A 60,948-nucleotide genomic window follows, 5' to 3' on the forward strand; every position below is an offset into this window, starting at 1 on the left:
TGATGGCTCTGCCCATCCATGAGGACTGGAAGAAAGCCAACATCACTCCAGCCTTCAAAATGGGCAAGAAGGACAACCCAGGAAACTACAGGCTGGTCAGCCTCGCCTCCATCCCTAGAAAGGTGAATGAAGAGCAAGGATCCAAGATGAGCTCCTGGACGGACCGCATGTCTGGGGCCAGTTACCGGTGATCCATAGTGTGTGTGTTTGCATGTATGTGCACGTGTGTGTGGGTGGGTGGGGGTTTCTGTACCACAGACATGCCACACCTGGAGTACTGAGTCCAATTCTGGGCTCCCCAGTACAAGAGAGATTTGGAGCAACTGGTCAGAGTCCAGCAAAGGGACACAAAGAGCATTTTGCATATGAAGAGAGGTTGGACACCCAGGGCTGTTCAGCCTGGGGAAGAGAAGGAACTTTGTGGCTGTTTGTACTCCAGTCTGGCTATATCCAGATGCCACAGCCCTTCAGAGTTGTACCTGCTCTGGTGTGGGCAATTCCTCACAGTCCCTACAGGGCTTTGCATGTTCTGATGTGGGTTTCTCCAAAGGCAACTGTCCCCTCAGTTGATGTACGTCCAGTGTGAGATGATGCATCAGTCACTGTGCATATTATTCCAGTCCACACTGGAGTTTTAGCAAGTTCCCTTGCTGCTCCCAAACCTACTCTCTGGTGGGAGCAGAGGGGAAAAAAAAAGAAGAGCCAGTGAGGTAAGGTCCCCTGTGGGACTTCGTACTTATCAACAAGGAAGAGCTGGTCAGAGGTGTAACAGGCAGTGATGAGAAAGTGGAGTGCAGGGTCCTGAGAGAGGGGAACAAAGCCAAGAACAGGACTTAGGAGAACAGGCCTGGTCCTGCTGGGCAACCTGCTGGGAAGAATTCCATAGCATACAGCCCTGCAGAGAGGAGGGGTGCAGCGTGCTGTTTGATGGTCAAGGATCTCCTCTTCAGACTGCACAACGGTTCACCCCCACATGCAGAAAGTCAAGAAAAAGAGGCAGGAGGCTTGCATGTATGAGAAAGGAGCTTTTGACTAACAGTGGGCATGAAGAGGAAGCACAGAGAAAGTGGAAGCTGGCTGCCTTCCAGCCTGAATGGTTCTGTGCTGCTATGCTCGAGACAGACATCTGTGTGTGAGTTTGTCCGTGTGTGGGGAGGCTGGGAGGCTGAGGGGATCCTGGGTCCAGCTCCCACACAGACAAAGGGTCTAAGACCAGCGCCTGGAGGGATTCGCATTTTCTGTGTGTCTATACGTGTATACATTTTTCACTGAGATAGCCTTGCATACAAACAGCCCAGCCTTCATTAGTCCTTTCTCTGCTCACCCTGGTTTTGTTTGCTTTGTACCCTTCTTTGGTGTTTTGGAGACTGTGTTCATGGCAATTCCTGCCTGAGTTTGCAGAGACCTTCAACTCCTCACACTGTTCTCTTGTGAGACCACACCACAGTCAGGGCGAGCCACCTGCACACAGACATTAACAGCTGAGCAAAAGGAGCTTGAATTGAGAGGGGGCTTCAGAAACTCCAGGATTTGGCCAACAGAAACCTCTTAAACTTTACAAGGAGAATGGGCAAGTCAGGCCTCAAGAGGAATAATAAACTTGCACATCAGGGCCAGCTGGGACCTGCCACCGTGTGACTCTGAGTGCTGAGGAGTGACACTGAGAAGAAGCACCTGGGAACTACACGGGAGGCCGTATAAGCCATTGATTTACACTCACCATGAACAAGGCCACATGCATACGGGGCTGCATTAGGTTGAGCATGTTCGCCCAGACAAGGGGAGTTATTATTGACACAGCTCTGGTAGGGACCCACACACACGGATTTGTCACAGTTATCAGCTCCATGTTGTGATGCAGATGAGAGGAGCTGGAGAGGGCCCAGAGGAGATTGGTAGTTTGGGGCTTTCAGCAGATGCCCTGTGTAGAGGGACTGAGAGATCTGGACTTCTTTGGTCCTTTTGCCCAGTGGCACAGAGGCTCAGGTAGCCTGAGAGTGCTTGAAGGGTGGCTTCAGAGAAGGTGGAGCTTTTCTCAAAACTGGGAAACAGCATGGGAAAGGAAAAATGCTACGAAGTGCAGCTGGGGAGGTTGAGACTGGACATGAAGAGAAACAAATGTCACTGCAAGTGCATTTCTGTGGTACAAGAGGCCACCCAGAAAGAGTCTGGATTAGTCAAAGCTTTGCCTTGCAGTGAACAGTCTGTGAGGATGAAGAGATGTCAGTAAGGGTGGGAAGATGCTCAGGTGAGACCGGGCTTGGCAAGATGGGTGGAAGTCAACACTGTAGCAGAACCAGTGGTAGAGAAAGCTGGGGCCACTGGCAAGGCTGAAAGCCCCCCAGACAGCCAAGGCCTTTGCCTCCTGGGCTGTGGTTGATGCCTGTGAGGAGGCATCCTTACAGCCCCAGGACTTCAATATCTCCTCATCACAAACTGTAATCCTAGGAGAGATTGTACTGTAGTCCTGCCCTTGGCCTTGCACAACGCCACATCCCACTGTCCCAGGAAAAGCCCTGAGCAACATGTGAGGGACAGGATCTCCCTTCCCAGGGGCTGGGGATCAGGGCTTGGTCTGTTGTTGGAAGTAACACATCCAGGTCACTCAGCATCAGAGCCACTTTCACATTGCCTGTGCCTACCTGTCCCTACTCTCTTCAGTTTTGTCCCCTAATGAGCACACGAGCTTGGCCAGTAATGTCCTTCAGTGGGGCCTATTAACACTACAAGAAACTTCTGAGTTTGCATCTGACTTTGACTTCTTGAGAGGTTTCATCAGCTTCCTATCACTGCCTGACATTCATGGAGTCAGCACCAAAGCCACCTGAGGGGTCATTAAAGTGCCTTGGACTGCTGCTGTGCTGCTGAGCTGGGCTGGGCTCCTGGGACACAGGGAGCTCATGGCAGCGGCAGCGCTGCAGAGAGACAGCTCTGCCCAGGAGCAGCTCCTCTGCAGCTCCCAGGGCTGAGGGCTCTGCCTGCAGCAGCGAGGGGAGAGGAGCCAGGCAGAGAGAGGTTAAAGGCAACACGGAGGGGGAGAAGAGTTTGCGGATCTGCCCTTTGAAACAGACCTCCCCTGCTCCCATACAAGTCCAGTTGTTTGGGTGTTTCCAGAGATTAATTTCTGTGTGAACTCATCTTCATGGCAGCAGAAGTGAAAGCACAGGGCAGGTGAGTAAAAGCGTGATGGACACTGCTGCTGTCCTGACTCTGCACTAAGCCACAGAGAGCTGAGCCCCTTGGCCTGTCCTGTCTCAAGACTCAGCGAATTTTTAGTCCTAAAAATGAGGATTTTTACATCGAAACTCCCAATCATCAGATGTGGCGGTGGAAAATAAAAAAAACAAAGACAAAATTATTGTAAAGACATGCTAAGCCTGTCCTCAGCAGCCCACGCCGCTCAGAGTCATCAGTGCAAGTGCTCAGCTTTTCCATTAACAGTGGATTATATCTTAGATTCCCTGTGAACACCTGAGTTGTCACAAACCAGCTCCCATGTCCCCACTGCAGCAGAGCAAAGCTGCCTGCTTGGCAGCACACGGGCAGAGGTCCTGCTGCTCACAGCACACTCAGCCGGCACACAGCAGGGAAAGAAAATGCATTCCAATTGGGGGTGAGTTCTGTGGAAAAGAGAGTGGCTTTGGTCAGAGGATTGCATTCCAATTTTACTTCGTTGTTTCCTTTTTTTTTTTTTTTAACAGAGCCCCCATGCCCACAGGCAGCAAATGTCCAACAGCAGCTCCATCACCCTCCTGCCGTTCACAGACACACGGGAGCTGCAGCTCTTGCACTTCTGGCTCTTCCTGGGCATCTACCTGGCTGCCCTCTTGGGTAATGGCCTTGTCATCACCACCATAGCCTGTGACCGGCACCTCCACACACCCATGTACTTCTTCTTCCTCAGCCTCTCCCTCCTCGACTTGGGCTCCATCTCCACCATTGTCCCCAAGTCCATGACAAATTCCCTCTGGGACACCAGGGCCATCTCCTTCACAGGATGTGTGTTGCAGATATTTTTTTTTCCCTTCTTGATCATAGCAGAATATTATTTTCTCACCATCATGTCCTACGACCGCTATGTTGCCATCTGCAAACCCCTGCACTACGGGACCCTCCTGGGCAGCAGAGCTTGTGTGCACATGGCAGCAGCTGCCTGGGCCTGTGGGTTTCTCAATGCTCTGCTGCACAGCCAATATATTTTTACTACCACTCTGCAAGGGCAATGCTGTGGGCCAGTTCTTCTGTGAAATCCCCCAGATCCTCAGGCTCTCCTGCTCACACTCCTACCTCAGGGATGTTGGGCTTACTGCAGTTAGTTTCTTAATAGCATTTTGGTGTTTTGTGTTCATCGTGCTGTCCTATGTGCAGATCTTCAGGGCCGTGCTGAGGATCTCCTCTGAGCAGGGATGGCACAAAGCTTTTTCCATGTGCCTCCCTCACCTGGCCGTGGTCTCCCTGCTCATCAGTACTGGCAAGTTTGCATACCTGAAGTCCCCCTCCATCTCCTCCTCATCCCTGAATCTGCTGGTGTCTGTTGTGTACTCCGTGGTACCTCCAAGATTGAACCCCCTCATCTACAGCATAAGGAACCAGGAGCTCAGGGATGCTCTGAGGAAGCTGATGACTGGATGTTTTTCAGCAGCCACAGACTTCCTGTTTCCCTCTGCAACGGGTCCTAGTATATGTCATGACAGGCCAAGTTTGTCTTTCCTTCTTTACTTTTTTTTTTCTTTTTTCCACTTACACTGTTGATGTCTTACAAGGAATGTCACTTTTCATCCCTTCCCGCTTAATTATCCACGTGTGACACAGAGACTTTGTGTAAATGGGAATATCTCATTGTATTTAAGTGAAATAAATGAACCAACAACACCATATGTTTCCAGGCTCTTCCTGGGGATGTGGGCAGTGTGATGCCACGGAAGGACAATGGTGTGATCTTCTGGTCCCCCAGGGGAATGTATAAAGGCAATGAAGGTCCAGGCCCACGATGATGACACATCTCCTTTCAGGTCTTTGTGGCAGGGACATGAGCTATAGCCTAGGAGACAAAGATCTTGGGGCTTTTAGAGACATCCAGCCGTATCAGCACCCTTGGCCATCTCCACCACAGGCCATCAGGCAAAACAGAGGAACGACAAAAGGCCAAACTAACCTCAAACTCCCAGTGGAACAGAACTTCCAAACAGAACTAACCAAAGTAGTCAAAGAGCCTGAACTAACAGAACTAACTAGCTGAAAAAGCTGGTTCCAGCTTTATACCGAGCATGACACTAATCATGCTCAGAATATTTCACTGATCATCCTGTCTGTGCCCCCTCCTGCCAATTTGCACCTGCAGCTGGATGGCTGAAGAAGTCATTGGTTTTCCTGATAACAAGCAATATATCAGTGAGTTCTTACATTCCTTTCATGCAAAATCACAAACACTGGAAAGCTACTGGAAGAAAATATATGTTCCATCCCAGGGAAGAAGCAGCATTATCTCATGATTCTCAGAGTAAATCTAAAAAAAAAGACCATTCTAGCTGTGAAGAAGAAAACATTCTAACTACATGAAGAAAATTAACTCAGTTTCAGTTAAACCAGCACATTCCCTTGGCCTCCACACCTCAGCAGGCTAGAGAAGCCTGGGTCACTCGGCCTCTCCACACATGACTTCAATCCAATCCTGGCAGACTTCCTCTGGTCACGTGACAGCTCCTCCACGTTCCTCCAGAATGGGGAGCCTTCCACTGGGACACACCGCTCCACATGTGGCCACACCAGTGCTGAGTCAAGATGGACAATAACTGCCCTTGTCTGGGTGACCATGCCTCTCCCAGTGCAGCCCAATGTGCTCATGATCATATTGCTGTTTAACACTGCTGGCTGCTCTGGCATCCCTTGTAATGCCCAAATCCTTCTCCTTGAGGCTGCTCCTCAACCAGTCACATCTGAACCTGCCTTGATGTGTGGGTGTTATTGTTTAACCTTGTAGACAGGTAAGTCCTACACAACCACTCACTCACTCCTGATGTCATGGTATGGAACATCTCTTTGGTCATTTGAGGTCAGCTGCCTCTGCTGTGTCCCTTCCCAGCGTCTCGTGCACCTCCAACCTACTTGCTGGTGGAGAAGCATGGGAAGCAGAAAGTCCTCAATGTTGTACAAGAACAGCTCAGCAATAGCTAGAATGCTGGATTTTATCAGTGCTGCTTTGCACACAAATCCAAATCATGGCACTATATAGGTTACTATGATGAAAATTGATTCCACCCTGGCCAAAACCTTACAACAGGGTGGTGTTGCCCCCTGATGCAGAACATCAGAAGCTCAGAAGGAGAACATCCTTTCTCTTAGGCAAACTTCTTCAGGATTTTTAAGTCTGTTTGGAGTAAAGCTCTGCTGTGTCAGCGGTTAACATGTGCCTGCAAATGGCTCACCTGGTTTGCGATGCCTCTAACAAGATCACATCAATAGGAATTTAAGGACATGACATACAGTAACTAAAAAGAGGAGACACTAGGTCAATGAAATTGCAGTGAGAAAGCTGGAGCTCCACCTTGGAATAGATGATGAACCTATCAAGAGCTTGAGGGTCAGGATTATTTAGGCAGACCAACATGGGTGACCTTTTAGTGCTGAGGGGCAGCTGTCCTGTGGTAGTGGGAGAGGCCAGGAATGATGCTGTCTGATCAGCACACTCAGGGTGCTGCACATCTGAAGGACATTAGGACTTTGGGCTTCTTATTCCAGCTTTATTAAAATCCAGCCCTTCTCCTGAGCAGAGCTGCACCTCCACTGGGCTTAGCGGGGCCAGCAGCACAGGGCTCGCAGGGTCCATTGTGATCTTGGCTGCTCCCTTGGATTGCTCAGGATGAGGATGGTTTGAGTAGCCAGGGAGCATACGGAGGGTCCACTGTCCTTCTCCAAGGGCTGAAGGGCTGCAACAGAAAGAAGCAGAGCCCAGATGACCTCCCACATCTGCAGAGACACTCCAGGCATCCCCTCCCAACCATGCTCCCTACTCACCGCTGCAGATCTCAGATAGCTTCTCCTCCTCCCTTCAGTCCCTCAGGGGCCGTGCAGTAAGCCCTGGGCACAGAGTTCCATCAGACCCCTGTTCCTGCCCCCTCATCAGAGCTGACCCCAGGGGAGACAAGTAGCTGAGATGGTGGAACTGACAAGGTGGCCACCAAGGCCACCTGTGCGGACAGGGCTGGGATGGGAGGCCAAGGCCCTGCACGGGGCAGCCGGGGCTCTGGCAGCCACAGGGCTGCTCCTTGTGCCAGGGCAGTGGTGGGGACTGGGGCCAGGCTGCCAAGAGAGGGACCCCAGGGACTGTGACTCACCAATGAACCTCACAGCCGCTTCTCGCAAGCTGGCCGAGCAATCTTCAGGTACCACAGGCTCTGACTCATGTAGTCTTCAGCCCTGCTCCTGTCCTGCTCCAGCTGGAGAGAGCACAAGGGTGTGAGCACGTCACTATCCACCCCATACCCTGAGCTGGCAGCATCAGTCTCTCCTCCCAGGAACCCATGTTCCCCTTCCCCTCCAGGCAAATCTCGCCTCCCAGCCAGGAGTCCTGTGGGGCTGAGGGTGAGAGAGAGACAGAGTCAGAGGGGCCTAAGGGGTGCTGAGAGCCCTCCCTCCCACTGAGTAGTGCAGGGAGGGGAGAGGGGCAGAGAGAAAAGCCCTTTGGGGCTCTGTTCTTGAGGACAGGTGTTGGAACGATAAAGGACTCAGCATTCCGATTCAATGTGAATCACACAAAGCCATTTATTACAGAAACGAGCCTCCTTATATATGCAACTATATTCTAATCACACGTCCACGCTCCAAGCATGGATTCGCTAAATGAGTATCATGGGCTGTCCATGCACGGGAGTCTCACTGATGATACGTCTGATGATTCACGCCACGCCAGGACCCCGCTGATTGAGGACGCCCCTCTTTCGCACAGCAGATTCTGTTCTCAGCTTCTTGAAACGGCCTTGAGATTCCTTTGAGCCTGACTAATTCAGCAACAAATCTTTATCTATCAAAACCCCTCCACACTTCTCCCTTTCTCTTCTTGAATTAGTCAGGCCCCTTTAACCGCACGGTGAATCATTTTTTAAATATACTGCAACATAGAACACGTGATTAACAATATAATTACAATTACATATAATGCAGTTAAACCTTACTTAATAAGATCAAACAATTACCTGCCTATTCTTATAACCTTAATTCTACTATGACAACCTTATTAACACACTATTTTAATAGATTCAAAATAACCAGACAAGTTAATACAATATATTCTCTTAAATTCCTAATAGATTTATAACTGTGCAGTTTATAGGGTAACATACTTAATACCATCAGCATATACTAATAATTGAATTAATATCTTAAAAGTTATCTTAACCTATTTAAAAGATCAATAGCTTAACCTTAATATCCCTTCTAAAAATTTATCAGTCGCTAAACTTTTATTACTATGGTAGGGATATCTCATAATTTTACCTTATCTATGCATTGACTATCTAATCATAATATCACCCTTTTGGATCTCCTGCTGATTGTTCAAATTGCCATCCTCCACAGAAGGTGCACCACCTGCTTGCTAATAGGCTTCTAGACCACCAGGTCTGCAAGCATCTGTAACACTGAATTAGGATCCATGGTTTACATCTGAAACAATCCTCACAACTTATCTCCCTCCTGTCCATCTGCATCTGTTGAATCTTTGTTGAATCCACTTCAATCCTCAGCCTGTAATGACACAAACATAACCTTTTCCCCAGGTTATCAATTGATGTGGCCTTTTTCATTGACTAGTGATTTGACCATAACTAATGTAGGTTCTTTCTGATTTAGCATGGTTTTGGGTCATACTTGCAAAGTATTTCATCACATACAATGTTTTTGACAATTGGTTTTGTGGTGTTTCCCCTACTTCCCCCTTTTTTAAAAACAAACAAACAAACAAACAAACAAACAAAGTTCAGAATGAGATACGTGCGTTGGATCTTGACTACGTACTCAGAATCACTAATCAAATTTAGAGGTTCCTCCTTAAAAAGCTCTAAGTAATTTAAAGCTGCGTCAAGTTCTGCTAATTGGGTTGAACCTTCAGTAATTTTTACAGAATGATGCCAATTGTTATCTTCACACCAGACCACTACAGTTTTATGAGACTTCCCAGAACCATCAACAAAAACTGTGCGAGCTTGTGGGATCGGACCAAATACAAGTATGGCCTATGACCTGATGTTAAAGACTTGCAGGTTCTGCAGCAATTTACATTTATGCTGCCAAGAGCTGTGCTGTTAAGAAAATCAGCTTAGTGCAATTTACAAGAACATAGATTACAAATAAAAAAAATCAAAATTAGATTTCACAAATGGTACATATCTGACAAAGGATCATGGCCTATTAAGACTTAAATTAATTCCCTGCATTGTTTGATCAGAGTAACAATCGGTATATGAGTCTGTTAGCATTCTCATCATACTGTCCTGCAATAGCCACAGGTTGTTTCTATGTTGTAGCTATAAACAGACAAACCTGCAAGTCCAATCGAATGCAGTCAGCCTGTGAGGTTGTCATAAATTTATTCACCAAAGTTTCTAACTCCGTTTCGGCTGTCATATTTATTGGATATTGTTTTCCCTTACCGGATCAAAGTCCTGTTTCAGTTCTATCCATGTAGTGTTTTCTTTATCAAAACATTGGCTGTTAATACTGGTGGAAATACAGCATTCAAAATTTCCTTGGAGTTTTCTCACTTGCACAAGCAGATCTGCACCATCCAAGCAGCTTCTTGTAGGACGTGCAACTAAACAGAATTCTCAGAAAACATTATTTGAGCTTACAATTTACTTAACAAATCTTGACCCAAGAGAGGTAAAGAGCTTTCTGGCAAATACGAGAATTCATATGGTAAAACTTTGTTCCAAATTTGGCATTGTATTGGTCTCAAAAAGTGGCCTTTCTTTCATTCTCTCCCATGACCTCAAAAACTTTTTTTTTTTGTTTAATTTCCCAGCTTCATTAGAACTATGGATCCACTGGTGATGCCTTTAAATTTCACCCTCAGACTCTTTCATGCAGTATTACAGTTCTCTAGCAGTAACATTGCTTGGGGGTGGGGGGGAAATAAAACCTCCCTCTTGCCCCAATCTGAGATGGCAAGACGTCCAGCCCAGCATGAAAACAAATCAGTTTGAACTCCACATCAAACCAGCCTGGCTGCACTCCACACCCAAATCAGTACCAGTCTGACCCAGAGAAGCACTGAGCACTCTGACCCCCCAAAGCTGACCAGTGTGTGAAAAGACCAACCTCAGCAAGGAGGTAAAATGATGAGCTCTCTCCCCAGATGTGCTAGAACCTAAGAAACAAGACGGAAGTAAAAAGAAACAGCACCAACAACCCCTGATTCAAAGACGAGAAGCAACGCAGTGCCACAACAAGGATGGATGACAAGACTTCAGGAAAAAAAAGACAGAGCGGGGGGAGTAAAGCCCCCCTTTCTCCACTTAGCAGTGGGCAAACAAGTTTTTCCTTTTTTTTTTTTTCTTTCTCTTCTTGCTGCAGTTCAGATGTAGCAAGGCCACGCAGCTGGTGTAATCGCTGGTACGAAGTGGGAGGCTCTGGCAAACTCCTTGGTTACAATGAGCTGAGTTTATCTTGCAGCTTGACACAGGCCTGAAATTTATGTTGAAGCACAGGCCTGGGATATTTTGCTTTTTTGTTTTTCCATTTCATTCCAGCCATAATACACTTCGTATGCAATTCCAAGTAGCTCAGCAATAGTTACATTCCTTAGCTCCATTTAGCTTTTGCAATTTACAGAAGTCAAAAACCAGCATATTAAACATCAATCCATTATTCCATTTTCCTAGATCCAAATCAGTTCATATTCTAGCAACTTCTAAATACAACCTCATACAATACCAAGTTCACAACCATCATAGCATTTAGGGTTTGTTTTGTTTCTGGTTTTGGTTTTTGGTTTTTTTTGGTTGGTTGGTTGTGGTATTTTTGTTTGTTTTGTTTTGTTTTTAAATGCGCATCAGAATTTAACAATTTAAAGTCTTTTCTGGTCTCAAATTAGCAAATTAACTTACAGTACCATACTTCACCCAATTTTTTCCAAAGTTCTGCAGAACAACAGTAATTGCAATACCGCACTGAAATCCAGAATGCCACATTTAAGCCACATTCGAGTAAAGTATCGTTTCAAGTTTTCTTTTATCAGAATATTTCCCCAAAAGTTACTCTAATGTGTAAGGATGCATCCTAAGGGGGAACAAGGTGATATTTTAGCAGCGGAACCGGTTCCCATTTTGTCATTATCTCCCCAAACATAATTCTTTTGGTACCAAATATGCAAACTAAAATACTGAGCTCAGATATGAAAACCAAACACCAAGTTCAAATATGCAGATGGATCACAGTTACACTTATTCAAGACAATATCTCGATTTTGGCATTGCGCCTTTGAACCGCTCACTGCTCAGCAGGTGGAGACACCGCTGGGCGTCCCTGACAAAACAGGTCAGAGTGGCTGGAGCCCCATCGGCACCCGGCCCCGCTGCCCTGGCAAGCTGGACTGGGCACGGCTTTTATTAGTGCCCCATCTGGGGTGCTATGACTGTTATCCCAAAACCAGGATTCTTTACTTGGTGTGCATACAAAAGAGCCAAATCCAGCACATCGAGATGAGACACAGCCTATCACAGAGTTGCGCAAGTCTGGATGCTGGAATAAAACTAGCATGTTAGAAAGAAAAATAACAGCTACTACACACAAAATTTTACCATCACATTCATGAAATAAAGAACTAAATTACTCATGATCTTCTGTATTATCACAAAACGCACATTTTGAGTCCATGGATTCTCATGATTTAACAGTCTGTGAACCTACCGTACCACACAACAAAGACCTACTAAAACTGCAACTTTCTTAAACAGAAACCCACAAAGAAAACAGGTTAATGAGGAAAGCATCTTGCAGACTTCAGCAGGTTTACTGTGACCTGTGTGTTATCAGTTAAATCTCTCTCAGCTTGTTGAAGTTAAAACCTGTAAGACTGTCTGTTATGATCTAATGATCTCTTGCAGAGATTTATTTTGTCCTGCTCTTCTCACCTTAAAAACAACATTAATTGCAACAAAGTGTTATACTTCAAGGTTCTATCCTCCAGCCACTTTTGCCATTCATCTAACTTACACAGCAGCTACCATTGACCATAATATTTCACAAGATCTTCCTTCCTCATATTTCCAAGCACTGTCCTGTGTTTCAAAACACCTCCCAATACCGATTTCTTAGGAACACGACTGAAAACAGTCATTCCTGACCCCATCTCATAAGTAAAAACCATGAGAAGAGGGAGGGAGGGGGGGAAGCACAGGGCTGTTTGCAGCGTGAGTGGGAAAAGTGAGGAGAAGGTTTTACGGCGCACTTATACCACAAAGAAACAATTCTAACAACAACCAGTAAAAAAAATAACTCACATTCCTGACAAGCTGCTTGATTTTCAGAGTGGCAACACAGAGAAACACATAATATGTACTGTAAAACTCGCAGATAACACGTTGATAGCAAACATTAGCATTCTCTACTGCTAATTTCAACACTAGTGCATCCTTAGCTTCTAAGTTTTCAACCTGCTTATTGATGGCCTCTTGAAGATGGTCAATAAATTGCATGTAATTCTCATTGGGACCCTGATTAATAGCTGTAAATGATTTGGCTGCTTTGTCAGTTTCACGCACCTTTATCACAGCTTGATATGCAAGGTCCGTTGACTGCCTCAGGATTTCAGAAACTAATCGTGCCTGTAATTGTGGTGTGCCAATTAGCGTCTCTTCCAAGAGCTGGGGGATACCCGCCCCTTTCAACGAATCCCCATTGTTCCGTCCTAAATTATCTATAACTGTTACATTACATAGTTCTAATTTTGCTTTGAGTCTTTCATGGTTTTTATCTGATCTTGGGGCAACATGTACACATACTCCTTTTCCTTTTAACTTTTCAAGCAAATGCTGCAGACCCTCATCCTCATCCAAGTCATCAGACAATGTGGACTTGAACAGTGCTGGAGAATCTGTAGTAACAGGGGGGTTCGGAGTTTGGAACAGTGCATTTTTTGCACTTTTTTTTCACCTTTTTTTTTTTTTTTTTTTTTCAAATCTAGCCCAGAGAAGCCACCCCCCTCGAAGTTTCTAGCAACAAGTGCCATGTTGTTAACAGTTCAGTTGTTTCTTTAGATCTTTCAGTAGTGCTTTGCCCCATAGTAACATCCTTTATAAAGTCAATTCCAGAAGGCTAACACCCCCCTTCTTCAGAAGCAACTTCCATGTAAATAATATAGTACCCTCTTTAGATAAGTTCCACCACCCCCCCATTCCTGGTAGCTCACCAACTCTTGAGTGGTGTCTTTTCAAGGATCCGGATCTTCGGCAGCTCCCCCCTGCTGCTCTATCAGCTGTACCGGGCTCTGTCTCCCCAGCTCTCCCACCTTCAGCTGTCACAGCTTCACCACTGTCTCTTCTTCATGCGAGATCCTCTTCATGCAGGATCATGTCGGGGTCACCATATGTCGCGGCTGAGACAGGCAAACGACATAGACAAAGTTCTTCCAGGATGAAAGTAGTAGATGCTATTTATTGCCACAAGTGCATTTTTATACAGTTTAACCAATCTTGCCACCTTTCCTGCAGGCCTCATAGCTTGATTGGCTGGTTACATATCAATCACAAGAAATGCCCAGCCTCCTCAAGTGTGATTGGCTGTCCTGACTCCACTGACTCCCCATAGACTTCTGGTTGGTTGTTGCCAGGCAACAAGCTCCACCTAAATGGAAACTGTGGGCTCTGAACAAAGGCCATGGGTGATAAAAGACACGTTGGGATCCTAAACATGAGGATTTGTCCCCAAGAAGGAGGCTCTGGGCACTCAAAGGACGGGCAGATGCTACAAATTGCACTTTGGGCCCTGAACACGAGGGGACCCTCTTGGTTCTGACCCGAGCTGGGTTTGGTGCCCATGACCCCACGGAACAGACACCTGTGCTGTCCGGAGTGGCCACAGAACAGACGGAGCCCAAAGCCACAGACTCCATGAGCTCAATGTGTTGTGACATTTCATGGACGATTTACAGGGGCAGCCCATGGACTGAGGGAAACTGTCTGTGTGTGACATCAAAGGGTGGTTGGTGAGGACGTATTGGATCGTGTGGGACCTGAGCCTGACGTTCATGGGGTGGAACAAGAGGTGGAGAAAGGACTGTCGTGGTCACGATACCACTCTTGCATGGAGCTCCAGAGGCTGCAGGGGGATTTCTGCTCCACCAGGGACCAGCACAAGCCCATGGCCCATTCATATCTGTCACCTGCTCATCACCAGTGACCTCACCAGCAACTGCACAGCAGGAGCATCCTCACTGCCAACACCCGGCATTTTGCTCCATCTCTACCTCTGTCCCACATCTCCCTGTGGTCTCCTCCTTCCCAGACACCGTTCCCACCTCCTCCAGGTCCCACCAGTGCCTCTCTCTGTCTCTGTGTTTGTGTGCCAGTTGTCACGTCAGAAGCATTGTCCCAGCCAGGTCACTGCATCTCTTCTTCCTCTACTGTCATCATGACTGTACCAGCTGTCTGATGTGCTTTTTGACCTCATGGACCCTCTTGTCCTGCCTCCCTTCCTCTGTTAAATTCTGTTCCTGCAAAAGAAGAGACACCCAGTCAGTGTCCCCTCTGTGGCCTCTTACCTGGACCTTCCAGAGCTGGACGGCTGGTGGGAACTGTCACCATCAACCAAGGCTCTGTGTGAAGTCTTGTCCTGGCACAGGAACAGCTCTGGCTGTGCTTGGTGAGCACCATGCTGCCCGAAGGAGAACAGCAACATTTGCAGTGACTCCTGTGCAATGTCCAGTATGGTTTGAAGGCAGGTTGGCAGCAGACGCTGAGGCCAGGCTCAGGGTGGCCACATCTGGCTCCTCCCAGCAGGATTTTGGAAAGCCCCTTCCCAGCTGTGAGCACCAGGCCAAGGGCACAGAACAAAAACAGCCCCCACCCACAAGGGCCGCAGCCCCCAACTGGCCTTTGTCCCCAAACTGTGAAAACTTCCAAATGGGTTCTCCCTCTTCCTGAAATATCTTCAGTTTTAAGAAAAAAAATAATGTTTACTTGTGGATGAGGAGAGACCAGGGTCAAGACCAAGGTCAGGACCAGGACCAGGGTTGTTGCAGGCACAGGAGCAGGAGTCTCAGAGCACGGACAAGCCAAGGAGGACCTGCATCCCTCACCTGTAGGCCTCCCAGTGCTCAGCCCAGGGACAGCCCCACAACCAGGTCAGGAGGAACAACAGTGACAAGCAGCAGGACAGAGGGATGGGGAGAAGAAGAAGGGCAAGATGGAGGACAGAGGGATGGACAGACACAGGCAAGGTAAGAGAGCGGGACAAGGTCAGAGAGACATAAAAGGTACCAGGAGAGCAGAGTGACAGAGAAATGGGACAGGGAGCAGGACAGAGGGACAGAGGGGAAAGAGGGAGAGGGACGGGAGAGAGAAAGGGAGAGGCAGGCCCAGACAGTGGGACACAGAGAAGGACAGGAAACAATGCAGCGAGTCTGAGAAGCAGAGGTTGTGGAGGACACAGAGACAGGGAAGGACAGAAACCATGATGGCATCTGAGATGGAGACGGAGGATGAGCAGGAGGGGATGGGGAGCAGGATGGAGGCTCAGAGGGGAGGGAGAAGTCTGAGCAGGGGAGATGGGCAGAGACAGGGGATGGGCTGCAGGGGAAAGAAATAAGACCAGGAAGCAGGACACAGCGGTAGACCAAAAAGAAGGACAGGGAGCGGGAGAGAGATGTGGAGAAAGAAAAAAATAGCAACAGGCTGTAGGACAGATGGGGAGGAATTGCAAAATACAGATGGGGAGTCAGAGAAAGAAGAAAATAGTGATGGGCTAAAGACAGAGAGGGGCAAATTACAAAACGGGGGCAGGGAGCCAGACAGGGAGCAATGGATAGAGACCAAAAATAGCAATTATGGGCAACTGCTGCCATTTCTTGAGCTCTCCCCAGGAGCTGCATTGCCAGGAGCTTCAGAAATGTGCTGCCTGCAGAACCCCTGCCCTGGACTCAGTCTTGCGTCCTGATACTGGTGACGAGCATCACCTTGCAGAGTGGCCATGACTGGGGAAAGAAAGCCCAGCTGAGAGGAAAAAACTCACACTACTTTTTTTCTTCTTGGTTTTGTTTTAAGAAAAAATCATATTTAACCTCCAATTACAACTGTCAAGGAAGAAGGACGCAGGTGCACCAGGCTGAACACATTTTAAGCCTGAACCCATTCAACAGCTGCTCAAACCACCACTCACTCCCAATGAGCACACTCCAGCGCTGTAGGTACAGGCAGCCGCCCTGTTTCTTGAACACTCCCCAGGAACAGCAGCACCAGGCAGCTCAAAAACCCAGACTTCCTGCAAAACCTTGAGCACAGCTTAATTCTGGACAATTTTTCCTCATAAAGCACCAGGTACCGCGGTGGGTGGGGTGCAGTGGCAGCAGGTCAGCCTGTCCTGCTGCCCCAGCCCCTGGGTGACCCGTCCCCACACCACTGTGGGACCTGTCTGGGTGCAAAGGCCACACCACCATCTGCCACAGTGACACCAGTGCAGAGCGGGGCCCCAACCGTGTCCTGTATCCGCTACAAGTTCTCCTCCAAACTCAGCTGTGATACAGTGACTTTCCATGGCCTCAACACTGCCCTGGGCAACCTGAAGCAACAAATCATGAGCCATGAGAAGCTGAAGGTGGCCAACTGTGACCTGCAGATCACCAACACCCAGACCGAAAAAGGTGTGTGGGGGTGTCAGGGACGGCCCAGCTGGCGGTGTCACAGACCACCTGTGGTGGCTGCAGCTGCAGGAACCAGGCTCTGCTCTTTGTGGCTTGTCCCCATGTAGCATGAGTCAGCCAGCAGACCATCCAGCCAATGTGCAGGGGCACCGGCAGGGCAAGCAGCATGGGCGACTAAGGGGGTGGGGAGTGATTACGTGATTCGGCCACGATCGGTGGCTGTGACTTGTGCTGGGGCCTCATAGAGCTGCTCTTTTGTAGCTGCTGTTTTGACAACTCCCTTCAGATCCATGTTTTAGATGTGTAGAAGAATGTGTGGTTGATGTACGACATAGAAAACTTTGGTTTCCTGGAGTTCTTCTAGGTAAAATGTGGGAGGATATCTTATAAAAACAAATGAGCCAGATTTCTTTGAAGTGTGGACAAGAAAGCTGAAAGTCCTGGAAATAGAATAGATGGCTAATTTGAAGCAAAAAAAAAAGTGGTTTTAGTGACTTAATTTGGTCTTCAGCTTATTTTACTCCACTGCATTGGAAAACTGGTTTTGTGGCTGTTGCAGAAACTGCTCACAGGCAACATTTCGGATCCAGTGTGTGTCTGTGAGTTATAATCTATGCAGAGCCTTTAAAGCAATCTTGCACATGAGTATTCCCCCTATCTAAATTACACTTTGGAATTTTTGTTAATGTGACTTCTTTTCTACACCAAAGACATTGTCATTCGGATGTTCTTGAGCCACATTTTATCATTCATTTCTAACTGTATATTTTTTTTTGGTGGTTGGGTTGGGCTGTGTTGGGTTTTGCTTGGTTTGTTTGTTTGGGTTTTGTCGGTTGGTTGGTTTTGTTGGTTGTCGTTTCGGGTTTTGTGTGTTTTGTTGTTTGGTTGGTTGGTTTGTTTTGGTTGTTTTTGTGTTTTATTGTTGTTTTTTTCCCTGGTACTACATGTTAACCATATCAGGGCACTACTGAAGTTTTAAGGCAGAACATTTATGGCAAATATACACAAGAAATTTTCTTGAGAGGTCATAAATACTTTAAATCTAAGAAATGGTCCTAGATTCTCAGAAATAATAATGGTTTCATATTACTTAGTACAATATTTCTGTTTGGGAATCTTCTATCTTGAAAAGTTTGCATGTGATGAAGGACTTTGGGATGTGACTTTGGAGAAATAAAAACACTTTCTAAGTTAATTAAATCCTTACTTTTAAGCACAGGTCAGATTGACAAAAGCCCAGTAGCCACTTACTGGCCATCACTGGCATTAAATCAAGTTTTGTGCTATAAGGGAATAGGAATCAAGAGGAAACAAGCATACATCAATCTGTATGTACATATACATGTAAAGATGGTAAATTTGGAGGGCAGATGTCAATGTTTCTCTTCTGAAGGTAAATGAATTGTCACAAAATACTAAAAGAGGACTTATTCTTCTTTTTGCATCATACAGCTGTTGTGCGTGTTCAAATTCATCTCGTCAGGCTTGCATAATTTGTGAAGAAATGTGTCGGTTGCTGTCCTCATCTGTATGTTCTCATTCTAGGAGAGGTGCTGCCACTTGTAATCTTCTGCAGAACCACCACAACCCTCAGTTCAGCACAGGCGTAGCCAACTCTGCCTTTTTGTGGAGTCACTGTTACTTGTCCTCTTATGCCTGAACTGTCAGTCCAGTGGTTTGTGATCTGGAGCAGAAAGAACACTTCGTATGTGGAAAAGCTGCTTTGGTCTCCTAGACCTGCAGCTGGCAGCATCTCCCAGTTGTTTGCCTGGACCCATGTACTGGTTGAGCTCCTTCTCCATCCAACAGTCCTAGTACAGGCCCTTCTTGGCAGGCGGCTATGTAATGGTTAAATTTTCCTTTGGAGAAAAGCTCAAGGGGGTTGTTTCAGGATAAGATTTCTGTTAAAAAGTCTGGTTTTGTCATTGGTAGTCCTTTCTCCTGCAGTTTGAAACTGCTCTGGAGTCCAAAGAAAGCTTGAGGTTTGGTTCCCTAGGTGGGAAGATCAGGAATTGTTTCAGCTCAATGATTTCTCAGTTTTCTGAAGAAGCATTCTGTCATTTGGAAATAGTAGAGTTCATTTCATTATTGAAATGATGTCTTCAGGCAGGGATGTTTTGGTCTACGATAGGTTCCTGCCTGTAGGAATAATACACTGAAAAATGGAGCATAAATTGTGTGTGATCACTGAGCCAAACCACCCTGACAGAACTTGGCTAGATATGCAGCATCTTTGGTTTCCAGACCATCGTTCTGATTTGGTTTGCAAAGGTAAGGGCTTTCAATATTTAAAACTGTAGGCAGACTACAGGGAATGGCTGCCGATAGAACTTTAGGCCATTTAATCATATTCAGCTTGTTTAAGTATGATATAAATCCATTCTCATGGAGAGGTCTTTGCATTTTAGGCTTAATCAGTCCAAGTGTCTCAGCTAGTTGTTTATTTTGTTTGTGCCTTATGCAAAAGATCAGAAGGTTTTCCTCCTCATCAAAAGACTAATGTGGTATAAGCCAAGGCAGAGCACAGGGAGCTTCAGGCACACACTGTTTTCAAAAGGCTTTTCAAAGCTGTCTTAAGTAATTTCATTTCAGTCTCTCTGCTCTGCAGAAAGGGAATTCTTGTGCCTTTGATTAATTCAAACTAGATAATTAATGAAGAGGGGAGATACCACTTCATTTGGAGCCAATTCTGCCCTGCTTGTGAAAACAAGCTCAAAAAGACCCAAAAATATCTGTGATCCAAATTCTAACCCTGCTGGTTTCTTTTGCATTTAAATGTAAAGCACTGGGCAGCTGAGAGTGTGGTGGTTGCTGGTATAAGCTCCAGGAAGCATTCAGAGGTGGCGGACGCTCTTCTGTGTTCTGTCCCCCTTGAGCACTGGCAACACAAGTGAATCATTTTTAGGTAACAGCTATGACAACAATGGGGCAGAGTTTTCACGGTTTAGCTACATGCCTGCTCTGCGGCAGGGGGAGCTGGTCATCCTTTAGAATCTGCTTTGTGCAGGTGAGACTTTGCTGTGGGGTTTTTTCCTCCAAAGATCTGTTGGTTTTGTAGCCTAACAGAAACAAGAACTATTTTAGACCAGGACTGAACCTCATTCATCACCTGACTTTAGTGATCTTTGGGGCCATTTTGCTGTTGGCATTCAAACTATTTAAAAAATAAAAAATAAAAATAAATAAATAAATAAAAGCTGCTTGTGTTTGATTATCAAACCTGAAGATTTCTTGAAATGTACTGTTGATGTGTTGAAACGATAAAAGTGTGATGTTACATATAAAATTTTGCTTTTGTATCTGTAAAGGTATTCTCTGAATTGCTATGCAATTTCACATTAATATATGTTCTTACGAACTGACTAATTTTTGTTTTCTGTATTTATGTTGGTTTCAGAATACATGCATGATAACACCCCGATTCCAAAGAACTCATCAGTAATTGTTAGAAGAGTCCCTGCTGGAGCAGTTAAAGCTCCCAGCAGAGCACATATTCTCTAAGTATCCACAGAGCATTCCGTTCTTCATGAGGGGTTTCAGGGGTTAACCTTTTTTATGGATATCTGTTTACAGAGGCATTCAGATTGTATCTTGCTTGCTAAAGCTGCTGTTAGTTTTTGTTGGATTAGGGTACAATTTAATGTATCTGTCCCAAAGTAGACTTACAGTTTTAGGCCAACCGAACATGGGATTTGAACTCCTATAGCATTAACTTTTCAGATTATTCTGCTGGGTTTGTTCTTGGGGTTGGTTGTTCGGAGACCCAAATTGTAGATGCAGTTTTCTCTACATGGAGAGATTCCTTATTATACATGTTTCCTTTTATAGTAAAGACAGATATGCATTGTATTGTAAACTTTGAATTTGTTCCCATGTTGGAAGAGTCTCATTCTCAGTGTTTGACTATTTTTTTCCATTTGGGTGAGGGAGGTGGATATAGTGAGTATTCTTAGGCCCCAAATCTGGGCTTTTTGCATACTAGCTGTAGGGGAAAGACCAAGCGTTGCAAGCTGATGAACCATGCAGGCAAGAAGTTTCATTCACAAGTGGTTCCTCTTAGTTTCCTAAAGACAATGTCTATTTCAGGCAAGAGGAAAACGACAGTATCCTAAAGTGTATTGCCTTTTGTGCAAGTATGATGACATCATAATTAATCCTTTCCAAACATGAATGTCGGTAAGCAGTTTGGCACGTTACCCAATGTTACCAGTTATCTTTCTAAGTCTGTTCTTACTCTGAGCTGATATCTGTGCTCCTGGTTTTGATTCTGTATTCCTAAGATTTACGGAGGACAGAGAATTGGATGTATTGTTTGAAATTACAGATATTCAAATGCAGTCGTGACTATGGGATTATTGCTGTTGTTTCTGTATTCATACAGTCCAGTTCCATGTCAGCTACATTAGCATTGTTTGAATGGTTGTGGGTTCCAGCCTTCTTAGAGATATTGCTAGCAATATCTAGGTTCTGCAGTGTCTTTCTAGTGTTTATTCTCAATAAATAAAGTAGACTGATGAGTTACAGGGTGTCTCGAACAAACAGGATCCTGGCACCCATGAACCATGTGCAAGCAAAAACCCCTGACTTATGTTGTTCTGCATGTGAACTCTGGGCATATTAGTGCAGTAATTGCTGCGGTGCTTTCAGGCACGCCCTAGTGATCCCGAATGCCGCAGCATCCTTGTTTTGGGGGTTAGTTTAAATATGTATGCTTAGTGCTGTCTTGTCATGCATCCTCCATTCCTGGTTGGGTGATAATCTAAAGTTTTTCTTTGTACTTCCTCATCCTCAGGCGGCCCATGGCTGTAATCGCAGCCTGGGGGTGTTCTGGCAGTGGCAGGAAACCTGAGCCTTCCTCTTTGTACATAAATTCCCCAGCAAACTTTGAATTGCCTCTGCTCATGGGATGCTCTGGATGACGTGTGAATTATTTGTTAACTATATCAATGGGTTTCGAATGTAACAAATATTTCCTAAAACATTGTGGCAATTTCAAGATTACCTTAAAGCAGATTCTGGAAATTAGGACGTTTGTTTTGGTTTGGTTTGGTTTTGTTATGTGGCTCCTAAACCACACACAATCCTAGGAACTCCTTTCAATTGACATTTCTACTCCTAATTTTAGTCAATACAGTATATGTAACATGTTTTGTATCTCGGCAGTTTCACGGCTAAACATGGTAGATATCTGAGCACAGCACTTGAGCTTCCACAACGAAATACTGTTCTAAGGGGGTTTTGTTATTTCTTTGTCAGATGACTAATTTGCACTTTGAAGTGTCTGGACTGTCACTGTTGTTTCTTAGAAACTCAAGTGCTGGTACCTGTTTGTAATACTTGGGATATACAGATTGGCTGAAGTTACCTTCCTGTTTTGGTGGTTGATTATTTAAGAACAAAAAACTGGAGTACAGGCTTCATATTTCTGATACTTATGTAGCAGAGACAAAATATCTGAGCACTTCCTGTCACACTGTTGTGTTCTGGATCTGTAACTGTTAGAGTAATTTGTAACAAAGTAGGAATGTGATTTTGGCTTGGGTTTTTATTAGTTGCACTGAATGTAGCAAGAGAGAACAGTTCATATGAATAAATTTCCATATTCACTAGCCTATCAGAATATAAAGTTTTTGATGTTCAGGTTTTATAATCTGTTTTCACTGCTTTATGTTGGGTCCAAGTGATTGACTTTAAGTTCTGATCACCTTTATTTTTTCTTCTAGAAGTCAAAAGGAGCTGGTGAGTGAAACATCAAAAACAGCACGTAAAAACACATTCTCACTTTTTTTTTCCTACACACTACACTGAATTCTAAACAATGTAGCCTTGTATCAATTTTCCAAACATTAACATAATGTATTTTCCAGTAAAACATAGTCTGTGTTGTAAATCCAATGTATTTGACTCAGCGAGAAAGAGAGTGAGTAATGCCATCGTTTGCACAGTTCTGATGTGAATATTGGTGTTTGTGCCCAGCAACACACTTTATTTCATATTGAATGTCCTAGAATATTTCCTGTGTGACTTTCTGTTGTACAGATAATGTCTGATCATTTTTCGATCATGTAGGTTCAAGGTTTGCACAGTTGAACACGGTGCCATGGTCTACATCTGTCTGTCTATAACTAGTAATATGTATGTTTCTATAGCTTGTTGTGTGCTTTCTGTTCCTTGCAATAAAAATTGTTTGGAGTGTAGTTTTTGCCATTTTCACATTGTATCACTTAGCTTTTGTTTTTCAGTACTTTTTTTTTTTTTTTTCCCCTAATGGTTTTTGAAAATGTTATTGTTAAACTTGGTGCTGTTTCTTAGTTTGGACTTGGGGGCTCAAAGAAATACCCAAACCAATATATCCCATATGTTTGGAGGGCAGTTCTGTGCAGCTAAATTAATCCTTTTCTTGCCCTGAAATACCTGGGTATTTGTTCCTATAACTGTGTAACAGAAGTGATATTGTCGGGGCACCTCTGAGTATGTGTTTGTCTTGAATAGATTGCCATGAATTTAGATACTGTTGCTGCACAAAGTGGTATTCTGAAGTTCTGAATTTCACCTTTCCACTTCATCTGATGAAGTAGTATAGTTTAATAGTTTGTCTGTAAATGAAAATACCTAAAAGTCAGTGTACAGGGAACCTGCAGCAGGGAGCTCCTGATTCCCACCTGACTCCTCCAAAGGTCTCTCTTAAAAGTGAGCACAAGTCAACAAAAGCTGCAGCCCCTCCCTCCTGGAGCACCACGTTGGACGGCTCCCCTGGGACCACAGGAAGGTCCAGGCTCCTTGTCCTGAGCGGTCAGGGCATCACTGGCAGGTGGCACCTGCCTGCCTGCTCAGGGCCACTCTTGGGTGCCTTCATGGCCCAAAATCCCTGGAGATGCCACAGGGCCAACCACTTTTTCCTCACAGATAGGGCATCAGTTCCCAGGAGGCACGATCTAGTACATAGAGATGGGGTGGGGACATGCAGATGTGCTGGTGACACAGAGATTGGCTGGGACATGGAAATGGACTGTGACATGGAGGTCTGCTGGGACATAGAGATAGGCTGGGTCATGGAGATGGGGTGGAACATGGTGAAGGGCTGGGACAAGTCAGACCCAGCACAGGAGCAGGGAGGTAGGGGCATCTCCATCCCTGGAGACGTGTGCTTGTCCTGGACATGCCACCCATGGGATACATGCCCCCAGCACAGACACCCACCCATGAGACACACAGCTGGGCCACAGGGACACCAGAGACACGCGCACTCGCTCGTGTCATCATTCCAGTTTTATTGGTGGAGCCAGGGCGGTGGTGGTGCACTGGTACAGCGGTGGTGGTGGCCAAGGCTCTGGGGGACACCAGTTCCACAGTCTCCCAGTGCTGGGGTCAGTTCAGTAGTGGCAGCGTGTCACCGCCACCAGCCACTCCTTCTGTACTGCCGGCATCAGCTCCGCTCATAGTGGTGGCAAGAGCGCCTCTGGTAGTGGCATTGGCCACAGTGGCAGCTCCGGCTGTGGCTCGTGATGATCCACAGTGCCACTCACTCACTCCCCGCAGTGGGCACTAAAGCTCACCAACAGAGTGCCCCCTTTTGACTTTGGAGGCAAGAGGTGACTGCACTAGCACTCCAAAGTAGCCTGTCAGATCATTACTGTGGTCACCGAGTGGATTGTGTGGCAGTTGCATATCCCCCTGAGATCTAGAGCCTTCAATGAGGCAGTTAATGGCTCTTTAGCACCTTCTGTGTCCCGCTGTGCCTGTCCCAAAGTACACACCTAAGGTGGTACCAAGGTGCTGTCAGTTACAGCCTCTCCTACCCCAGGGCAGGGTGACTTCACCTCCACCAGCTGGGGGGCAAGAGGGGTGAGGCCCTCAGTCAGTTGACAGGTCCTCAACAAAGAAGGTGCCCAGAGAAGCTGAGAAGCTTCTGGATCATGTTGTATTGTCCACAGCCACATCTGACCAGGCTATGAAACCAGGCCCCTGCCAAAGACCCCCTTGGAGTGGTCTTTTTGGAGCAACAGATCTGTGAAACGGAGCTCTCCCATTAGACTGGGATGCCGTTTAAGGAGACTTCCCAGGATTAAGGGCTCCTCACCTCCTCCTGTGATGAGTGGTTATTTTTCTCTACTGGATGTATCCTGGAATGAGTCCTTTCCTAACCCAGGCAAGTGATTCCTTGCCTACCCCAGGCAAGTGAGAGCCCTCGCCTGACCCAGGTGAGTAATTATTTCTTCTGGGTACCCGTGAGTGAGAGGCCTCTAGTTTTGTTTCTTGTGAGTGAATGCGTGCACGTTGTTGATCCTCATTATTCTTCAGTTGTCGTGCGCAAATAATCTCCTCAACTGATATCCGAACCTGAATTTTATGTTGTTGAAATGTTAAATAAATGTATACATCCTGTTTCTAGTTTATTTGCTATGCTTTTCTGGCTAGAATAAAGTCTGCTTTGGGATTTGTTGTCCACCTTTGGGGTGTCTCCTTGACACCCACAGTGCTGCCCAGTCTCCATGGCTACTGGCTGGCCCCAGACACAGGAGGAGGGCAGCTGTCCCACTGCAGAACCGGCCCCACGTCACCACCACCGTGTGCTGGCGGGTTCCTGGTCACTGCCCCAGTGCAGGAGATGCAGGAGGAGCCCCTAGGCCGGCTGGCAGCCCCGGGGGTCCGGCAGGAGGAGGCATCACAGGGCGAGACGTGCCGCTTGCAGTGCCAGTGGTGGTGGTGCCAGTTTGCTTGTGTGTGTGGCTTTTACTTTCCAAATCAAACTGTCAGCCAGTGAATTTTCTCACTTTTACTCTTCTGATTCTCTGCCCCACCCTGCTGGAGGAGGAGTGAGCAAGTGGCACTGTGGGGCACAGGTGCCAGCCGGAGTTAAACCGTGCCACTGCTCCTCCATGGAGCTCCAGAGGCTGCAGGGGAATTTCTGCTCCACCAGGGACCAGCACAAGCCAGTGGCCTGTTCATGTCTGTCACCTGCTCTGGGGCCTGTGACCTCACCAGCCTCTGCACAAGCCAGGGGCTGCTCCTGGCCCGAGCACCTGCTCAGCCACCGGCACCTGCAGCCAGCACGTCCTTCCTGCCAACACCCGCCTTTTTGCTCTCTCTCCCCCTCTGTCCCCCATCTCCCCTTGCTCTCCTCCTCCCCAGGCAACTTTCTCACCTCCTCCAGGACCCACCAGTGCCTTTGTCTGTCGCTGTGTTTGTGTGGCAGATATACTGAATATATACGCAGACAACTCCATACGCTTTCAGTCGTGCAGTCACATACAACTGTGTGCATCAGGTATAAAGCAATTACAAACATGTCTGCATCATGATCAAACTCGTGAAGCCACAGACTCTCCTTCTTTAACTATCAAAGTTCTTTGGTAGCATTTTTCTCATAGACCCACAGGTAAGTATTTTTCTTCATGATGTTTTGAAGAGTCTTCAAAGTTGTGTCCATGTTGCAAGACTTTCAGTTCTGCCTTCGTCTTTGCTGAAGCCTTACCTCATAGCATATTTCTCTTGTAGCTTTCCACATGCACACACGATTGTGCATCTACACATGGGCACAAGCCTTTCCACAAACAGGAACAAGTGTGAAAACACACCAGCACCCATACACTTACATGCCCAACTAAATGCCCGTATGTCTGCAAAAGCAGACAGGAAGGCATATGCTTGCAAAAACATACATTTATCCATGAGGACAACCCTCACGTTTATGTGTGTGAAGCCATTTACACAGAATCCCAGAATGTGAGGGGTTGGAAGGGCCCTGGAAAGCTCATCCAGTGCAATCCCCCATGGAGCAGGAACACCCAGATGAGGTTACACAGGAAGGTGTCCAGGCGGGTTGGAATGTCTGCACAGAAGGAGACTCCACAACCCCCCTGGGCAGCCTGGGCCAGGCTCTGACACCCTCACCCCCAACAAGTTTCTTCTCACATTTAAGTGGAACCTCCTGTGTTCCAGTTTGCACCCATTGCCCCTTGTCCTGTCACTGGTTGTCACCCAGAAGAGCCTGGCTCCATCCTCCTGACACTCCCCCTTTCCATATTGATCCCCAGGAATGAGTCCCCCCTCAGTCTCCTCAAGCCAAATCTGTATGCACAGTCACAAACTTATAGGTGTGAGGTGGTGGCAGCTTTTTCTTAACGAGAGGCAGCAAGGAGCGCGGTGCCACCGCCCCACGCGCAGCCCCGCAGCGCCGGTTCGGGCGGACGAGAGCCCGGAGCGCGGGGCGACAGTGACAGCGGAGATGGAGCTGCAGTGCCGGCCTTTAGTCACCGGGCGGCAGCAGCGAGCACAAACAGGGAATGTCGCCGCGCATGCGCAATTCAGAGCTGCTCTGCCAGATTCCATTCAGCGCAGAGCCCGTCCACAGAGGCCACTGCGCACGCGCCGGGCCTGAGCTGCAGTACCGGGTTGTGCTCACCAGGGGGCAGCACAGACGGCGGGCACAGCAATCCGCTGCGCATGCGCCGTTTTGCAGCTGTAGTACCGCGCTGCGGGCAGCAGGGGGCAGCAGGCGCGCGGACACGGGCCCCAGCCGCGCTCAGCGCGGACGTGTCACCGGCGGCACGGCCGGAGCGGCGCGGCCGGAGCGACAGCACCGGAGCGGCACCGCCGGAGCGACAGCACCGGAGCGACAGCACCGGAGCGGCACCACCGGAGCGACAGCACCGGAGCGACAGCACCGGAGCGGCACCGCCGGAGCGGCACCACCGGAGCGACAGCACCGGAGCGGCACCACCGGAGCGGCACGGCCGGAGCGGCACCACCGGAGCGACAGCACCGGAGCGGCACCACCGGAGCGGCACCACCGGAGCGGCAGCACCGGAGCGGCAGCACCGGAGCGGCACCGCCGGAGCGGCACGGCCGGAGCGGCACGGCCGGAGCGGCACCACCGGAGCGGCACCACCGGAGCGGCACCACCGGAGCGACAGCACCGGAGCGACAGCACCGGAGCGGCACCACCGGAGCGGCACGGCCGGAGCGGCACCACCGGAGCGACAGCACCGGAGCGGCACCGAGCACGCACCGGCCGCAAGCAGCAGGAGCGCGGCTTGCGGAGCAGGCAGCAACACCGAATATGCCTTTTACAGCCTCGGTGTCCCTGGAGCTGCAGTCACCGTGGCTCTCAGAACCCTGCCCATAACCTTAACCCTATAACTAACCCTAAACATAATCGCACCCAGCGACTGAGGCTCAGGCCCCCGCGTCCCTGAGTGGCCCAGCAGAGAATGGTGTGTGTGCCTTTGGGGCAGGGCCGTGCTCTCCTTGGTGCGCCTCTTGCAGCCCCAGTGGCCCTGGAGCTGCCTTTGTGGCTCTGGGAAACCTAATACTAAGTCTAAATGTTAACCTAATGGCAAACTGGTCCTTTGGGTCAGGACCCCACATTAATGGGTGGCCCAAATGACAGTGGTGTGGAGGGCGCATAGCTGGCGCAGTGCTGTGCTCCCCGTAGCATGCCTATTGCAGCACTAGTGTCACTGGAGCTGTAGGATTTGTGGCTCTCAGAACCGCAACAGGGTGCGGGTCCTCACCTGAGCGAGTGGCCCAGCTGAGAAGGGTGTGCAGAAGCAATGCTGGTGCGGTGCTGTGCTGTGCTTGGCATGTCTCCTGCAGCGCCAGGGTCCCTGGAGCTGCGGGCTGCCCAGGCATCTGCGAGGGGACAGCAGCTGCTGCTCCATGCTGGTGATCAGCGTGGGTGTCTCCACAGCGGCTGCCAGGGCTCTCTGACGGAGGGGGCCTCCTCGTGCCATTGTGACGGGGTGACGGTGGTTACCCCGGGGGTAACCTCCTCCTTGCCGTTGCCCTGCTCCAGCGCCTCCTTCCTCCAGCGCTGCAAAAAGCTGAGCTGGCATCCTCCACCCGCTGCAGCCGAGGCAGGGGCAGGTAATGCCAAGTTGCTCAGCCATGGTCTTTCTCCTGGCTGAATGTCTGCTGCTGACTTAGGCACCCGGTCTTTGTTTTTCAGGCTTTCTGTTCTCTCCAGCCAACACCTTGAGCTGTTTTCTACTCAGTTTTGCCGCTGTCTTTTCTCCTCCTTTAGCCTTCCATTGCAGTCTTGGGATTTTCAGTTTTCTGAAGTGGCTCTGATTGGTATCAATACCCTTGTGGACCTTGTTGTAAACCCTTGGCTTGTTTCTTGCCCTCCAGCTTCCCTTCCCATTCTCTGCTCCCTTCTCCTTAAAGCCTCTTTGCATCATTTCTAAAGACTAGAATATTTGGGTTTTGATGGCTTTCTGCAGGGATTCACTTTTAAGATCAAATATTTCCTTCCTAAAATTCAGCAGCCTTGGGGTAACCCTGACGCTGCTGTGCCCAAGTTTGCTGCCACCTCCCTGCCAGAGAAGCCAGCTAGCAGCTGGTGGGGCTGAGGGAGCAGCTGGCCATTGTGTCCCTTCTCTTGGGCTGCAGAACACGCAGGGGAGTCACCATGGAGTGTCTGCGATTTAACCTTGGCTCTCCTTCAGCGACCTGTTTGTGCAGACAGGTGTGATGCCCTGCAAACACTTAGGAACAGCTTTATCGTGTCCTTTGGTGGCCTCCCCAGATCCTGCAGCCCCTCTGCACCACGCTGGCAGCCACCGTGGCTACATACCCCTCATTGTCCCCGCGAAGCCGCCGATGTTCCCTGCTTCACCACTTGCTTCCACCTTTGATCTTGGCTCTGAAATGTTTGGTGGCCATCTGCCTCAAGCTGACTTTTTGAAACGGCAGCAATTTAATTGTACTGTTAAAATGCAATGCTTGCAAATAAAAGGGCTGGGTGAGGAACTGCTACTTACTCGCCACATGGCTACTGCAACAACCAGGAGGTACTCCTTTCCACTTTACCTCCCAGGTCAGGCATGCAAATACTGTGATGTTTCACCAGCACTTGCAGGAAAATCCCCTTTACCCAAAGCAGTGCGTATTTTTCCGCAGACTGAGTTGGTTTTCTGTGCATGCACAGACCCAGCCTTACAGAGACCCCAGCGCCTGCGAGGGTCCCGGGCAGCGCTGGCCCCAGGCACCATCAGCATCACCTGGGAGCTGCAGCCAGGCGCAGCACGGGCGCGGGGCCAGGCTGGGCCGTGGCAGCCGGCTGGGTGCGACGTCTCCCACCAGTATTTCCCACAGGCACCAGTGCTGAGCCGGACGCAGCTGTGGCAGGGCCGTGGGCAGGAGATCGCTGCCTGCTCCGGCACAAGAGCTTGTGCCCAGGAGAGCCCGAGGATGAGCGGTAGCACGCACCCATGCTGCCTTCTTCCGGGTCAGCTGGTCCAAAAGCAGAGTGAACAGTGCCACAGTTCTCCAGGCTGGGCTTGTTCATGGAATATATTCGCTGCTCTCCAGTGTCTTTGGTTTGGTACAGAGAAGTGTGCGCAGGTCTGACCTGCACCACGGCTGCAGCTGCATCTCCCTCCTGTTCCCCACCCTGCAAGCCCTGGGAAGGCAGATGCAGCCACTCTGGATCCAGCATGGGGATACAGCACCTTTTGGGGCCTTACATGAGTCAGAAAGGGGCTGCTGCCACCTCGGGGACTCATCCTGCCTCGGGCTGGATGGGAGCAGTGCCAGCACCAGTGTGGGTGCTGGAAGAGGGGGTGCAGTGAGGATCCCCCAAAGGGCTGGGGTGAACCTGGGCTGCAGAACCTGAGAACACACACTGACACACGCTCGCACACGTTGCTGCAGTGGCCGGCTGTGCACACGTGTGCACGCAAACCCGTGTGAACGCAGACACACACACGTGTGTGTGCACACAGACTCCCACCGCCGCAGCTGCCACCTCTGTGTGCACACACAGCCCTCCCTGCCACGGCCACCTGTGCGCCTGTGTTCCCAGCACTGCTGCCGCCCCGCGGCACTGCCACCGCCCTGTGCTCCCCCACTGCCACCGCCCTGTGCTCCCCCACTGTCACCGCCCTGTGCACCCCCACTGTCACCGCCCTGTGCTCCCCCACTGCCACCGCCCTGTGCACCCCCACTGTCACCGCCCTGTGCACCCCCACTGCCACCGCCCTGTGCTCCCCCACTGTCACCGCCCTGTGCTCCCCCACTGCCACCGCCCTGTGCACCCCCACTGTCACCGCCCTGTGCACCCCCACTGCCACCGCCCTGTGCACCCCCACTGTCACACCCCTGTGCACCCCCACTGCCACCGCCCCGTGCACCCTGTCACCGCCCTGTGCACCCCCACTGCCACCGCCCTGTGCACCCCCACTGTCACACCCCTGTGCACCCCCACTGTCACCGCCCTGTGCACCCTGTCACCGCCCTGTGCACCCCCACTGTCACACCCCTGTGCACCCCCACTGTCACCGCCCTGTGCACCCCCACTGTCACCGCCCTGTGCACCCCCACTGTCGCAGCCCTGTGCACCCCCACTGTCACACCCCTGTGCACCCCCACTGTCACAGCCCTGTGCACCCTCACTGTCACAGCCCTGTGCACCCCCACTGTCACAGCCCTGTGCTCCCCCACTGTCACCGCCCTGTGCACCCCCACTGTCACCGCCCTGTGCACCCCCACTGCCACCGCCCTGTGCACCCCCACTGTCACCGCCCTGTGCACCCCCACTGCCACCGCCCTGTGCACCCCCACTGTCACACCCCTGTGCACCCCCACTGTCACAGCCCTGTGCACCCTCACTGTCACAGCCCTGTGCACCCCCACTGTCACACCCCTGTGCACCCCCACTGTCACACCCCTGTGCACCCCCACTGCCACCGCCCTGTGCACCCCCACTGTCACACCCCTGTGCACCCCCACTGTCACAGCCCTGTGCACCCCCACTGCCACCGCCCTGTGCACCCCCACTGTCACACCCCTGTGCACCCCCACTGTCACAGCCCTGTGCACCCCCACTGCCACCGCCCTGTGCACCCCCACTGCCACCGCCCTGTGCTCCCCCACTGTCACACCCCTGTGCACCCCCACTGTCACACCCCTGTGCACCCCCACTGCCACCGCCCTGTGCACCCCCACTGTCACCGCCCTGTGCACCCCCACTGCCACCGCCCTGTGCACCCCCACTGTCACACCCCTGTGCACCCCCACTGCCACCGCCCTGTGCACCCCCACTGTCACACCCCTGTGCACCCCCACTGCCACCGCCCTGTGCACCCCCACTGTCACCGCCCTGTGCACCCCCACTGCCACACCCCTGTGCTCCCTCACTGTCACCGCCCTGTGCGCCCCTCCTGTCACACCCCTGCGCACCCCCAGCCCCGCCCGCTGCGTGCGGCGCTTCCGGAAATCCCCCCCGCTCGGGTACCCGTGAGCCTTTACCGTATTTACCGCACAAAGCCGCACACACTTTCTCCCGCACAGCCCGTGCCCGCCGCGTTCTGCAGTCGCGGCTCAGGCAGCACGACTGACCCACCCAGCTCAGCGCCAGGAGAAGGACGGGACCCACCCTGCAGTAAGGAGGAGGCTTAAAGGAACCCACAAAGAACCAAGGACACCCCTGAACTACCCAGACAACACCAGCACCACTGCCCGCCAGCACCTGCCACACCTTCCCCCGATCTGGTATCAGGATTGGTAACTCAGCTGGACCGGGGATGGGGGGGGATCAAGAGAGAAGCAGATGGAGGACGATGCCATATAATTATAGCTGCTTTCCAAAACGGGTGTGTGTCTCTGTGCGTGTTTTTCACACCACCCACGCACCCCAGCCCCGCGGCTGCCCGTGTGCACCCAGCCTGACACTTCAGGAGCTGTTCTGGGGCTCAGGTACATCCCAGGCACCTACAGACGCGGAGCCACCCCTGCGCCCTTGGAGGGCACTTGTGCTAAGGAATGGGAGAAATAGGTTTAAAATGTGTCTTTCCAAGGAATATTTCAAAGGAAAAAAAAAAAACAAAAACACAAACGAAAAAAACCAACAACATCCCAGCAGCGCCCCACGAGACCCCCCTGCGCCCGTGGGGGTGAGGCCAGCCAGGGAACGGCTGCACCGCGGCCAGTGCTGCCGGGCGCTGCAGCTGGGCACAGCCAGGGGCCATCAGTGACAGGCACAGCTGGGCTTGGCCACAGAGCTCCCAGCACCAGCATTAGTCCAGGTCCGTGCGCTGGGAGGAGCGGCAGAGTCTCCTCAACAGCTTTTTGGGCTCGACAACGTCCCCCGCTCCACGGCGCAGAAAGACATCGCTGCCTGCCGAGGCGCCGCAGCCCCCGCCTGCCCCGGCCCAGCCCAGCGCCGCTGCACGCAGCTCCGCCAGCCAGCCTTGCTCCCTCCCCTCGCTGAGCCCCAGGATCAGGCCATCACGCAAGGAAACCTGCTCGCAGCAGACACGGGACAAGGAAGAAGAGGCAGGAGACAGCGGGCCTGATGCAGGTTTTTTCTGTACATCAGTGTTTTTGACACCACAGCCTGTTGCTGCTTATAATAAAACAGAAATCAGAAAGAGCAACCAGAATACACACCCAAAGGCAAAAAACCCTCGGCTTAAACAAGGTGCTGCCTGGCCCCCAGGAGGGGGTCAGGCGGCTGGGAGTCTAAGGGGAAGGGGTAACACCTGCCCTGGCTGGGAAGAAACACAACACAAAGTAAAAACAAACCAACAAAAAATCCCACCCAACACTCCTGCTGGGGAGAGCCAGAAAACCCAAGATTGTCCCGTCCTCAGTCCTGTTAGCACCTGGATAAGAAAACTGGACCATCTCCCGGGAGCGGAGCAGCACTGCCCAGCGCCCACTCTCTCCCAGAGAGCTGCTCCTGGTGACACAGGAGGGGCACAGGAAGCAGGGCCAGGCCGAGCGGACTCTGCACAAGGCAAGGAGGGGGCTGCTGCAGTGGCAAGAGACCCTGGGATGGGGGGATGAGCTGCCAGGAAGCATGGGGTATGCCTGGGGGCCGCGGGCTGCACCCACCCGTGTGACGGCACCAGAGAGTGGGAGCAGCAGCAGGAATGAGATGGAGGAAGAAGGCCGGTGAGAGGCTGAAGCAGCAGGGCTGGCTCTCAGCCGGCGGGTGAGCACCTTCAGCAGAAGCCAGCTCCAAAGCTCAGGGAAGGGACAGTCCCCAGGCTCTCAACAGAGCTGTGAGAGCCCAGCGCTCGGGGGCTGCGTCCCCAGGGCTGCAGCTCAGGGGCTGGCTGTCCCAGGAGAGTGCTGGCCGCGGGGACTGGTGGAGAGTGACCAGGGGAAGTCCTTGTCCCCTAGCCCGGAGCTCACCATCACAGTGATACAGACTCAGCAAAACAAAGGAAACATTACAAATTAAATACTAATTAAATAAATACTATGGAAGACGCTGGGAGGGGGAGGGCAAACAGAGGCGCAGTTCCATGGGTCAGGTGGGGAGGGGCAGCGGCACCCACCGCCCCTCGCTTTGGCAGAGCCGGAGCCACCACTGCCCCGCAAGCTCCGGCTCACGAAGCCCCGTGGAGAGGGCTTCATTGCCCGCTGTAGCTGGATGGGGCTGATGACTGTGCTGCTGCTTGTCGTGAAGGGACCCTGGGAAGTCCTTGGAGGCGAGGGTCCTCTCTCCCCAGCTGAAGGAGACCCTGAGGAGAGGAGGGCTGGCTGGCCAAAGCCTCAGGTCTCTGCTGCTGGCGCTGAGACGGCTGCTTCCCATTGGTCCTTATTATTGCCTCGTGACGCAGGGAGCAATCTGCCCCGTCAGCTGCTCCAGGCCTGGTACTCCACTGCTGAACCCAGCAGCTGCAGCAGCTCGGGCTCATAGCACACCAGCTCCACTGTCTCTGCGCTGCCCTGCCCTGGCTCAGCGCTCTCCTGCACCTCCTCCTGCAACAGCACCTGGCTGAGAGAGACCTGGCGCTGGAACTCCGCCTTGGGCAGCGTGGCGATCTCCAGGTGCGGGAAGCGTGCCTGGAATATGCGGGAGGACAGCTTCAGCCGCTTGAGCACATCAGAGAAGAGGAACCAGTTGCAGGGCCTGCAAAGACGGCAAGAGGACAGCACGTTAGGGGTGGCGGGTCTGCAGGCACCCTGCCCACCTCACCAGCTCCCAGCTGCCCGCACGCTGGCCCTCCCCTCAACACAACGCTGCCGGTGAGGTCCAGGCACGATTCTCCATGTGGACAGACCACACACACAGGACCTAGGCTCAGAGACGAGCCTGGGTTTGATCACTGCTTTGCAGGTTGCATCTTCTTAAAGCACTCAAAGCAAGACAGGGACATCAGTGTTAAAATTACACCTTCAGAGGTGTCCTGGCAGCATCCTCACCCAGCGATAAGCCACAGCAGGGGATCTATTTCCCACTGGCCATTTCTCCTGGGTGCTGTCCACGTCCCTCTGGATGGGCAGAAATTGTCAGGCATGGAAATTCACTAAACGCAAATTAGCACTTCTGTTGCTGCTGCTGCTTCCAAGTCGCTGTTCTCCCTCCTGCCGCCCAAACAAACCCAATGGCCAGGGTGTGACAGGAGGTGGAGAAGGGAGGACGGCTCCAGTGCTGTGACCTGATTTAGCCCTCCCTGTGATGGAGGGGAAAGAGTCAACTCAGAGCCATCAGTGTGAGCTGCTGCTGACCATGGCTGGGGAAAAATGGGCTAGGAGCAACATCAGAGGGAGGAGAGAGGGGGGACAGAGGGAGGGTTCCTGCCAGGCAGGCACAGGGACACCTCACGCAGCAGAACAGTCTGGCCACGCAGGGGATGGCACAGGGAGACCCCTGACAACCCCTCCTGCCCACCGGGGACAGACGGTCTGTCCCAAGGGACCCAGCAGGGCTACCCCGGCCCTCACACAGCCCAAGCTCTGCAGGAACGTGAGCAGCGGCGCCCTGAGTGCTGCACGTCTCCAGACACCGACTGTGCTCCTGCAAGGCTCTGCCTTTAACTCGGCATCTCTTAATCCTGATTTGAAGGACAATAACCACCTAAGGTACACCTTGAGGAGCTGAAATGACCAACATGAGCAGGGTGACAGGGCTGTGCTGACCTGTGGGACAGAACAACGGGCACCAGACAGCCAACACAAAACCAACCATCTTTCTGGCTTTACCTGTGCTGCTTCTTGGTTTTGTTTTAAAACAAAGTCCTCTCTTAAACCTGTCCTTTCTTAAACCAAAGGGATCTTTCCTTGCTTGGTTCCCTCATGTATAGTCCCTCAGTCTCTCTCCTGTTTTCCTTAAGTCCAGAGAAGACCAAGAAAACGGGGACTGAAGGACTTCACAGGCTTTGTGCTGTGCCAGCCATCAGCCCATGAATCCCAGGCTGGGACTCTTCTAAGGATGTCTATGCCACGGGAGCGCCCATCTCAGCGAGTGTCCCCCAGGTTCCTCCACAGTCTCTGGAGAGCTGATCAGTTGCACCCAGCGGTTCATCACAGCTTGACATTCATTCCTGCCCTTGCTGACAAGTCTTTGCTGACTGCAACAAGAGGCCAAGGTGAGCTCAGAGGTCACCTCTGAGAGTTAGTCAAACAAATTCCATCTTACTCTGAATCTTCCACCTGCTCCTCTGACTCAGAGCTTACATAGTGTGGTTTCTACCCTCATATTTTTCTAAAAAGGAGTCTATGCAGCGCTTCATTATGAGATGGTGTATGATGGGGAGTGTGCCACAAGGCGCATGTTACTGCTTCAGCAGCAGCAATTTGCTCCTCCTGGGGAAGCTGCAACAGCCCCATTCCTCTGTGTCTCTACCTGCAGAACAGGGATAGAGGTGTCTCCTTCCTTGGAGGAATGCTCTCAGATCTACAGGACACAAGCACAACTCTCTGCATCTGCCTCCTTAGCATGCAGTCAGCTTGGGCTCTCAAAGTTTCTCAGGCAGGCATGAATTTTCCCTGTATGAACATCTCATGTTCTCCCTCACCTGGAGGGCAGCCTGAGGCTTTAGTGCACTGCTGCTGTGCTCAGGAGCTCAAGGGCTCTGTTCTGTGAGCTCCCCCTCCACCCCAGCATTAATGTCACCCAAATGCTCTCTGCTCCAGGAAAACATACTCACCCCCGAGAGACTGACACTTGGAGGTTATAGCTGGGAAGCAGTGGCTTGTCTGAGAACTCAAACATGAAGTTGTCTGCTTCTTGCTCCTCTTCCTCCTTGTCTGAACTTTCTGGAGGGTTGAGTAGAAGATCATATCCAATGCTATCTTTCCCCTCTGCAACAAGCAAAACAGATGTTGGCATTGCTCACAGTTTCGCACCAGCCAGTGCTCATCACTCCCTGGGGAACAGCTACCACTGCAACCTCACATGCACCCTCCCACAGTGTCACAGCAACAGTAGAATACAAGTCCCAGGGGCTCCTCCTGCTCTGCCTCCTTCCAGCGTCTTGTCTCCAAGTGCATCTCCAAGTGAGCGCTGGTTTCTCCGCACAGCGAGACTCCCCTCAGTGACCGGGTTAGGTACAAAGAACACCTTATGTCATAGCAGCAACCTCCGGGTTTACACTGATCCGGCACGTGAGGCGAGGCACTGCTTACTTGCAAAATGAGCCACTGCACCTGACAGCCTTTCCTTGGGTCAACAGCAGGCTGACCCCAGGCTCTCCCTGAATGGCCTCAGCCGCCTCTCCTTTGCCAGCACAGCTGTGCCCAGCCTGGAAGAACCCGCGCCAGGAGGAAGGAGGTGGATGCCCGAGATGCTTTGCCTGCACAGATCCTATAAAGGAAGGCACTGCACTCTGCCACTCCACTCAGATCCCGCTCCCGATGGCTGTCAGCGGGTTACTGGAGGTGTGTGCCAGCAACTGTGTCTAAATAAGGACTGCAAGGCTGTGCCACCAAACTGCGCAGCAGATCTAGAGACTAATACAACCAAACCACAAGAAGCACGACTTCAGAAAACTGACCCCAGAGATTTCTGGCATAAAACTGCTGTTCTAGGAGGTACCTGAGATCCAGCAGGATTTGCTTCTATTGAAGAAGGAGAATAGCCCACTTGATCCATAAACGATTTAAAGACAGTTAAATTTACTATTCACCAATCTGAAAAGCATCTGTTGAAAAATAGTTTGCTGCCTGCATTTTATTACTGAGAGGTATGAATAGTTTTGGTTTTTCAGAGTGTTTTTGTCCTGCTGAGATAATGCAGCATAACTCCAAAAACTTCCAGAAAATAGAGTTTAGATTCTACAGAGACAAGTCAGACCAAATGTGCTGGTGAGCAAATAAACCAACCATGCTAAAGTTCAACACCACACACAAGAGAAAAGGCTGCAAAAGAATCTTATAGTGTGCTGCATGAGAAAGATCCAGGCACCACAGTGCTTCACGAATAAACGCAGCACCCAGCAAGAAAAGTTATTTTAACAGAGAAACAACAGCAGATGATGGGAGACATAGGCTTAAACAGGGCCTCAGAAAAAAAATGAAATCATTTCTTAGTCCTGCCAAGGAAAAAGACAAGAATGTCAGTCCGATATCACTGCTAGGCAAAGCTCAAATGCCATCACTGAAAAAACTCAAACTTCTTGAGCAACCCATGAAAAAACAATTCAATGCATTTAATGTGGCAACAATATGGTCCAATGTCTGTCCCGAAAACTCTTCTCACTCAGTCCTGTCCATCAGGCTGGGTGAAGGCTGCGACAAGAACAGGAACATCCTGTACCACCAGAGAGTAACCAGGAGACAATCAGGCACAACAATGCTAGTCCCAGGTACAGAACAAAACCCCACAGTGGGACTTTGTATCTGGAACTACAGCAGCATGAAGTGCAAGATGCTGATGACTTTACCATACTCAGACCTCAGAGATCCCACACCCTGGCTTCCCTCATTATCTTCTGGCCCCCAGAGATTTGCAGACCTAAAGGAAAACATTAAACAACATTCCTGCCTCAAAGAATAGAAACAGATCAAGCAGGGGCTTGGGATTCCTCCTCCTCCCTGAGGGAGGTGTCATGTTGCGTGCTTCAGCTGGTGGATCTGATGGAAAGGGAAACTTTGAAGGAGGAGAAATGTTTTCTCCTGAGCTGGTTTGCTGCCTGTGACAGCTGGGAACAGCTCAGTTACCCTGGTGCAGAAGCAAGTACTTCCCTGCAGTATCTGCTCTTGGGGTCTGGAGGTCACTGCTGAAGGTAACTGAGCCAGAAGGGCCCATTTCAGAACATTCAGTAAACACCACTGCAAAGAAACCGGCCCCATGTCTCAGGTTTGGGCACCTTGCTCTTCCTTGCTGACTCACAAGCTCGTGCAGCAGTGCCTGGAAAAGCACAGGGGACAGCACGGGTCTGACTGCCTTTTCACAACTGCCGTAAGCTGATCTAGGTGTGGATGAAAAGAAAGGTCCCTTTCTGTGCCCGCTGAAAACAGACCTGGCAGGATAAAGGACCACTCCCCAGCCGGTTAGTTCCTTGCTGTGCCTCCCAAAGGCAGCACTGGGAACACGCCACGCAGAGCGGTGGAAGGAGAAGCAGTGTGTCCGACCCTCTGACAGCACTGTGGTGGTGCTGCAGCTTGGCATCTCTGGTGTCCTCTCTCCAAGCCAGAGACAGAAATACCCCACGAGGAACGCCAAAGCCACGGCACTTCAGAACATTTTGTGTAGCTGACATTTCTCCAGGGGTCATCACTCTTATGTCTAGGAGGAATCTACCTTCTCCCAAATGCTGTGCAGAGGTACCTGTTAAAGTCTGAAGCACCTGAGATGCAAGCATCAGCCCAACCAACACTGGAGGGATCTTCCCACTGCAGCAAAGATGAAATGAAGTTTCTAGAGAAAGGCACAGGCAGATCAGTGCTGGATTTGTCAGGCTTGTTGACTGACTTCAGGTAGCAGAGGAGAGAAAGAAGACAAGACCTGGCAGATGGCACCACGTGAGTGACAGAGACCCAGCAGAGACACATCCACAGAGGCCAGAATTTAGTGTGAAGTCCCACTGGAAGAGGTAGGATGTGTTTAACAGAGAGGGTAGCATTTTTCCACCCTCAAATGAAGAAATACTCTGAAAAGCTCAACTAAGGTCCAGGGGAAGGTCCTGTGGAGACTTTCTATGTGTTAGTCAAGTGTCTAAGCAATGCCCTGTGAGCAGTGAACTCCCGTCCCTGACTGAATTCCAATACACCTCATCCTCCTAAGAAACACAAAAAGAGTTGGTGATGGTTTGACTACTGAAAAAAGACAATCCCTTTCTTTTTGTCTGCAGAGGCAGAGGACAGAAATGTGGGAAGATGTGATGCAAGATAAGATTTTTCAAGATAAGCTGAGGAAGATGGAAATGGAAGAACTGAAACAAGGAGTTAATTTGAACCAAACACAGTTGGCTTCTTTTTCCAAGATATACCCATTTCAGTTCAAGCATTAGGGTATATGAGAAACAAGATGGCATATTTCTAAATTATTTCCATGTAACACTGGATCTCCTAGAGGGTATGAGAATTGGCAGTCTACAGTGCCATGCCAGGATCTTCAAGAGACACTGATGAACAGGACAAAAGCAGACACTGGAACTCAGGCACATAAGCTCCCTCAGTAACCAAGAACTCAGCTGTGGCAACCAAAGAGAGCCAAAGTCTCCGACCCACAAAGCCACACACAATTTTCCTTCCTTGTTTACCAGAGAAATCCAAGTGGGAATCAGCGATAAATCAAAATGGGTAACATCTTTAGGTTAAAAACATTACAGTCGAATAATAGCTATTTTTCTTGTGGTAAAGAGGCATCTTAAAGGATTGTGATAGCTTCAAGAGTCAGAAATCCAGAGGAAGAAGGCTGTGGTTTGAAGAGTTTCCTTGGCATGCCTGAGGCGCAAAAGCCTACAAACAAAGCGTTTTTAGGAGTACAGAATTCCTTCTGTTCTGAAATGAAGAGACATCAGCATCCTCCAAGGATAAGTCCTCTACCAAGGGTAAGTCCTCCACCAAGACCACCCTTCCATATGTTTCTGATTTTTTTCATTTCTAGAAGGATGTTGGAAATGACAGAGGTGAGCAACTAAAATCAACAGCCTTTTAGCTTGCCAGCATAAATAACCCAAGTCTTTAAGAAAGGCCTGAGAGTGTTGATCCACTGCCTCAGAAGTAGTTGGGAGGCACTCCGCAGTTTGCCACAGGCCCATGGCCAGATCCAGCACATCTTCATTCACGGACCCTGGGGGGACTGGAGCAACACAGTGAACAATTTGTGGACCTTGTGCCTGTATCATTTCAAGAAAACTTCTAAGCTGATAACCACAGCTTCTAGGAAGTGACAGTAAAAGGTCCAAGTCGTGCCTTCACTGGGAAACACCTGGCATTGCCCAGCGGACCTCCCTCTGATGAACGCCTCCGAAGCAGAGGACAGGGATGGACAGTTCCAGGAACTTTGAAGTTCAAGATTTCTACATCTTGAAGTAATAAGTATGTCCTCTGCCTTCCTCGGTCTTACCTTGATGACTGGTTAGCAAGACAGCAGCAAGAATTGCTACAAAAATAACATGCTTCAGGACTGATAACCAAAGGAATCACCAGCAGCACTTGGAATCTCGTCTCGCACACTGTGTTCAGCCTATTTGGAGGGATCCATACATGCAGCTTCCCAAAGAAAAAGTCCCTTTTCAGAAGCAGCTCCCAGCATGTAACATTACAGCAAGATCTCCAAGATGTGAGTCAGGAGGGATGTGGACAGACCTCAGTGAAGGATGTGCCATTACCCAGCATTACTTCTCTCTGCTCTGCTGCTGTAAATGAAATGGCACAGACCGAACTCACCTAGTACAGAGCTGCTGTAGAAGTCCCATGCTGTTCGAGGATCCCCATCAGCGCGACCCTGGAGATCCGAAAGGTAATCTAAAGACAAAAAATTGAGAGGCTTAATGCTTATCTACTGGTCAAAGCATGATCCTGGCACGCATATCCATCAATCCTGGGTGAGCCACTTCACCTCTGCTGCTTTTTCCCACTTTGCAGTTAGGCATTACAGCAAAAACTGAACAATAACTTGCAAGAAAGACACCCTCACTCAGGAGAGGACATGATCCCAGGCCTGAGAACATGAAATATAAGCTGAAAGGGGAAACCAACTGACAGCACCAAGTAAGTTGGAAAGAAAGGGTCTTAAGGTTGTCTTGAGTTCAAAATTACATCCCAAACACCTGCCTGGAGAGGCACAGACAGACAGCTGGAAAACAACATCTCTTTCAACACTGGCGATCTTCTGCCTTGTATCCATCTGGGAACCACCGCTACTGTAGCCGTCTCTTCCTTGCTGTTGTGTAGAAGTCACAACACTCATCTTGCTTCTACACAAACAGTGCAGAAAGCAGGCATGTGTCACTCTCAGGCAAAGGGATCCAAAATGGTCCTTTCTAATAATGGCAGAGAGACAGCACTTGGGCAGAGCTGTTTTTGAGTAGAAGGCATCATTACTTGTCAGTAAACATATGTTCACTTAGGTATGCAGTAGAACCAGGAACGCTGGAACAGTGTCTCCAGCCCTCATGCACAGCACTGTCTTTAGTTGTGTGACCACAGCATTGCTGTTTTCTTGTACCTCAAAGACTGAGAAGTGACTTGCATCTTGTTTGGAAAATGTTTTATAACTCTGTAATTAAAGATCAGGCGGTAAAAACAGACACGTGTGACAGGACAGAACTAACATTATTCCATCACCTTCCGATGAAGAACTTCTAAACCCTTTGCACCCAGATTTGGTCTGCTATGCTGCCAGCCAGGAAGGATGGAAGCACTGCCACCCCTGGGCTTGGCACCTACCACAGAGGAAGCGCTTCATCACTTCGCTGGTGGCAAGCTTCACGGCTGTCTGCCCAGAGTACGTGGCCAGAGTGGGATCAGCACCATAGGAGAGCAGAAGCCACATGGTTTCCAGGTTGTCATTTGCTACTGCATCATGGACAGGCCTGCAAGGACAGAAGCATTGGCAGAAAAATAAGAGACTGGAAGAGGTCACAAAGCAAATGCTCTGTTTTGGGTTAGGATATATCTAGTGATGACCTACAGCTCATCCCGCAAAACACAACCTGTGCCCTGCCCGCACACTTCTCAGGGCTTCCCCTGATGTTCCCCTCTTGCTGGCTTGCCTTGTGCCATCCTGCGCACTGCAGTTCACGTTGGCACCATGCTCAAGCAGAATGTGGAGAATGTCGATCCAGCCTCGTGCACAAGCCTCATGCAGAGCCGTGTAGCCAGCGTTGTCACGATGGTTCACATCACTGCTCTTTTTCTGCAGGCAATACAGCACTACGTCCTACAGGAACAAGAGCATTGCAGGCCTGGTTACACACAAACCGAGACAAGGCAGAGCAGGGGGAAAAGCAGCAAAAGGCACCAAAACTCACCTTGTAGCCCAGACGAGCTGCTCGCTGCAGAAGGGTCTCCCCCGCATTTTTGTTCACAATCAGTCGCCGAGCTCCAGGAGGAATGTTCTGGGTCACAGGCAATTCGGGGGAACTCTCTGAGCTGACCTGACGGGACTTACAAAGTGTCCATAAGTCCTCGGGCTTCTTCAGAGGGCACATTTTGGGCTGGTTCCAGCAGCCTTTCCCCTGGAAAAGAAAGGAATACATCTCCTTGGCACATGTGGCCATGGCTTACTAACAGAAGGCCCCTTCTCTCTCTTCTTCCCGTGCACGTTCCACTCATCGGCCCAAGCCATACCTTCCCCTCGTCACAGATCCCTGCCAGGTGTTTGGTTTTACATTTGCGTTTTCCTGATGGTTTCTCCAGCTCTTCTTGGACAGGAGAGCTGTCTGAGTGCTCCAGGAAGAAGCCATTCCGAAAGTCAGGGCGTCCTTGAGACTTTCGGGGGGATGGGGAAAGCCTGCTCCTCAGCCGCAGCTCTGTGCCTTTACACTGCACGGACTCCTTCTGCTTCCGGTACCTAAAATCTAGAGGAGAAATGAGAATGAGGAGCTTCTGTAGGTACCGCACCAGAGGCCGGCAACCCAGATCTCTGCCACCAGCTAAACAAACTGCCCATCTTTGATGGCTGCACATCCAGAAATCCAGACCACGGCAGAGGCACTGCAGTATGTAGAAGCAGAGTGAATACACAGCCTCTCCCCATCAGGATGAACCCAACATGGACACAAGAGGCCCAACTACAGACAGCCATCCTGAAAAGACCAAGCCTACTGAGCGCTGGGGCTTGCACACAGCTGACCAAGGCTTTTCCTTAGGTCTGACAAGGAACCCAGTACAAAACAGTCCAGCTCGACAAGCTTCCCAGTAGTTCGGTAATCGCGTGCTGCCACGTGGTGTGCTTCCCTACCTGTGTGGCCGGGCAGGACTCACACGGGACACCCCTTAGAGAGACAGAAAATGCCTTTTAAGCTCTCTGTGCACAGTCATTGTTTTGCTGCCTTACAAAACCAGACCCAGCTTTGCCCTCTCACATCTTCTCCTTAAGTAGCACATTAAATTTTCAGTTAATATTCCTGCAGGTAGGAAGTACCAGGATGCCTCAAGGGAAATCCAACCTTCCTTGCTCTATACAGAGCTACAGAGTTGCTCATTGCGGAGCCCTGTGCGTCGTGCGAGGCGGGGCGCTGTGCTTCCCTGAAATATAATGGCAACATCCCGTAGCAATGGCACAACAGCAATGGGAAAACAAAGTATGGAACGAGAAAACAAAGCCCTGTGAACAAATAACTGTCCAGGCTTCTGTGACGCCACACACCTCCCTCTGCACAGATGATCAGTACTACAATGGTTACATAGGAATAGCCCTGTGCAGACCAAAGCACAGAGGCATCTCTATACAGCTTTACAGAGTCCGAGTCTTTCAAGCCTGGCTCTCTCCACAGCTTTGGGCACTTTGTTTGGGCACAAAGACTTTGCTTCATTTCTAGGTAAAGAGTTCGGAGATGCCCCAGTGGGTTAGTTCAAGGGATCACACGGATAAACTACAGGAACAAAACTTTAGGTCCATTTGGGACTCCGCTGCCTCCAGAACCAAGGCAGGTTTTGTAGATCTCCAGGAGCAGCATCTTCAGCTTCCACGTTACGCTGAGACTCTACATTCTCCACATCAAGCACCACACATAACTTCCATTTATGTCTTGCTATTACTAAAAAGCAGGAGCCATGGGTCTTACACAGAAAAATCGGCTTGGCCAAGATACCATGACAGAACCACAAATAAAATCGAAGCAAGCACATCTCAAGTACTGTTGTGCTTTTTCTGGTCTCCACATCTCAGGAAGAATGGAGTGGAAGTGGAAAAAGGCAACCAAAACAACTGAGGGGTGGAGAAGCCGCCCTACAAGAGAGGCTGGGACCCCTCAGTCTGGAGAGAAGATGGAGAAGGATGTGACCAAACTTTGCAAAAATCATAAAATGGTTATATTGGTTGAGTGAAGGAATCTTGTTCCCCTAAACCTGCAGCACAAGACTTATGAGCACTCACTGAAATGAACAAAGTGGAATGCACCAGGGTACTCCTGGGAGACATGGTGTATCCCTACTGTCAGGGACCCACGTTTGTTCAGAAATATTCCTCTGTGCTACCTCATCTGATTCTCATTTTCCCACACCCTCTGTCTTGATCTGAAGGTAAGATCAGTATCTAATTAGCCACATAAGCTGCTGTTTCCTACTGCAAAATTCACTGTAAATATTTTTGAAAGAAGAGCTGATGAATTGAAGCAGCCCATGCTGTGGACATAAAGCCATTAATAATGATGGAGTTTCAACATTACAAAGAAAAACAAAACAAAACAAAACATGGAACTCTCCCCAAAATCCCACACATAACAAAAAAAAAAAAGCAACAAAACAAAAAATCTCCATGTTGGTCCCCAGTCTGATACCAGAAACCCCTTCCCAGATTGTACCTGCTTTGGATTTTCGCCTCCTGTGAGGGTAGCCCACTCGCTCCTCCTCGCGCTCAGTCAAATATTCTCCTGTCTGGTATTTCTGACTTTTCTGTCGTCTCCTCTTCTTCCTTTTGATGTGACTGTCATCTTCCTCCTCCTCGTTGGGCTCCCATAGCTGCCTGGGTGATTCCGCTCTCCAGTGCAGCTCCCGGCTCCTCCTTGCGTAACAGCTGCTCCTCTCGGACAGAGACCTGTCCCTGGACCTACGACTGTGATAGCGTGACATTCGGTGGGATTTTCGCAGCTTGCCACGTTTCAAGGATGTCTCTTCCTCCTCCTCTTCTTCCTGATCTTCCTCCAGCACCGGTAAAATCTCCTGACCAGTCACATCACACTCTCCCGTGACACCGGCAGAAGAGCCAGCAATACTTCCTGCAAGAAAGTGGGATTTCCAGCTGACCAAAAAGCCAAGACTATCCACAAGAAAAACCCTGCAAGGCAGGACAGCAGAGAGGGACAAGGCCACGTAAAAAAGGAAATGTTCACTGTCCACGCAGGACTCCCACCTGGGTCCCCTGGCACTGACTCACCCGACTGACTTCGTGTCCGGCTGCTCAGCACCACCGGAATGAAATCCCGAAAGTTGTTCTTGGGCTTCTTCTCAGGGCAACCTGTGGGGAAAACTGAGCCTTGAGAAAACATGCCACAGATCTGTGCACGCACGTCTGCTGGCCTGGGAAAGGCAGTCCAGCATCACGACGCAGCTCTGTTTTGGATCCCAATCTGCTACAGGAAGCCACCAGCTCCAGAGGCTGCTCAGCTTCAGGAGAGCAGTGGTTTGGGCCCAGGGGCATCAGCGTGACAGGAACTGTTGCAGCCTGACCCTGCAAGAACATATTGCCATTCACAAGAGTACCTTCCTCGTGGCTGTCCCCGCGGTGCGCCGGAGATGGGAACTCCATCTTCGCTGGCCTCCTGCGCTTACGCTTTACCCTGAGGCTGTTGTGATCCTTCACTGGTCCCAGGCTGGCTTGGCCTTCTCGCTTGCTGAGTTCACGTGGGTTGTCGTGGTGTTTTCGACACTGTGAATGCAGGACACAGACCAAAGCTTGAGCTGCTGACTGACTGAGCTGGAGTAGCGAAGGAGAAGGGACAAAATGCTGTCCTCTACTCATCATGCTGGTGCCCTCCAGCATTTTCAACACCCCAGATCCATTTTTGCTCTAGATAACCTGCAGACACGAGTACGTTAATCCACTGCCAGGTAATGCCAAAGAGCATGGGTTGAAAGCCCAGTGCACTCAGCTGCGCCCCCCGCCGTGAGAGCTCCCTCCTCACCCCCAACCTCACCTGCTGACTTTGCCATCACCCAGCAGTTCCAGCCTGTCCCACCCACCTTCCGGCCATGTATGCTTCGCCTCCCCGATCTGCCTGGGGACTCCTCGCTGTCCTGGGATTGGCACTTGAGTCTCTTGTGGGCCTGCCTCGTGTCCCCATCATGCTGCCGCTTGGACTTGCAGCGCACGCTGCCCTCTTGCTTGATTTGCCCTGCTCCTTTGAGCTTGACCTCAGCAAAAGCCTGGGGAGCAGTCCCAGCTTGCAGGCAAGTCACAGAAGTAAATGACACCTCGCACTCTGCTCGCTCCTTCTTGACCCTGCACAGATCCACCTGACGCACGGACTGGAGAGGCTCTGCAGCTGGCGGCTCCTGGGAGCCTTCACAGCCCAGCTCCTTGCGTTGACTCTCCGTGGGCACATTGGGCACATCTGAAATCATTCGCAGGCTCTGCTGTCCAGCTGTGGGCAGATCATGTGACAAATACGCTGCTAACACTTGGGTTTTAGGCTTTGCATCCGACTGTTTGAGGCTACCGACCACCTGTGAAGACTCAGTCTGTACATTGCTCTCCTTACTGGATTCAGCCTCTGGTTGATCACACTCTTGACTCTTCTGAGGGTTGTCCAGCTTTCCCTTCCCCCCTTTCACATTCAAAGCACTGGTCTGAAGAGATGGACCTGCATCCAACAGGGCTGGACTGGCTGGCTCCTCGTAGGGCTTGGGCAAGGCTCGGCAGCTCTTGCTCTTGGCTGCAGGTTCCTGCTCCTGAGGCGGGAGCCTGGGCAGCCCCTCGGGCAGGCTCTGGGTGGCTGTGCTGGACTTGGTGGGCTGCACACTCAGGAATGTTGGGAGCTCACCTGCACCAACTGGCTTGCAGGAGCCACTCTGGTTTGGGGGCAGCTGCCCTGTTGCGGAGATGCCAATTGAAAGCAGAGGGGTTTGATGATAAGGAGACCAGCCGAGAGGCAGAAGCTGAGGATTGGAAGGTTTTCTATTCATGGCGCACCGCGTGTACACACTTCCCTGGCTGGGATTCCAGATGGAGATGTCCTTGGACTGACACAAAGAAACTCCTGGAGCAACTCTGCCATGAAGAAGTCTCCTGGCAGGATCCTGCTGTCCTTCTGTGCTGACCTGGTTGGTTTTCTTCCCACAGGGAACCCCAGCGCTGTGAGGCTCTCCCTGATCGATGATGGAAATAGGCTCCTGCTTGGGAAGGTGGCGCGGGTCTCTGCTGAAGCTCACACCGTGGTCCTTGCTGAGCAGCAGCGAGGCAGGCACTGGGTTGGCAACACCGACATAGGTGCCTGGGATGGTGCTGATGAGCGTGGTGTTCTTCACCCAGGAGCCCTGCTCGCCATTGCGCAGGAACTCGGGGAAGATGACTAAGGGGGGGTTGGTGCCGAGACATGAGGTGACGCTGCTGCCTGCGGTCTGGGCCGTGCGCTGGGACTTGGACAGGACCGTGGTGAGAAGTGCTTTGCTGCTGGTGTGCACAGGTGTGAGGATGGGCATGGGAGGTGTTTTGCGTTGACTGGGTGGAGGCAGTTTCTGACGATTGGACTTAGAGGAGAGATCGAGAGGCATCTCGCTGCACTCTGGAGAGGAGACCATCTCACGCTCTAGCTGTGGAGGGGACTTGAGAGGAGAGAGAGAAGCGGCCGCCTCCAGTGCGTGCGGCTCGGGAGCCGTCGGGGCTCTGGCAGGCGCAGCGGTGCCAGAAGAGGGAGCAGCACTCCCACATGATGCTGCCAGCGGAGCCTGGCTGGTGGAGAGGGAAGGGCCGGCAGTGGATGCGGGAGCGCCCTCCGCAGCGGCCTGGGCAGCGCTTCCACTGGAGGGCGAAGGGGAGCTGAGCTGACTCACCTCCACAGACACCACTTTGGCGTCTGAAGCCAAGGGTCTGGTGACAGAGAAGGTGTAAGGGTAGGAGCGCAACTCTGGGGAAGCGATAATGCCTGGCAGGCAACGCTCGTGTAGGTAGGAAGGCAGAACGGGGAGGGTGAGTGTGGAGGAGACCCCCAAGGCGGCTGGAAGTGTAGCCACGCTGAGCGCCTGCCCGCAGCTGGGTGGTGGGATGTACACCAACGACTGGCTCGGGCTCAGAACTGCCCCAGGCTGAAAAGACAGGGGCATCTTTTGCATAGCAGGGGCCTGAGATGTGGGAAAACACACTCTGTTCAAAGTAAAAGCAGCGGGAGTGGAGGCAGAGGTGTTGCAGCTGGAGACAACCACAGACAATGTCCCTTCTGCCAGCACGCCTGGTCCTTGTGCTCCAGTGCTTGGGGTAGTTTTCTCCTTCCCAGCAGGCTCACTCTCTGGAGCCACGGAGCAGGTTGGAGGAGCATCAGCCTGCTTGTCACTGTGAGGATCTGCAGGTGTCCTGGCAGCATCAGCAGCACTGCCCTCTTGCTCAGCAGCTTTGGGGATTGCAGGCTCCTGTCCTCTGCCATCCCCCTGACCTGTCAGAGGGCCCAGGACATCATCTTTCACAGTCTTTCCCACACTCTCTGTGTTTGGGTTGGGATCAAGTGGCTGCTCTTCCAGTTTGGGCCCAAGCTTTTCCTCCACCTTGCCATCAGCATCCAGCCCCTGGGCACTGCTGCCACCACCACTGACTGCTGTGAGCTCCACCTGCAACAAGGAAGAAGGTGTTCCTGAGCACTGTGCAAGTGGCTCCTACATGGGAGGAGCAGGCAGCTTCTCCAGTCTCCCCCAGGACACAGAGGCAGAAGTGGCAAACAGCTCTTGCCCAACTAGAGTATTGCTTTGCCTTTACTGCACCTAGGTGCACCCCTCTCAACAAGGAGCCCACAGGACCCGTTACGGTAGATGTTCTTCCTTGGCCTGTTCCATCAGGGAAAGGCCTTCTCGGACCCAGACATGCACACAAGGAACTCACCTTGGAAAGGCTGCTGCTGACGCAAAACTCTTGAGACGCCAAGTGCTGGGAGCTGCTCGTTTTAGACTCCTCATCAGAAAGGGGGGCTCTCCTAGCCAAGGAACAAGACAGAGCATTACAAAACCCCAAGATACCCTCCCAGCACCCTATCCCTCCCTGTCCCCATGTGGAAGACCAGAGCAGCTGGCAGCCTGAAGAACCATGTCTGTTCCAGGTAGCCAGCTCCTCCTTACCACACGTTACACGGTGAGTACCTGTCACTGTAGACTGAGGGGATGAGGAGCGCTGCTGTTCGCTGCAGTCTTCCCCCTCCCAGAGCTCTGCCCACTGGATAGCACCTTCTCACACATAAATGTTTACCCGACAGCTCCTACGGACCCAAGAAGACCTTCTCCATGGCCCAGCAGCTCTGTGCATCTTCCTTACCCACAACCATTTTGACCCTTGCAGTCTCACCACAGGTCAGCCCAGCCCTCTCTGACTGCAGTGTGTCCCAGCCCAGCTCCACGCACCCGCTCCGGTCCTCTCCACTTCCCGTTCTGCTCCACCACGTTTCCAGTCCCATCCTCTCCCAAGCCCCATCCTGCTTGTCTCTTCTTCCACAGCCACCTCCTCATTGCCGTTTCGCTGTCTCCCAGCCATGCTCACGCCGTGCCCCAGGACTTCCCAGTCCAGCCCTGTGATGGGAGCAGCGGCTGCCTGCAGCCGCCCTGGTGTCCTGCTGGCCTGCACACTTGACCCTTTCTCTTTGGAAGACAGTTCCTGAGTGGAAAGCCTGAATTCAGGATAAGGACTGTGACTGCATGGAAATGGGGCACTCTGAGGAGACAGTGTCCTTATGATCTGCAAGAAGACTGGACAGGAGACAGAGCTCATGTGCTCAGTGCCCTGCCCCGGGACACTCCTGCCCCAGCAATATTTACCGGTGTCCATTCTCTGGTCTTTAAGGGTCATTTAGTCAAGCTGCCAGTGCCAGGACAAACGAGCTCAAGTTTAGTTTCTGCTGATGACACGGTTTCTTCTGGAGCTGTTCCCCTACCTGCCAGGCTTTCACAGCACAGTGAGCTCCCACAGCCCCGGCAGCAGGGCTGCTCACACCGCCCTGCTGGCCCCCGAGCCCCAGCAGCGGCCGCTTCCCCCACAGGGCTCGCTCCTCTCACCCCTCAGCAGCGGCTCGGCAGGGCCCTCTCCCGCCCGGCCTCCCGAGCCAGCCCGGCCCCAGGAGGCCGAACGGCTGTTAGTGCGGGGAGCGCGGGCTGCGGTGCAGCCGGGCCGCCTCAGCGCAGCCGACAGGGCTCGGTGTGCGGCTCCTCGGCCCCCGACCGGGGCAGGGCCCGGCCCCGCAGGGCTGAGAGGGCCTTGGGGAGCGGGCGGGCAGCGGGGTGTGAGCGGGGTCCCGGAGCCGCTGTGAGCGGGTCCCGCAGGCAGCCGCCGCCGCCGCAGCGCGGTCCCCGCGGAGCCGAGCGGCGGGCGGAGCGGAGCGGGGCCGGAAGGCCGCCAGGGGGCGCCCAGGAGCGGCTGGCAGCGGCGGCTCCGCCGGCGAGCGGCCGGAGCTGGACAGCGGGGCGGCCCTGCCCCGGCCCCGGGCCCGCTCCCGCCTCCTCCCGCCCTCCGCTACCTGCAGGGCGGCGGGCCCGGACTCGCCGCGGCGCCGCCGGGCCCAGGCCCTCTCAGCTGCCGGGACGGCCCTGGGGGCAGCCCCGTCTGCGGCGGCACGGCCTGTTTGCCTCCGGCCCGGCCCGGCCGCGGCTCCTCGGCAGGACAGCGCGGCCCGCGGCGTGGGGACGGAGCGTGGAGGAGCCCACGCCACCCGGCCGCAGGGGACGGGGACAGCGCGGCCACCCCGCGCCAGCCGCCTCCTGCCTGGCCCAAAGCGGGGCCAGCAGCCCAGGCAGCGAGCGCGGCACAGCCTGCCCGGCGCGCCTGCCTCGCTCAGATGCCCTCAACTTCCATGTCTGTAGCTCCAAGTGGTTTAAGAGAGGCAGAGGGCAACGCCATCCCCAGCTCTTATCAGAGTGACACATGCCGGGCCAACAGCTGCTGAGGGCTGAAGATGATCTCTGCCTGCGTTCCTGCCCAAGTGAGAGTCTGAACTCGTCCCTGTCCCGGCTCTTCCGAGCGGCCCTCAGAGGACTCGCAACCAAAAGCCTCAGCCCTCACGACAAAGAACGATAGGCTTGTGCCGCCTTTGAGCCCATAAAACTTTTCTGGCTACGGTAAACGTGCTAAACAGATGTAGTAGCCTCAAGGAAGCCACAGACTGATCAGTTTTGAGAACAAGACCCCAGAGCTGTGGGAATAAAAAGGCCACGCAAAGCCACAGGGCAGGCCGGGAACTCATCTTGATCGATTCTGCCTCCCAGCCACTATAATCCTCCCTAATCTCCTATTTGGTGGCATGTCACAACTCTCCCATCTAATCATTTGGTCTGCACTAACCCTCCTGGGTCACCGAAAGCTCTTCTTAGCAGCTTGGCTCACAGTGGGTCAAGCTCTTTCCTTCCCCCGGCAGTTAAGAGCACAGGTGTGGTGAAGCCAAGAGAACATGCAGACAATTATGGCCTCATCATCCACCAACGCTGTGGAGGCAACACAGCTACACAGCCAATGGCTCCTCTGCAGAGACCTCCAGCACGCTCCGCTTGTGGGTCCTCCTTGCTGGAGCACAGAACATGGGGACCATCACAGAATGCCACCATTTGACCACACATCCATCCCCTCACCGTGGCTCTTTTGAACCTCAGTCCATTTTACACCCTATTAAGAACATGCTGAGCCAGCACCAGCTCCTTTCCATAGCCTTTCCAGATCCCTTATTCAGTTTCTCCGCTCTCCTCCTCCGTCCCCTACCACACCACCCACACACCTCACCTGTCCTCGTTGAGGCCACACATACGAATCCGCTCTGTGCTGGTCCAGTTGTGCACCCCACTATAGAGAGGTGCTGTAGAGATCATGACAGCTGCTCGTCACTGACTGGAACTTACTGGGGCTCGAGGGGCCACTCTGCCTACAAAAGAAAAACAGAGGATTGGTAACTGTCGCATTCAGCCATGCTTCAGAGAGAGCCATCCACATCGTCGCTGCCAGGCAGATGGGGTACAACACCCGAGATACGACACGTCTGTCTGGAAGAGGGCTGGAAGAAAAAAGCAGCACCTTGGGACAGAAACCACAGTTCACTCATCCTCATATTAAATAACTTTATTGCCAAAAAGCCTCTGGCTACCCTGAGAATTTCACCCAGACGTCTTCACACACACATGCGTCCCCCCAAAGGATTCCTCCCCTTTTCCTCTCCCTCCAGAGGGACCATCAGCACTGGGCAGGGAGCCACAAGACTGAGCTTTACCCAAGATGATGGCCTGTTAAAAAGCTGACATCCCCAAGGCTTCGGAGGACTTTGATAAACCACCACATGGCAGGTCAAAAGGGGAAAGCCTCAAACAAGGAGGGAGTTGGGGGAGCCTGGAGGGCAGCAGAGGTTTGCCAACAGTGCTGTCAGACGTGCTGTCACGTAATTATCCCATCCCACTGTCAGGAAGGCGCTGGTATTCAGTGCAGGTACGGGTGGAAAACACGAGGAAATCCAGAGATTCGTGAGCATACAAGACACACTGTCGGCTGGATGGAGCTTTTGAGGGAGAATGTTGCAGCCAATCGTGCAGCGCTGGGTGTTCAAGCATTAAGGCAGCTTTGCTGCTTGAGTCGTATCAGGGAAGAAGCAACGAAGGAAGAGAGGATCTACTGTGCTAACAAGTGGACTCAGTCAAACCAAGTAGGGCTGACTGCAAAAGGCAGAGAGATGCAGTCAAAGAGGCTCTTGGTTCAGAGACATACTAAATACCCAAAGGTAAAGCAGGCACAGAGCCACGGCAACGCTCTTGGTACAGTGGGTCACAGTGGGAAAAAGCTGAAAGCGATCTGTGATCCCAAATCTCTGTTGGTTTTCTTCTCCCTGAAAAACTCCTGGCAACACAAGCTCTGAATGGGACGAGAAGCAGCTTGCACCATCCATTTATGCTGAAATGAGCTGTGCAGGGATCTACCAGCCAGCAGCTCAAGAGATCAAGCCATGGAATCGAATCACTCCTCTGAACACAGCTGCTGCTGCATATCCTGACCTCAGCCCGGACAGGATCCTCCAGACACAAGAGAAGCGCCAGGCACACAGGAGAAATTGGGGCAAGGTAGCTTGTTTGCAAAAAAGAAGCAACAGCCCCATCTGCACGTACTACAGACTATGGAAATCAGAGGTCAGGAGAAGAGGGGGAAACACACACTGTCAGATGCACAAAATACTATATAAAGACGTGGGAGCTGGGCAGATGCTAAAACAGAGAACAGGGTCATACCCAAAGAGATGAGAGGTGGCTTGGAGCAGGAAGGGGAGGAGTCTTTCGATGCTTGGAGAGAAACGCAACATAAAGGAAATAGGGGAACAAACAATCTGCGGGGATTTCACCATCTTAGGCTAAACTGAAAGAAGGGGAGGAGAAAGGTTCTGCCCCTGAGCACAGTGGCAGGATGATGTTTCGGGAGAAGTCAAAAGGGACGTTCTGTGCAACGGGGATGAGAAGGCGCAGGGCTGCACAACGTGGAACAGGAGTTGGGAGAGAGCTGAAGCCTGAAACAAGCACAGACCAGGCATGACCCGAGAGCAGGTCTGGCAAGGGAAAAGTGATAACAGGGTGGCATGAGGAGCTGGGAGAAAAAGCATGTTTTGAGTACTCAAGTAAGAGCTGGTCAACAGAGGAGGCACGACGGCCATGAGAAGAGAGAGAGCCGGGAGGACATAGCAACAGAGATAGACACTGTTTCGTGAATTCTTGGCTTCTGTCCTCTACGGACGATGTGCGACGTGCGCCAAAGACAGGCATTTCACAGGGAACGAGGAACAGAAGAGAAAAAGAATGAAAATTTCAACTAAGAGAAGGAATAAAACAGGGAGAAAACAACCGACGCGGTCTCAAGCACACACCAGAGTGAACAGCAAAAGAACAGCATCCTTAAGAAGGCAGACCAGAAAGTGTATTGAGAATTGCAGGGATGAGCAGCCCCTTGATGCAGAAAGAGCAACTGCAGCCTCCCTGGGTCAAAACACACTTTTAGTCTAGCGGACACAAGTCTCTCGTCTACGTTGGTGCAGCTTGAAGCAACTTTAAATGGATGTAATTAAACCAGTAGGAACCCTTTGGAGAACACAACTAGGCCATGGTTTCACACGCCTGTCTTCGAGTAGAAGCAGCTGTTGAAGAAACTGTTGAAACCTTTGTCTCCCCTCACCCCTTCAGTCATGTCACTGAAACTGTGTGGTGTCCCGGCAAACCTGACCAGGGAGGAATTGATCTCTGCTTAAAACCCGGGGTTTATTTATTTATTTTTGTCCTGGCTGGCTCGGTTTTACCCCATACTGGCTTCTAGATCAGCCTCACCAAGAGGGTGAGAAGGCACAGCCTGGCACAGAATTTGCTTAATCCTCTACGTCTGCCAAAGGAAGTGTATACGAAACCACGGTCTTATTTTGAATTAGCTAAATAGGTGCCCAGGCAATTCTAATTAACTCCAAAGAAAACTAGTCTAGAACAAAATAAGAACATCGATACAGCATTTTGCATGGAGAAGCTCATCATGTGATATTAAAGCTCCTTCAACTCTCAAAACAAAATGTCCATTAAGAATTTAAAACAAGAAAGGTGTTGAATGCGTTCGCCTCCAACAACAAGCCCTCAGAGAGATTTTCAACGAAACTAACATGGCGAATTAAAAGCAAGGGATTTCTTGGTCACTAGGACAAAACCTCTCGTCATTTTGCAAAAGAATAGGATGCTGCTCTGAAAACCAGTCTCTTCCAGGCTCCAGAAACAACAAAAAGGATGTTTTCCTTTTAGTAAAAGCATGCTTTTGCTCAGGTTAGCAATGACTTGGCCACACTTGGAAGATCCCTTGGATTAAAGCAAGAAATTACTCTCTCTTCTGAAATACCACTGTACGGCCTATGGAAACACGTTTCCTGAGATTAAGTTCTTTGGGAATGGATATTTTCTAACAATTATCTCTACACAAATCCTCCTTGCACTAAAACCCCAGCAGTGCCAAGACAACCAGTTTCAACACAGGCCGAGCTGAGGATGACGGGACAGGCTGCCGCTGCCCTCACCTATCAGCTCCCACAAACCTGAAGAGAATTAAGCCCACGGAATCTCCATGCTGACCACTGTTAAAATCCTGCTTGCTCTCGGGGATCCTAATTTGAGTTGCCTGAGGTGAGGCTCCCTCATTAAGTTTTCCGTTGCAATGCTGGCCCACACACTCACACCTCCCACCCCAGCGTTAAGGAGGCAGAAGGGTACAGGAGCAAAGTAGGTTTGCAAGCTATATCCCCTTCCAAATAACAGTGATTCCTCTGCTGGATCAGTTCCGTGAACTGACTCAATGCTCGGTTTCTTGAGCACTTGCATTGACAAACATAAAAGGCAACTTCTCTGAGCTGCCACTGAACTTCCAGCCACAGGCAGCAAAGAGTTCGTTTTTCACTGGAGTGTTTGGTACTGTCGGTGTTTGCCCTAAGAGATGTCACGCCCATGTTGCCACTTGGTCTAACCCACTTTGACGCTGCTTTGATCGGGTCAACCAGAGCCATGATCTACAGCCATCCACCTCCACGGCAGCTGGGGGGAACCCGGACTCAAAGGTACAGGAAGGGGCTTTCCCTTGTTCCTCACAGGGACGACCTGTGCCAGCCACTTCCAGTGCAAATGCATTCCGCTTTAGGACTCTGCTGCCCTGTCCCCCTGAGAAGATTTCATGCTCTGTAAATTTCCAAGCACTAAAATGACTTGGATTGCAAGACGCTGACCATTCTTCTCCCCTATCGCAGCATGTGAGCGACACAACAGGTCACCACCCTCAGCTGCACCCTGCCTGGGCAGGCAAGAGATGGAAGGTACTGAAACACCAGCAGCCAGTCTCCTAAAATCTCCCAGCGCAATCTTTCCTCTGCCTGGGCTCCAGGCTGGCGTATCATCGCCAGCACAGGTCAGAGAGCGCCTCGCAATGGCATCGAGCAAAGGCCCGACGAGCGGCAACGTGCACCGTTGCCAGGGTTCAGATGATGGCACAAGCTCCCTGAGGGTGAACAGCAGCTTTGCCTTTCCCTGCTGCAAGAGCAGCAGCCAGAGCACGAACTTCGCGAGGCCAAGGGCCAGCTCCGGATATCCCACCATGGGTCGCGTTGGTAGGAACTTGGTTCAGCTCAGCAGACAGAGCAATGTGTTCAGCTGGACTCCAGGGCCTTGGTGCACATGGTAAAACGCTGCCCACGGGAGCTCCTGGTTGCAGTGTTAAGTGGGCCAGTGTCACAGAGGAAGGAAAGGGAGGCTTCCCAGCCTCAGGAGATCAACAAAGAGAAAGCCCAAGACATCCATGTGCAGCGGGAGCTGGGGAGGACACGGCAGCTTGCCTTCGCACGGTGCTGCGCGGCTCCCGTGGGCAGGGGGCACTGCAGAAGGCCAGCAGGGACGCACTTTGACCCTGGAAACACACCCGCAGCAGACACCTTTGTAACATTCGTTCCCAGAGAGCAGTGAAATCTCAAAGACAGGCCTCTTTTTCCCTGGATGGCTACAAAATATAAAACTACATAGGCTGCTGGAAACTCAAGCAGGACTTGCGGCTTAGAGCGCATCGCCTGCAAGTCAGCTGCTTTGACGGGAGTTAAAGCAGCGAAATAAGGTGGCACATGCCCCTGCGGCTCTTTGGTGGGGCTCAGATGGGCCAGGAAAGAAACGTCCTGCATTGACAAGGAGGGTGTCCTTCACTCGGGATCGTTTGTTCACTTCGGCAATCTTTGTTGCCATTAGTAACACAAGCAAGAAATTATATTTGTTTTCTATATGTGATGGTTGGGCATCCATTTGAGGTATAGAGGTCCGGAGTAAGTGCCGATCCTGAGAGTTGCCTGAGGTGCCTTAGCAGGGATTCAGCTCTGAGCATGGCTTCCGAAAACCCCTTCGTAAGCACACTGTTTGCAAAAAAAATAATCTAAAAAATCATGACTGTCCTCTCACAGGACTCACAACAGGCATGAAACACAGAGAGGGAAAAATTTAAACTGAAAAAAAAATGAAACAGTTTATCTTACGTTATGTTACTGCTCACGCAGAGGTCGGGAGCTGTATAAGAACAACTAGTGTGTAACAAAATCCAGCGCGGCCAGGCCAGGCCGGCGCTGCTGCCGCTCGCGGGAGGTGTTGCCAGGCGCGGGGTCCGGCCCGTGGCCCGTGCGGCAGCACCGAGCGCTGTTTGGGTTTCACACTGGCTGCACAGCAGCTCCGACTGCTGCGGAGCTGAGCCAGGCTTTGCCTACACACATTTGCTTAAGCTCATTTAAAGACACAGTAACACTGCAGGTAATTATAGATACTGAGCACGATGAACTGGAAATTTAGAAAAAAAAAAAAAAGGAACGAGAAAATCATCCCTGCTTAAAAAAAAAAAAAAGTTCGCCGCACATTCGGTAGTCCTTAACTACTAAGTCCCAGCTGCTGGATGGCTGGTGTCACTAAGCCCTCACTCACTCTGGACAACCAGGCTGTCCCCACTGTCACATATTGTTAAGAACTGAAAAAGAGAACCACTAAGGGTGGACAGCACTAAGAAATTTTGTATCTGAGAAGGTGCATATCGTTCAAAATACCGCAACCCAAGCGCAGCCTCCCGTCCTCAGGAGACAAGCTGGCACGCCAGAGCCCAGAGATGCCAGAGGCAGCTGCCTTCTGAAGGCCAAACCATGATGGAGTCTGGTCTCCAAAACCCTCCCAGAAACATCTCCAGATCCAGGTAACAAAGTGACAGAGCCAGTGCCCTCGACTGGTACCGCAAAGCCTCCAGCACTGTGCTGGCACCGGGACTAGCTAAACCCAAAGGCTGGTGACAGCGATGAAAAAGACAGGGTGGGGAAAGGGAAGGCTGATGCAGAGATGGCAAAAAAAAAGGTGCAGGCAAGCTGCAAAGGGTGCGGGATGCTCCAGCCCTTCCCTCACACTGAAAACCTCTAACTCCAGCAGCAGCCAGCAAGGATGAGGGTGCTGGAGAGTGAATGCTGTGGAAGGAGAAACTTGCTTCCTCTTTTTTAGCCTGGAAGACCTTTTCCCAGTGCTTTTCTGAGCTGGCTTCACCCGTGCTGGGATGAAGGTACTGATGCCACTCACCGAGGAGCCAGCAATGAACCTCCAGAGTACCAGCACTCCAGCCAAGGAGTTTTGGTTTCCTCTCCAGCGAGAGCGGCAGGAAGTGCCTCCTCCTCCTGCCCGCTCCTGCCGCTGCCCGACCATCACTCCGGGCACGGGCTGGGGGCCCGGCCGTCCCCAGCGCACCCGCGCTGGGCTCGGGGGAGCGCGGCGCAAGAGCGGCACCGCCCCGGCCCGAACCCAGCCTGCCGCCCTGGGGCTAGGAGCGCCCGGGGAGCTCCCCTGCCCCAGCCCCCTCCATGCGGTACGTTCCGCTCCCCGAGCCTCGGCCCCCGGCCCCAAGCCGCGGCCGGGAGCCCCGAGGGCAGGCAAGGGCCCCGGCCCCACCGGAACACACCGGCCCCCGCGGCCGCTCCAGCGGCTTCGCCCCGGCGCTCCGCAGCCCCGCCGGGGGCCAAGCCCCGCGGCGCTGTCCCGCGCCGGCTCTCGCAGCCCGGGCGCCCGCCCCGACTCAACAGTTGCCCCCGGGGCCGCTCCCCAACGGAGCGCGGCGCCGCTAACGCCGCTCGTCCCGCAGCCCCGGTGGCCGGGGCCGGGCTCCCGCGCTGCCGCACCGGGCAGCCCCGAACACGGAGGTGACGGCGGCTGCCGCGCTGCCCCCGGGGAGGGCTCTTCCGCCATCGCCCGGCGCCCGGCCGACCGGCACCCGGAGCTGCTGCCGGCACGGCCGGCCCCGGGCACGGCGGCAGCCGGGACAGGCTAAGGCCACGCCGCCAAACTCCGCGAGCGCCCGGCGCCACCGTCCCGCCGCCGGCAGCCGCCGCCCCGGGAGCGCTGCGCTCCGGCGGCCGCCCCGCCCCGCCGCGGCGCCCCGGGACCCCCGCGCCGCCCCGGGAGCGGCAGGTGCCGCCGGTGCCGGTGCCGCCGCGCGAGGCAGGGCAGCGGCACGCCGCGCCGTCGCGGGGCAGGGAGCGGAGCCCACCGCCGCCCGCCCGGTGCCCCCGGCCCGACGCTGTCAGTGCCCTCCGTCCCCGCCTGCGTCCCCGCCGCTGTCCCGCTGCAGGACGCTGCCCCCCACCCGCACCGCCGTCACCCCCGGGGGATGTCCCGGGACCGTTTCCATGGAGACCCCCGTCCGGTCGGGTGGGGGGTCGCACCGCCCGCTCCCGTCCGCCTCCCCTCCGGCGGTGGGTGCGGGGCCGCGCGGGCCCGGGGTGCCCGGGCAGCGGGGGCCGAGCGTCCGGCGCGGGGCGGCGTGGTGGAGGGGGGCGGGCACGCACCTGCTTCCCGAGCCGGGCGGGCGGCGGGGGGCAGCGGGCCGAGGCGGGCCCCTGCCCGAGGCGGCGGGTCGGACACTGGGCGCTGCGAGCGGCGGTTCGGCGGCGGCGGCGGAGACACTGGCAGCGGCAGCCGGAGTGTGAGGGCGAGAGCGAGCCGCCGCCGCGGGGGCTGACGGGAGCTGTAGTCCGGCAGCCGCGGGCCGCCCGGCCGCCGCGCCGCCCCGAGGACTGCGGCTCCCGGCGTGCCGTGCGGCCAGCCCTGCCCGCGCGGGGGGGCTGTGCGGAGCCAGCCGAGTCCGGAGAGGGAACGGGCGGGCGGGGAGGGAGGGGGCTCCGCGCCCGGCACAGCCCGCGGGAGGGGGCGCGGGGGGAGGCCGCTCCCGCCCGGGGAGGGGCCGCGCGGCTCCGCGTTCCGCGGACGGTACCTCTGGGCGGCGCGGCACGGTGCGGCGCGGGGGGAGTCGTACACACACGCCCGACCCCGCGCCAGGGCACGGGCGCCCGCACCGGGGAGCGGCGCTCGCTCCGCACCGGGGGAGGAGGATGGAGGAGGAGGAGGCGGCGGGGGCGGGCGCTCGCTCCACGCCCGAGCAGCGGCTGGGCGCCCGGCGGCGAGAGCGCTGGACGGGCAGCGCCGGCAGCGAGCGCGGAGCCCGCAGCCCCCGGTGCCCCGCGCCGGGCGCGGCCGCAGAGGGTGTTCCCGGGCGCAGCCCCGCTGAGCCGGGCCGGGACGGCGGAACGGGCGCG

At 52.2% G+C, this 60,948-nt stretch overlaps 1 protein-coding gene across 1 annotated transcript; it reads right to left on the reverse strand.

The window, feature by feature from the left end:
• Positions 1–33,145: 33,145 nt before the first annotated feature.
• Positions 33,146–60,341, reverse strand: BCORL1 (BCL6 corepressor like 1). Its single transcript, XM_082061942.1, has 14 exons — positions 60,202–60,341; positions 52,602–52,740; positions 49,731–49,821; positions 46,886–49,462; positions 46,406–46,571; positions 46,080–46,160; positions 45,508–45,921; positions 43,331–43,560; positions 43,012–43,218; positions 42,754–42,920; positions 42,428–42,573; positions 41,426–41,503; positions 36,739–36,892; positions 33,146–34,718 (listed from the first exon to the last, which is right to left on the reverse strand). The coding sequence occupies exons 2-14, from the start codon at positions 52,685–52,687 to the stop codon at positions 34,442–34,444; spliced, it is 4,674 nt and encodes a 1,557-aa protein (XP_081918068.1). The 5' UTR covers positions 52,688–52,740; positions 60,202–60,341; the 3' UTR covers positions 33,146–34,441.
• Positions 60,342–60,948: the final 607 nt, after the last annotated feature.

Source organism: Streptopelia decaocto, assembly GCF_964273445.1.
Source record: "Streptopelia decaocto genome assembly, chromosome: 10".
NCBI lineage: Eukaryota > Metazoa > Chordata > Aves > Columbiformes > Columbidae > Streptopelia > Streptopelia decaocto.

Bases quoted from the DNA above. Each gene is read 5' to 3' on its own strand.
- BCORL1 (XM_082061942.1), bottom strand. From the start codon at position 52,687: ATGATCTCTACAGCACCTCTCTATAGTGGGGTGCACAACTGGACCAGC. The intron at 49,822-52,601 runs GTGAGGTGTGTG...TTCCTTGGCTAG, and splicing joins TGTGGCCTCAACGAGGACAG to GAGAGCCCCCCTTTCTGATG. The intron at 34,719-36,738 runs GTGAGTATGTTT...CCGTCTTTGCAG, and splicing joins CAAGTGTCAGTCTCTCGGGG to GCCCTGCAACTGGTTCCTCT.